Source organism: Clavelina lepadiformis, chromosome 9, assembly GCF_947623445.1.
Source record: "Clavelina lepadiformis chromosome 9, kaClaLepa1.1, whole genome shotgun sequence".
NCBI classification, from domain to species: Eukaryota; Metazoa; Chordata; class Ascidiacea; order Aplousobranchia; family Clavelinidae; genus Clavelina; species Clavelina lepadiformis.
The window spans coordinates 4968854-5026154 of NC_135248.1; the positions used below are offsets into that span (position 1 = coordinate 4968854).

The 57301-nt window shown below is 36.1% G+C and overlaps 8 protein-coding genes, 1 long non-coding RNA gene and 1 pseudogene across 11 annotated transcripts; 5 read left to right on the forward strand and 5 right to left on the reverse strand.

Annotated features, from left to right (window-relative positions):
- Positions 1–288: 288 nt before the first annotated feature.
- On the reverse strand, positions 289–4967 carry LOC143470758 (multicopper oxidase mco-like). The gene is made up of 13 exons (XM_076969031.1): positions 4840–4967; positions 4497–4681; positions 4199–4300; positions 3888–4019; positions 2626–2831; positions 2390–2533; positions 2049–2256; positions 1567–1740; positions 1356–1435; positions 1135–1231; positions 878–998; positions 498–646; positions 289–408 (listed from the first exon to the last, which is right to left on the reverse strand). Exons 1-13 carry the CDS (start codon positions 4928–4930, stop codon positions 289–291), a joined length of 1809 nt encoding a protein of 602 aa, XP_076825146.1. The 5' UTR covers positions 4931–4967.
- A 2533-nt stretch (positions 4968–7500) lies between these two features.
- Positions 7501–12157, forward strand: LOC143470473 (copper resistance protein A-like). The gene is given in 9 exon segments (XM_076968633.1): positions 7501–7873; positions 9653–9789; positions 9954–10153; positions 10255–10356; positions 10435–10566; positions 10690–10895; positions 11064–11177; positions 11434–11580; positions 12007–12157. Coding segments are annotated over 8 exon segments (1092 nt in total). The 5' UTR covers positions 7501–7873; positions 9653–9686; the 3' UTR covers positions 12095–12157.
- Positions 12158–14135: 1978 nt separating this feature from the next.
- On the forward strand, positions 14136–17781 carry LOC143470471 (baculoviral IAP repeat-containing protein 7-like). Its single transcript, XM_076968631.1, has 8 exons — positions 14136–14337; positions 14420–14552; positions 14698–14810; positions 15108–15527; positions 15635–15734; positions 15826–15960; positions 16035–16199; positions 16282–17781. The coding sequence occupies exons 1-8, from the start codon at positions 14229–14231 to the stop codon at positions 16607–16609; spliced, it is 1503 nt and encodes a 500-aa protein (XP_076824746.1). The 5' UTR covers positions 14136–14228; the 3' UTR covers positions 16610–17781.
- A 411-nt stretch (positions 17782–18192) lies between these two features.
- LOC143470474 (uncharacterized) lies at positions 18193–22007 on the forward strand. Of its 2 annotated transcripts, none has more exons than XM_076968635.1 (6): positions 18193–19648; positions 19793–19919; positions 20362–20451; positions 21053–21181; positions 21359–21460; positions 21541–22007. In XM_076968635.1, exons 4-6 carry the CDS (start codon positions 21119–21121, stop codon positions 21952–21954), a joined length of 579 nt encoding a protein of 192 aa, XP_076824750.1. In that variant the 5' UTR covers positions 18193–19648; positions 19793–19919; positions 20362–20451; positions 21053–21118; the 3' UTR covers positions 21955–22007. The 2 variants fall into 2 exon arrangements, with proteins under 2 accessions (XP_076824750.1, XP_076824751.1); XM_076968636.1 differs by having other exon boundaries at positions 21541–22000.
- Positions 22008–22319: 312 nt separating this feature from the next.
- LOC143470472 (baculoviral IAP repeat-containing protein 7-like) lies at positions 22320–25876 on the reverse strand. Its single transcript, XM_076968632.1, has 8 exons — positions 25675–25876; positions 25460–25592; positions 25202–25314; positions 24485–24904; positions 24278–24377; positions 24052–24186; positions 23813–23977; positions 22320–23730 (listed from the first exon to the last, which is right to left on the reverse strand). The coding sequence occupies exons 1-8, from the start codon at positions 25781–25783 to the stop codon at positions 23403–23405; spliced, it is 1503 nt and encodes a 500-aa protein (XP_076824747.1). The 5' UTR covers positions 25784–25876; the 3' UTR covers positions 22320–23402.
- Positions 25877–26942: 1066 nt separating this feature from the next.
- On the reverse strand, positions 26943–28534 carry LOC143470475 (uncharacterized). The gene is made up of 5 exons (XR_013119370.1): positions 28432–28534; positions 27788–28005; positions 27496–27577; positions 27305–27436; positions 26943–27239 (listed from the first exon to the last, which is right to left on the reverse strand). It is a non-coding gene; the product is annotated as an uncharacterized LOC143470475 (long non-coding RNA).
- A 1243-nt stretch (positions 28535–29777) lies between these two features.
- On the forward strand, positions 29778–34009 carry LOC143470759 (uncharacterized). Its single transcript, XM_076969032.1, has 7 exons — positions 29778–29800; positions 29850–29943; positions 30251–30365; positions 30518–30684; positions 30829–30934; positions 31288–31427; positions 33821–34009. Exons 1-7 carry the CDS (start codon positions 29778–29780, stop codon positions 34007–34009), a joined length of 834 nt encoding a protein of 277 aa, XP_076825147.1.
- Positions 34010–36816: 2807 nt separating this feature from the next.
- LOC143470760 (uncharacterized) lies at positions 36817–38224 on the reverse strand. The gene is made up of 5 exons (XM_076969033.1): positions 38173–38224; positions 37789–37995; positions 37438–37622; positions 37138–37239; positions 36817–36957 (listed from the first exon to the last, which is right to left on the reverse strand). Exons 1-5 carry the CDS (start codon positions 38222–38224, stop codon positions 36817–36819), a joined length of 687 nt encoding a protein of 228 aa, XP_076825148.1.
- A 2788-nt stretch (positions 38225–41012) lies between these two features.
- Positions 41013–46495, reverse strand: LOC143470764 (multicopper oxidase mco-like; annotated as a pseudogene). The gene is made up of 15 exons (XR_013119399.1): positions 46460–46495; positions 46120–46327; positions 45813–45914; positions 45493–45624; positions 44244–44449; positions 44008–44151; positions 43679–43886; positions 43198–43370; positions 42987–43066; positions 42771–42867; positions 42482–42602; positions 42104–42252; positions 41908–42013; positions 41394–41476; positions 41013–41259 (listed from the first exon to the last, which is right to left on the reverse strand). The product of XR_013119399.1 is annotated as a multicopper oxidase mco-like (transcript).
- Positions 46496–48487: 1992 nt separating this feature from the next.
- LOC143471201 (uncharacterized) lies at positions 48488–52751 on the forward strand. The gene has a single exon (XM_076969595.1). The coding sequence runs from the start codon at positions 48750–48752 to the stop codon at positions 52347–52349; it is 3600 nt and encodes a 1199-aa protein (XP_076825710.1). The 5' UTR covers positions 48488–48749; the 3' UTR covers positions 52350–52751.
- Positions 52752–57301: the final 4550 nt, after the last annotated feature.

The following is a 57301-nucleotide window of genomic DNA, read 5'->3' on the forward strand; positions in this document are numbered from 1 at the left end:
CTTTAAAGTCAATAATCGAATGGATTTATTTCAACTTAACTCGTTTATTTATAGGCCTGTACCTTGAGAAAACATTATAACCAATAAACTTAAGTAAACTAGCTCTAAGTGAAAGTGACATATATTTCCATAATTGCATAATCTCAGAAATTCGTTCATAAGATTTGGTGTGTGAGGGTTGACCGAGAAAGCGTTGTTAAAGCCGATGATTATTCCACTATGGTTAAGCACTAGTTGGTTATTGATCAACAACTAAGTTTACAAATAAACTGATCATTTATAAAACTTTTACTGTACAATACCTTCCGGCACTATCTGTGCCACCATCATCATGCCTTCATCCTCGTGATTGAGAAGATGACAGTGAATGACAACAACGCCGACGTACTTGTGCGCCATAAAACGAATCTAATTAAAAAAAGAAACGATTAGATACAGAAATTACACAAAATTAGACAAAAATAAATTCTTTTGTTGACCTATTACGGAAAACTCACCGTAATATTACTCATGGGTGGGATAAGCAAAACATCATGAAAAGTACCCGCGTCGCTGTAACCTAATGTACCTTTTCCTCCAGCTTTCCAGCGTTGATCATGCCCGAGGTATTTCAAGGGATCATCTGACCTTTTAATTCCGTCTGTGCCTATAGAATACAAAATGCATTACAAAACATGTAAAATCTTTAAATATGATCATAAACTATACAGAAAGCTTCATTAAAGTTTCGAATCGACAGTAATGAGAAAGGTTAAGCATTTTGGCTCTATTTAACATAAAGATTAAGAAAAAAGTTTATTTCTAAAATTTCGAATTTGATCTCATTGATACTGTCTGCGTCTCAATTCCAAAGCTACGCCATTTAGCATTAAATTACCTGTATACAATTCGTGTTGATGGAAGCACACTGAACCATCTTGGGCGTAAAGCGCCATTGGATTCGGGCTGCTTGCTGATGTTTCTGTATATGGACCCGTATAAGGATTGTAGCTTATCACCTATTGTAGATGAAAATAAAGCTAGTTACCTTCACTGTGTATTGCCGTATAGACGTTCATTGTTTTACTAGTTTTGTTAAAACTGCATAACGCAAGCCGTTTCCGGATTGATTAAAACAATGCGTTACAAAATTACCTGGAAATGATTGACGTGAATATGAATTGGGTGACTTGTCACATGATCGGTATTGACAATATACCATTCCTGTACAGTGCCAAGATGAGCTTTAAATCTAGTTCAAAAATCCAAAGTACTGCTTAAAGTTTTTTACAGACAAAACGCATTAAGTCTTTCAAATACACAAAATGTGATGTTTTCATTACTTTTCAAATGTGCAGAATTGTACAGTAGCCTACCTATAGTAAGTCGGAGATTTGAAGATTTCTCTGTTCAGTCTCGTCCATGGATTGAGTTCAATCACAAATCTTCCCGTGACCTGTATAAATACTAAGATCTATAAAATCATAAAAATACAAAAAAACAGTAACAAAGCATATGCCTAAGTTTTAAATCTAATTTCTTCTCAGAAATACCTTTGAAAAGTTAAAGCAAACAAAGTTCTTTTACCTCTTCTTGGGATAGTTGTCGAAAGTCGCCAATAAAATGCTGCCTTTCTGGTAACTTTGTGCGTATAAAAGTCTTCTTTGCAGTTCCTGTAACGACAAGTTTCAAAAGCGTTCCGTTCCAACGTTGAACAGGTCCCATAGACATGTTGTCTTCGGACAATGCAACAGATTGTAGCTGTAACAATTGTTAGTGTTATCATGTTGTCATTAATTTTGTCTAGGCTAACCAGCTAACTTGTAAAAAAGTCCTATAAAAGTGATTAGTAACTGGATTACTATAAGCTTGCATCTAAAATCAACAGGCTCACTCCTTCAGTTTAAAAATAATTTGCAAAGCTTATGTGGCACGGACAAACCTGATGAAATGGTCAGTTTATTGCCAAAGCTGTCAAAGGGCTCGATACAAACGGTCCAAGCCAACTTAGGATCTTTAGCGATCTAAGTAAACCAGTACAATGCACATGAAGGATGCAATCCAAATACCTTGTATGTTCCAGGAGTGTTGCACACGACCAGCCAATCAGCACGAGCAGATGGAACGAGCAGTGTTCTTTTGTGTTTCTGAAACCTTGCTTTGTCAAGGTATACGCCGTCTTGAGCAATTTCCCTGACTTGGCATCCTTTTGCTTTAGCACCGGAAGTGTCCGTAATTGTTAGCTCGAGTGACGCACTTCCGCCGGCATTGACCAGCCTTGAAGAAAGTAATAAATATTTTGGGTCCGTTTATTGAGATATTGTTTTGATTATCTGGGTAAAATGTCACGGTAAAATGTCTAAGTAGTATATTCATTATGCTGGACAATATAAGACGAAACATGCAGTACCTGAATCGTTTTATTTGACCACTCTCAAGAGTGTAAGTAGGCCACAGTTTTCCATTGGTCGTAAAGTATTCGATGCCGGCGTTTTTGTCAGATAGCCAGTCCTCTAATGTTCTGCTTTCGCCAAATAAACGAAATTGTCGATGCCTGCACAAGTAATTTCAGTATAACTAAACGAAATGCAGTATTTCGAACTTAAAGGGTTGTATGGTGACAGAAAAGAAGTTGAGTCAAGGTACCTGAATCCATCGTAGTCTTCCATCTCTTCTTGTTGATGTACAAAACCGCGGAAACCGTTGTTTACGAACATCATTGTTGGTTGAAACACAAGTCTTACTTCGTGATGACAATTGTTTGGGCACGAGACATCCAGGAGATGCTGAGGAGTTATGGAGGGGTCAGGATCATCTTCCACGATGATCATGCCCGCCATCCCGCTATGTACCTATTACAAAAAATTATTCCCGAAATTTAGTTGGTTATATCATGTTCAGTGTTATAGTTTCCTAATCATTTCCGCCAAAGAAAATTATAACTTTTTGTTTGTTTGTCTGTTAACAACATCGCTCGAGTATGTTGTTATAGGTGTAGTCGCCGTGCTAGTTGTTACCAGCGATTATTACGCTGATTATGTTTGAGCATGTTTTAAGCCCACACACCTTGTACTGTTCATTGGCGCGTGCTAGTAGCAACTGGCTTTGAATTTTCGTCCCCACCGTACTTTTAACGAAAAATAAAATGATTGAATGATTTAGTATCGCTTTTACCTGCTATCGTATTTTAATCAAGTTTTCAAGGTGTATTGTCTATTCTATATGATGCAAGTAAAAAATGATTAAATTTTGGGAAATAAGCCTAAATTAAAAAAACCGCTACTGGAACTAATCTCAGGTCATGCTTACCCTTGCTGTGAGAGAAAAAACATACGTGTCGCGTGTATAGTAGATTGTTGTGCAACATGTGATTAGTAAACTCAATACAAATTTGGTCGGCTACAAATATTAAAAGTTTTTAAGATATATAAAAACGTCAACTTTCTACCTGTCCATCATTCGGTTTTGTTGGTGTTAGCGTAACATACCGCATTGCTGCGATTATGAACCAGCACGCTTCTTAATAGGTCATACGAAAGAGTCATCTCAAACGATCCTAGGCCGCTTTTGAATGCAAATTGCAGCAGCCAGCAAGTAACTATTGAACGTTAATATTTAAAAGCGACTCTATCTTTATATCATCAAATTTACTCTAAATACCTCATCATGAGAGAATGGGAGGTATGTTTGCAAAACACTGTGGTTAATTTACATTCGAAACTTTATTCCAATTACCTGTTAAACGTTGACATAATGAAGGAAAGTATAAACGAATTGCCGTGAAAAACATGCTGTATTATGACAAATACAACATAAAAGCATTTTATTTCTTTGGCGGAGGCACACACTTTCTGAGTGCTTTTCAAATTATGTTTTACATTTTAGCGATAATAACAAATTAAAAGAACCTGAAACAAAGTGCTGCCGTGTAGGTGAGGATGATACCAGTAGGTCCCGGCCGGGTGATCCTCGTCTATTTGGTAGTAGTAGTTGTAGCTCTTTCCAGGTCCCACATGAACGAAGACATTATCTTGAGGTTCCTGTGGCAAGCATCAAATGCATTACAACGTATACTCCTGTATGTACAACTTAATATACGTTTCAAATAACGTACCCAAAGTATGCGAGCCTAAAAATAAATTATATACACACAAACTGTATTCATAGGTTTGTTTAAGTTGTGATAATGTCACCCCATCAGGGCATCCCTCAAATTTACCTCTCCGCTGATGTGAAGACCGTGGGTGTGAAGGTTAGTGCTGTTAGGAAACCTAAACCCGTTAAAGGGAAGCACTTTCTGTGTGAGTTCCAAGTTATTAACCTACAAATGATAGAGAATAAAAGTTTTCTTAAACAAGCACAAGCAACAAAATATAGGCTACGTTAAACAGTAAAACTTTTACCGTTAGAAATTTGGGTCCTTTTTATGTCACTAGCCTGTGGTTTACTGCATGTTTGCATTCAGCTGCCAGGTGATGCTATAAGAAGTCAAGACTTACATATCACCATTGACTCACCAATTTTAAATTTACGCGGTCACCTTTCCTTATTTTCCAAGTGGGTGCCGGTATTTCTCCATTATACGTTCTTCGTACCATTGTTAGCCATTCCACTTTAAAGTCTTTCATTTGTACTTGCAATTCCAGATTCAGAGCTCCATTGACGGCGTCATATTCTCTTGGTTCCGAAAAGACTTCTCCGCCTGAGAAATTATTCACGTCAAAGTTATTACAAATTAACAAGCGTGAAATTGAAGATATTGTTATCCGAGCTAAATTGGTTTTAATGAGGTTCCGTTTTCAAACTAAAACTTCCCAGAATGAATTAGAGCAAAATATTGCAAAAAAATCTACCACTCACCAATAAACTTGCACGGTTTATTATGTGAACACTCATTTGAGGACACACATGCAACGACAAAACAAATACTTGCAATAGCAATGATTTTCATCACTGTTTTGTAATAACCGTTCTATACTACTTTGAACTAAAATTGCAAAAGCAAGTAATGCCTTAAAGGAAGATGGGCAAAAGTACGCAACATTTTTAACTTTTTTCAACGCTCAGCTGTTTCAAATTTTGCTCACACCAGCATCAGCTCACTATTTAAATGTAAGCGTTTAACCAGTTTATGAAAGAAATTTGCCTAAAATCGTGTTTTCCATCAGTGCGCGAGAAGGACGCATCTCCACTATCCTGGCAAGCAGTAATATAGCAGTACAGCAGTAGTAATATTAGTAGTAGTAGTAGTAGTAGTATAACCTTTATACTTCAAAGTACAAACGATGCGTAAGACCACGGCGCTTATAGGTCTACAGATTTTAAAGCAGTTTGAAATCACTTACAGATAAAAAAAAAGTGATAAAAATATAATTGTGTGTTAAATTTTGGCGGGAATTTTATCTTGGCCCAATATTGGATTGGTTGGGCGGGTCTTGAAATACGTTCGAGATTTATCGCAGAATAAACACCAGCCCTAGAGAAAGTTTGGAAAGATCAGCAAGATATAAGAGGCAGAATTTTCATTCGAAGTTTATTTTTTCTTAAATACTTATGGTCATAAGTATTCAGCTTTGGAATGCGTGGGAAAGTTTTCTGAAGCCTTCGTTTGTATGCACAACGCAGTAAACCTATATTCATGTTGACATTAACGTTTAAAATTAATGTTGACATTAAAGACATTGACATTTACGTGATATTCACGTCAATCATTTCCAGGTAATTTTGTAACAGATTGTTTTAACCGATCAGAAAACGGCTTGGGTTATGCAGTTTTAACAAAACTAGTAAAACAATGAACGTCTATACGGCAATACACAGTGAAGGTAACTAGCTTTATTTTCATCTACGATAGGTGATAAGCTACAATCCTTATACGGGTCCATATACACAAACATCAGCTAGCAGCCCGAATCCAATGGCGCTTTACGCCCAAGATGGTTCAGTGTGCTTCCATCAACACGAATTGTATACAGGTAATTTAATGCTAAATGGCGTAGCTTTGGAACTGAGACGCAGACAGTATCAATGAGATCAGATTCGAACTTTTACAAATAAACTTTTTTATTAATCTTTATGTTTAACAGGACCAAAATGTTTAAAGCCTTTCTCATTACTGTCGATTTGAAGCCTTAATAAAGCTTTCTGTATAGTTTATGAGCATATTTAAAGATTTTACATGTTTTGTAATGCATTTTGTATACCATAGGCACTGACGGAATTAAGAGATCAGATGACCCCTTGAAATACCTCGGGCATGATCAACGCTGGAAAGCTGGAGGAAAAGGTACATTAGGTTACAGCGACGCGGGCACTTTTCATGATGTTTGAACCATGGTCGACTTAAAAGTTATAATTTTAGATGAAGATACCGAAGCCGAGACCGCATCTGGAACTGCATATCCCGGCCAATGTAAAAAGAACGATCCTTATCGTTTTAATAAGGTAAACCATTACAAGATACTTACATACCAATAACAAAGTATTTAAAGTGTTATAATTTGCATGGCTTTCATGTTAAAGGTTAAATGCGTTCCCTTATTAAAGTAAATACAACTACACAAAAGCATGTTTTTCAGGTGACTAGTGGCGATGAAGATTTTGGTTACCTTATCCAAAAAACTGAAGACGGGAGAAAGTCCGGATGAAACTTGGCAAGGTCAAAGGCAACGCTGGATGACGTAAAGTGCAAAACCCGAAGAAAAAGCCTAAAAATAACTTTGAAATGCTTAACTATAGAAAAAGTTTATACCGATAGCTAATCTGTTAATTTTGTTTTGACCGCTTATTTGCAATTTCCAATGTTTTAATTCCGATTTAAAATTCGAGGCTTATTTTGATTTTGCCAAACTGTTCACTTATTACAAAGTAAAATACCTTTGATCAACCAATTAATAAGTAAGGTGGTGTTGTCAGAAGAATTGTCAACGACATGAAATGAAGAAGCAGAGCAACAAAAAAGATAGATATTTTGCAAAGTTTCTTTCTGAAAGACTTGTGTAAGTAAAAGAAAAGAAGAAAACAAGTAGAAACAAAGCTAATCATTTCCAATCTTCTTCTAACAAAAACTTAACGCAATGGTTTTTTGATCAGTGCAGTCCATGAACGCGAATGAAGAAGAAGAAAGCCATATTCAAAATAGGCTGCACCACAGTATGCGAAAAATAAATTGCTTCGCTTCTTATCATGTGCTCATACACTTCGGCCGGGTTTTGCACTTTCTTGGTTAAATTGTGTATATGTATTGTGTAATTGCTATAACGGTTGGGCGGTGAGGTGTGAAGCATACTTGCTTGGGCTCAGTTATAGGCCAGACATCATGTGATGTTGTCCGGAATGTTATGTGAGAGTTTCACAACCAGTTCGTCTCTTTTGTTTTATCCTTTTCGAAGCTATCCGTTTTCAATTCTTTTGAATTTTGGTCATTTATCTTAACATTCCAAACAACATCACAACATCAGCTTCAGTTGTTGTCTATGCCCCCTTCGGCGGTTGCTTTTCGACAATCTTGATTAGCATTGTTAGTTGCGTAAACAGCTCTTTTCTTGTAAAACATTATACGGTCAGTTCTTAACACTAACAACTGCTGCATGCAGACTTTTAACAGTTAGTCTTAAGTGAAAGACAATTAGTAATTTTTAAGAATTTTTTATTGATTTTATGCTGCCAAGCAATGTACAGTGTTTGTAGAATATAATATAAATAGACTTATTTATTAGACTTACTTATTTATACCTTTCATACATTAATTTTGCCTTATTTTTAGTTGTACTTGTGTACATACTGCATGGGGGTCGTCAGGTCATCTTGAGTTGCTAAGAGTGACGCCGTACGAAAAAGGTTGAAAACCACGGTATTAAAGCCACCATACCTGAAAGAATTAATTAAAATTTTTGTAAGTTACATTTGTGTATAGAATTTCATGATGTGTTTAATCCTGAGTCAACGCCACATATAAACGATCAGATTTTGAGTTCAAATATAATATAGGACAAACTATAATAGTGCTTTAAAGGCAGCATTTGTACTTTCAATGTGGAAAAGTTTGTTGGAATTTAAACATTGAAGCTACTGCATCAATATAGGCTATCGACGTATTCACTTAACGAGGTAAAAGTATATGCACAAGTGTCGCATCTTTTTTTATTTGTCGTCACAGTTTGTTATGTATATATAGGAAATAATTAAAATCTTTCATGCAAATAAAGAAATAAATCTGGAAGTAGAAACAACTCGTTTCGTAAATTTGCTTATAAGACTTTGCCGGAAATCATCTTCAATCATCTTATCTCAAAGTACGCGGTGTTTCATTTCGTTATGGGATACTGTCTTATACAACTATGTACAATATACACTCGGTCATAATTATACAACGTCGTACAGCAAGGCTATGATACTCGTTGTAAATCCAAGTATCAGTTTTTTCCGAGAGCTTGGTCAACACAAAAATTATTTGCAAGCTTAACGTTTGCAAATAATTCTAGTTTGTTCGATTGAGGTTAAATAAAAGCAAAACCTTCTTGCGAAAATGTCTGTTTGAACACAACTATTAAGAGATCCTAAAAGTAAACACAATGTTATGTATCTTGCAACCATAAAGTGAAAAATAAAATGCAAATCAAAGTACCAAGTATAAGCAAAACATTATCTGCACAACCATTATCAATAATGTTTATTAAATCATCTTGTTTTAAACAAACTGTACCAGATCAGACTAAGTAAGAAATCAATAAAGTTCAAGAAAAATACACTACATGTAACTGTATATAGTATTCTCAAACCCACACAATTGCAAATAATGGCATTGGACACAATGTTTATACACACTGTCTTAATGCGACTGACTCCAGCAGAACTCCCCAGTTGCAAATCCCACTGGTTTCCGTCATTTACTGTCATTTACTGCGATATATTTTATTGTTCATGTGTTCGTGCTCGGTTTCGGGCTCGTACAAGCTTTAAATTCGAAAGCTCGGGTTCGCACGAGCACAAGCTTTTTACCTTTTTTTACATTTTTCTACAACTCCAGTATCGGTTCATTTAAGTTATCATAAATAACAAAAGAGCGTTATTTTTCTGCATTGGCCGTTAAGATATTGTTTTAGTTTTAATAAACTTAATTTACTACAATTCGAAAACAATTCTTTCGTGTTGTTAGTTTAAACCGGTTCCTACCGCACAGCACATCATTATAGCAATTGATTGCATAGCTAGTCCACAAATAGGTAACTATTTTTAATCTTTTTGCATATTGTGAGCGTGTTTGAGGCAGCATAATAAAATAACCCTTGTAAATTGAATAATATTAAAGAAAATCTTGTAAAGAGACAAATAAGCCCGGAGAGAATTGCATTTATGCTCTTTTACAAAACGCATCGCAGCGAACGAAACGAACGTGCAGCATTTCCCGAAACATATTTTCCGAAACAAAATAGAAGCACTTTGTTCTTTACGTTCAAAATTGATGTCATTATAGTGCTTTTAATGTTATTTTTCTTACTAAAATCGCATCGTTATGACGAGTCTGTTATATTGTTATAATGTTGTATTCACAACAATACAAAGCACCTTCATGTAAGGTTCAAGTTGTATTTTACCAGTTTTGCTCCACTGGCATCGTTTGTAGATGTTTGATATAGCAGCGACATTATCAAATTTTTGTGCACTTGTTAAGGAGGACATACCTTCATTTTCTAATTTGAACGATTATGAGGGGCGTTGTCGTCATTTTCCTACTTTCAGCAATATGTCAGTGCAATGTTGGAGTCACATCGGAAGAGTGTTCTGAGAGCGAACCTTGCTCATTTGTGGGTAAGTATTATAAACATATAAAATAGAACATGAATCTTCTCACAGTACAGTACACACTTGTTAAAGTATTGTTGCGTTATTTAATGCTATTTAAGTTTTGCAGACCAAATATTATCTTTTTGATATATTTTGTAATTGAAAAATTTCTTTCATGAACCACATAGGGGAAAATTTCTTCAACTTTTCTCTTTCGGGACCAATGTCGGATCTTGTGTCGTCTGATGGGTTTTTGGAAGTGGACTTGACTGTAGCAGTAAACCCGGTAGTTGTAGAGTGGTTGACTTTATTCAGAAGAACATAAAATGGAGGTTTCCCAGGTCCAATATGGCGTTTTAAACCTGGTGACACAGTGATGGTAAATTTGGTAAGTGAGATATACGCAATCCCTATTGAGCAAAATTTTAATGCAAATATATTTTCAACTTTTGTCTTTAAAAATAAAATCCAAAAATTATCTTTTTTAAGATAAATACATTGGAATATCCTGACACCAATAACAGTTTTAATAAGCTAAGGTTGGCCAACACCACAAACTTGCATACGCATGGACTGCATATCAGTAGCGAGGTATGTGGTTGAGAGCTCGTTTTTTTTTCTGTTACGTTATTGATATTGTTTGACTTCTTTTATATTTACTACATGTAGCAACCTCAGGATGACGTTTTCGTCCATGTAAATCCAGGAGATGCTTTCACTTATCAATACGAAATATATTCACAACAACCAGCTGGTACCTATTGGTACCATCCTCATGTTCACGGAAGCACCTTGTTTCACGTAAATATCCCAACAAAGCAGCAGGAAAATCAAAATATCAGATTTTAGAAATATTTTTTTTACTTGTCATGCTTACGTTGCATCGGTGTATGATAAACAGCACATGTATATAAACTGTATTAGGTACACAGCGGGATGGCGGGCATGATCATCGTGGAAGATGATCCTGATCCCTCCATAACTCCTCAGCATCTCCTGGATGTCTCGTGCCCAGACAATTGTCATCATGAAGTGAGACTCCTGTTCCAACCGACTTTACTCTACGCCGATAATTACTTCCCAAGCTTTCCGTTTATCCAAGAGGATATTCACGACAACGTTTTATTTCAGTAAATTTTTAGCTTTTTAAACTTGTATCGAATTGAACTTGATTGTATTAGTTATCAGCAACTGAAAAAAAGGATTGTTGTAATCTTTTCGTTTTAATTATCAATAGAGTGTTCAACAAAGTTTACACATAGGCCTACAAGGTTTTAAGTAAAATATGATCTGTATAGGATGAGCGACACATTAAAAGACTGGCTAAAAAACAATGGGGTTGATTATTTTACCACCAACGGACAACTTTGGCCCGAAATAACTTTTCAAGCTGGTCAAGTGAAAAGATTCAGGTAGAAAACGTATGAGTAACAGGTGTGCAGTAAATAAAATGATTAAGATTAATTAAACTAATATTAAAAAAAGATTAAACAAGAGTTGAAAATGTTAAATGTTACTTATTCTTTTCTAGTTTTCTGTATCTTTACCGAATAAAAAATAAAAATAAATAGCTTTACCGATTAAGAAATAAAAATGAAACCGATTGTTGAAGTTCCAATATACATTAATGTGACTTATGGTCAAAAAGTCAAGTTTCTTTTTGTATAGGATGGTTAACGCCGGTGGCAATGCTGTGAGTAGTATAGTGGTGCCACCTCAGGAGTCTTACCGCCACCGCCACCGCCAATCCGTCAACCGCCAATCCGCCAATCCGTCAACCGCCAATCCGTCAACCGCCATGCCAGCAACTGTGAAGTAGGTCACTCCAAGATTAAGTCATTCAAGTAATTAGGTCATATGTAAAAAAGAGAAAAGTGACGTCATAGTTTTCGTTAGCGCCACCACACGTAAAGAAAAAAGATGTTAGAAAAAGTACAAGTGTAAAAGTGACGTCATAGTTTTCGTTAGCGCCAACGTGCGGTGTTCTAGATTTCTAGAGGAAAAAACATCTTGGGTTTGTGGATATTCGATATCAGTTACATCATAGTTTCAGTGTAAAGTATACAGAACGATGAACCGTATGCATTGCCACCTGGAATCATATGGAGAAAAGCCTAGAGTAAGAATGCGTTAATTGACACACTAACATGACCTGGTTATGAAATCCAGCTTGGGTTGAAATAAGCCAGACTTTAGAAACAAAGCATTGGAAGGTATTACAACCAATCCATTCGATTCCAGGTGTAAGAGAAGAATAAATAATAGCTGGCATCCAGATGTGATTTGTCTTGACCCGATTATAAAGGCAAGTCCAAACCTGTCTGATTGAAACAAGTGTGTTGGACAGGTCGAAAGGGTGGTATATTGCGCAATCCAACCAATCCACTCACAGCCAGTTGTGGGAAAGAATAACGGAAAGCTGGCATCCAGATGTGATTTGTCTTGACCCGATTATAAAGGTAAGTCCAAACCTATCTGGTTGAAACAAGTGTGTTGGACATTACTATTCAGCTAGAGCAGTCATCTTTGTTAAAAAACTGTACTTGCTAGCATTAGATATAATCGTTTAGAGGAGGTAAACTTGTTTCGCATTGATAATTAATGAATAATATTGGATATTACTATTCAACAAAGCTTACGGTTTTAGTAATAAATTAGTATTTTTACAGTACCAAGAAGATTAAACTTCAACAAAAAACACATCAGAAGGAATAGGAAACGCTGTAAATTTTGTGTGCGGACATTTACAAAGTGAGTACACAATAAACTTTATGGATGAAATATCATTTTCAATCTATACTGTATATTAGTTTAAGAGATTTGAAAAAACATATGAGACGCTCACACCAACCGCGTGTAGTACCAAGACCCCAGATTCCTCGCCCTAGAACGATTGTGGTGGATGGCGATACAATCCCAGAAGATATTCCTGAAGATTACAGGTAAAAATAAAACATGATTGATATCAAATAACAATTCATGAAAGGAGTTTATTTTATTTTTGAAGGGGTATCTATCAAAGCAATTGGTGAGCAATACGAACTCATTTTCATATCGGTAATACGGTTCAAGAGCGTTACACGTTTCGTATCCCTGACCAAAGCATGATCGATCAAGGTCTCGAATCATTATGGCCATACTTTCGTGAAAATATTTTCCAGAGACAACGACAACCGTTCAAAATCCGTGTCGCATTTGGATTTATTTTACGACATGAAGGAAATGAAGAAGACTTACCAGTAGTATATCGTTACTTTCATCCGGACAACCACTCCGATTATTTGTATTTAGGCCCTGAAACCATCCGCGATCGAACCGAATTCGATCAATTCCTTATCGATATTCAACGGAAGAATATCAGACAATGGTCGGATAGATTAAAATCCGAAAGCGCTTGGGTCGTGGAATCTATCTGTAATGTTGAATTTTACATCAATCCACTTCGGTATATACCGATTGGTATACCAGAAGCATTACCTGAATTTATTATTTCAAATAAAAGATCGATTTGTATGAGGCGACAATGAATAAAATACGTGTGATTTCGAATCTCCCCATCCAGATACATATGATGAAATATAGCCTACAGTAACGCCTACACAAAACAATTTATAGTGATCAACCACTTCATACAGGAAAAAAAAAATTTTAAAACAACTTTAAGTTGTCAACGTTTTATTCCATTATCCAACTTTTAACCTAAGAATAGAGTTTGAGATATAAATTTATACTGAACTATAGCTCGTGTAATTGGGTAATGTGAAGAAGTCTTAAGTACATAACCCCGAAAAACATAGCTTTAGGCTATTCGCTTTTCAAAGGAATACGATCATCACTAAAAATGCATCGATCGACGGGTGAAATAAAACTAAGACCGCGTTTCGTTAGGTATAGAAAAACTATAAAATTTTCTTGCTTTGGTTGAATTATTCAAACCATTTAAACTTATTCCGCTGATCATATTAATACATACTCAACTTTCTTTAGAAAAGAACGCGTTCAAACCGAAAGAAATGATTCCAACACCACAAAATTGGAAAATAAATATGCGGTTAAAAGCAAGTGTAAACTGTTTTTGATTGATTCTTCCTAAGCCAACTTAACTTATAAGTTATGATTTAACAAAATGCATTAAAATAAGCATATTTTTTCCTAAACACTGTTTGGTTTGATACACTTTAGTTTGGTAAAAGCATGACGAAACAGTATGTAAACAATGTATGGTTTAATTAACCTGGTTATTTATTTTTTTTTTTTTTATTTTATTTTTTATTTTTTTCATATGCAAGTACTTTTTGCACGTAAAACAGAAGTTCTTAAACTTTTTCATCTTACTTATTCCCACAAAATAAATGTAAATGTGAGAAGAATCAAGGAGCAACGAACTGCTTGTATACCATTGCGATTAAGTTTCATTGTTTATCGAGGTAGTAGTGATTTAAGTTATCTCTTTACAGAATGAAATGCAAACGGATCACCTTACCGCGGATTTCCCGGATCTAGAAAGTGACGGGAGGTTGTTGAGACAAGTTACAGATCCACCAGGACAACAAAGTCGTTACATTCCACCCGGTAGGTTGGAAAATCATGTTTGAGAATCACGTTCCAGAGAAACGTAGGTTTTTACGTCACGATCCTATTTCTGTTAGTACAGGTGATCCAGCGCGCGAGACCTATCGTCTTTCAACTTTCAAACTATTTCCCAGAGAAGTACAGGTCGATGTTCGTAAGTTGGTTTCTGCTGGTTTTTATTTCACTGGTTTTAAAGACAGGACCAAGTGCTTCAGGTAACGTCTTGTTCATTAAAATAGAGACTTGGATACATAAAATACGGGACTTAATTTCTAATCAAACAAATACGTTTAAACAAGTTGTGCGAATAGTTTTACGTTCAAAAACACTATCATAAAACAAATCTCAACTTCATTCCAGTTGTGGTCAATCTGTCCAAGAATGGGAAGTCGAAGATGACCCGAAGCTACTCCGATGGCATAGATCCAATTGTGATATCATTAACGGAAAGGATACAAGAAACATACCAATCGGTTAGTTAAGACAAAGATTTCAATTAATTTGTAAGAAAAAAAGAGAAGCATCGAATCAATCTGATCTGTAATACCAACAAAGTGTAAAGATGGATCGATGTTTAAAACGTCTCAAAAGCGTAAATGAACCGAACCAAATCTTGATTCTTTTTTGTAGTTTCATGAAACTACACCTGAAATTGCCTTATTATACTACCGTTTACGCTGTCATAATAGAACGAGTTACGTGAGTGAGTAGTGAATTCTCCGTTCATATGACGTTACTTCCACTACCTTGTAAATATTGATTAAATCTAGATTCCATTCTTCGTCAATTCGAACTTATTCCACCCCATGGCCATGGAAACGCTACAAGTTCAGCCACACGACCACCAACATCTGGGAATCCGCAGGCTTCAGCAGATCAAAGAAAAGTCATTACAAATGGCATTGGTATCACATCAAATTCACCAATGTTTCAAACAGCTACATTTAGAAATTCTTCGTGCTCCACCCCTCCACCTAGTGTGGTTGCGTCCACCATCGCGAATTCACATAGAAATCTTGCAATTAATTTGGAGAACATGAACTTGTTTCCATGTTTGAATCCGGTAAATCCTCACATGAAGAGCGAGAAATCTTGTCTCCAAACTTTCCTTGATCACTCGTCATCGTGGCCTACTCATAGGATTCGCACAACTCCCAGACAAATTGCAAACGCAGGAATGTATTACTTGGGTGAGGCTCATACTTTCAAGCTTAGGTCTCATACCATAAAAAAATTAAAAAAAAAATAAAAATAAAATTTGGTAAGTTGTACAATTACAAAGTGAAATATTCTCCAGGTGTAAGAGATCGTGTAAAATGTTGGTATTGCAATGGAGGATTACAAAATTGGGAGAGAGATGACGATCCATGGCAAGAGCACGCCAAGTGGTTTCCATTGTAAGTTGAATTTTCTGTCTCCATGAAAGAATTTACCAGATTTGGCTTTTTTATGATTTCTATGTTTAACAAACTTGGATCTCCTGCCCAGGTGCGAGTTTGTTCTTCAACAAAAAGGTCCAGATTATGTTCATGGGATCGCCTTTCGATTCCCCAATCTAAGAAGACCGACAATTCGGAATCCAGCAAATCCAAATCAACTCAGGAATATTCAATCAGGACAAATGTAAACCTCCTAAAGTCATGTTCTTGATCATCATCTTGGTTTTGTTCTTTGTAGTTATCTATTTCTTTGTTTAGTTTACGAAACGAACATCGAAATGGTGGCCCTGAAATCATCGATCCCAGGGAAGAGATAAGATCTCTAGAGAGGAAAGTTGACGGAGAGATGTCTTCGTCTGAACTGGTGGAGCAAGCAAAACTAATGGGATTCGACGAAAGAACGATAAAAACTGCTTTGAAAAGGTGAAATTTTGTCAAGAAAGCTATTTTTTAATTTTTATTGCATTACAATTATGAATAGCATTGAAAACCGATCTTTCTACAGGAAATATGAAACCACTGGTTATGGATTTTCTAGGCTTGAAAATCTCGTTGAGTCTATTCTTGCGATGGAGGAAGAATCTGCTTCCAATAGATCTGAAGAAGAAGGATTGGCAACAAAGAAAGCAACTCCTTCAATAGCATCTGGACTTCAAGAGATTCGTCGTTTACAGGAGGAAAGAACGTGTAAAGTTTGTGGCAACGAACAAGCGAGTGCTGTTCTTATTCCATGCGGACATATTGCTTGTTGTATTGGTTGCGCTGAAAACGCATCGACTTGTCCCATTTGTCGTTTGCGAGTTCGAGAAAAAGTCCGATCTTTTATTGTTTAAAGCAAAAGTTTGGATTCTTTTGAAATGTAAGTCAACGCCGCGCTATGGTGATTTGATATGAAGTGTGAACCGTATTTAGAGCGCTACCTTGCGTTATCCTCACAATCGATTCAGTTACAAACATCATCGCTGGCTGGCAGTACGATAACATCCAAAACTTTTCAATTTAAATTGTTATTCAAAAAACTTGCCTTGTATAGTATTTTCTGGAATTTCCCAAAGGTTCTTTTCAAGTTTTGAACATGTATTCACGTTGCTATCATATTATAATTCGTTACATAGCCATTTATTTCATCACCGTTGCGCAATATGCGTTTCGCGATCGTCATACCTTGAAATCATTTGCCTCTGGCTACTCTCCAAGCTTTCAAGGAAAAGTATGAAAAAGCAAACTTATATTCACGATCGATCAGCATGATGATAGTCTTAAAATAGATATTCGTTTTTATTGGAATCATACTCACAAATATATCAAATTGAAACGTTTAAGAGGTCTGTAAACGCACACATCCAGTATGCTTGTGCTTTTTTAATAGGTTCAGTGATAATTAATACAACACACTCAAGGATTAAAATAACGCAGTAATTCATGAAAGCGGGTTACAAGATTCTTCGATCAGCAAAACAAAAATTCCAACGCTTAAACGACATGCTTTAAAATACAGCTTCTTGAAGGAATTTCGTAAAATCACGCTGTAACAGTGTGCAGAAGTTTCGCAAGACAACGACTTAGTTTTCGGCTCACTTGACTGATCATTGTCTGTCACAGGATCACTTTCCTGGTTTCGGCGCAAGAAACATTGTTAAAAATCAACACACGATTGGAGGAATCGAATCGCTGAAATGTTACAAAAGGTATTTTTCATCAGGGCAATCGTGAAACGTCCGGCGCCAAACATTCTATTTGGAGTTTCAAACTAATAAATAGCAAAACCGAATGTTGAAACGAAGGTTTTTTTGACAGGTTATATGCACTCCTGGTTGTTTGCGGTATTTTTGAACGTATTTGGCACGAATGTATTTATCTGTTTAGCGTTTGCACCATGTTTTTTCAACAAAACCGAAAAATATTTGTTAAAATAAAACAAACAATTAATTGCACCACGTTTCAGACTTATAATTACAATTTTCCACAACTTAATGTCATCGACCACAGAAAAAGTGGCAAAATCCAAGCGCTTACATCACGCAAGTTGGAATAATAGAATTTTGTGCTACACGATGTTAGAGATTAGAATAGCTACGTTGATGTGTCACGGGATTATTTTTACGCACCTGTTTCAGAACCAACACATTTTAATATTGCGATATCACATTTGTAAGACACTTGTTTACGGTGTGAGATGTTACCTGTTTTAGATAGACTGTATTTTAGTCACCCAATTAATTGTTCACATTGTACACGATTTGTTCGAACCACTCTTGTAGGTTAATTTAGTCCAATGTATTGGTCAACTTCTGTTTTTATTCGCATTGTGCATTATTTTATTCCTATGCATGCTCGTCAGGTTTTCTTACGTTTGCTCACGTACTGACGTATTTTACCTATTCATATGTACACATGTTTTTAGTCTGTGACGTCTACACTGTCATTCATGTGTTTAAAATTTAAACACAATTTTACTTCTTTAAACATGTTAAAGTGTTTAATTATGTGTTTAAGTGTATAAATTTTGTTAATTTGACAAAATTTAAACACTTTATGGGTTAAACACCACAATCCATGACACGTTTAATAATGATTTATGCCTATTCTACACTTTTTCCACGCTTTAGGCGTTTAAATGTTAAACACATAACACAAAGATTACAAAATGTGTCAAACAAAAAGGTGTTTAGGAGGAATGTGTTTATTTTGATGAGTTTTATTGAATTATATCTTATACTTTAAGTTGCTTTAGAAAGAATCTATCAAAAACAGTTTGGTACTATATGCTTTAGACTTGTTCGCATTACCCAATTACACGAGCTATTGTTCAGTATAAATTTGTATCTCGGACTCAATTCTTAGGTTTAAAGTTGGCAACTTGAAGTCGTTTTAAAAATTTTCCTGTATGGAGTGGCTGAACACTAAATTGTATTGTTCAGGCCTTACTGTAGGCTATATTTCAAAGGGGTGAAAGGGGCCTTGGCCACCCCGACCCCATATTTTGTGTCTATATAGGTTTCTACATCGGGTGGCGGTGTCTTAAAACCAACAATTCGTATAGTTCTCTTTGTAATCTCATGAAATATTTGATCCCCCCCCCCAATTTTTTTCCGGCTACGCCACTGGCTGTGATTGGTTTTCAAGTAAAGCCATTCACCCAGGAATGGAGGGTGAAAAACCAATTACCATACTTTGCCCATCAAAGTTTGAAATTACTCGGGCATGGCCTAACGTGGGCGTTCTTTTCTCGTCGTTTGATTGAAAGGTAAATGACAAGCGTTCACCATCAGTTAGTGGAACGTCTGAATAACGTTTGTTCATATAATGTAGATTGTGTATCTGAAAATAGTAAGTTATAACTATTTATTCCATGTTTAAATAACTCAAAGCCCAAAATATTAAAATAAAAAAACTTTCATAACATTACATTAAACTTATTGTTTTACATTAGAACAAGTAATTGTTGTTTTTATTTACTTTTTATCCAGCAAGTTTGCTATTTAAAAATTATTTTAAGTTCTATGAAATATCTTGTTAAATTCTACCATGGTCAAAAATGTGGGCGCGCATTTACCTCCTTCAGGCAGCTAGGCTAAAAGCTATCTCTAAAATCTGAACCCTCTTTTCAGCTTACATATAGACAGCGAATTGTTTTATGACGTTTCGTAGGGCTGTAGCTTATTGCCACAGTTTGTTTTCGGTAGCCTATATAGGTAGCCTGGTGTAGCGTATTTCGCTGTATGGATCAGGTTTGTTACTACAAGGCCTAGGCTATATTCCAGGCATAAAGGTTTACAGAGTTACAGACAATAACAAATATTTATAGCATGTTTTCGATACCCGGTGGTGCCATACCGTTGTAATGCTCTTGGGAAAGGCAATGGCCTTCGGTAAGCATTTGATTTTGATAATTTAGTACTGTAGAAAGAAAATTGTTGTAATAACTGTATAATGATAAATTTCCTAGCCTACAATATAAAATATTTTTGTACTCAGTAGTCTATAACAGTTTATACTAAGCTGTTTCTTTACAGGCGTTTTCTGTAGAAAGTTATTGGAAAAACTTAGAAACTTATGTCGGAAGAGAAGCCATCCACCTGTGCCATCACATATGGTAGTAAACAACCCTCATCATTAGGTTTCCTCCAACTACACTGGCAGGTGATGCAGAATTATATATTTTTGATCCACATGAAATTTTTATTATTAACAATATTAAGTTAATTTTAAAATATACTGTGCATGCCAAAAAGTGTTGCTTCAGTGGTGGATTGGCTTAGCACCAGGTTCAAACAATGCGAACTTATTGCAAATGTCCAGTGTTACTACTTTTGTAATGTTCTTGGGTAAGCCATTATTAATCTTTACTCTTCTGGTCCTGGTGAGCAGAGCCAGGGTTGGTCAATATGTTATAAAATTCAATAAACAAATGAAAATTGAGTTTTTGTGGAAAACTGCAGAGAGTGGAGGAATCATTGCCGAGTCCGAGTCTTCCAAAGACATTCGAGAAGAAAGATTCTGACACCTTATCAAAAAGCTTGATTACATCTCACTACTGTTTTAAAAGCTATATTGTTTAGTTTTATATTTTTAATCACTGTAGATTCAGAATGGACAAAAAAGGGCTACTGAAGTTATTAGACAACATTTAGAAAAGGAAGAATCAGGATGGGAATACGGTCTACTAAAACAGGTATTTAAGACCAATGTCTGTCTTTCACCAAGAAGCAATTAGTTTAATGTAAAGATGGATGCATTAGTGCAGAGGTTGGGAACCTATGGCTCGCGAGCCAGATATGGCTCTTTTGATGATGGCATCTGGCTCGCAAATAAATCTAAGCTGGCATTTCTTAGCTCAATTGTTACGAATAAAACTTTTCAGTTATTTGTAATTTTGTAATTTCTGTATCATGCAGCACCAGAAATCGCATTAACAGTAATTAGCATGTTATTAAAGAGTAAATTCAGACATTTACCGTTGTCTAAAATAGTTGGTTTTGCTTAAAAATGCACACGTTAGTTGCATTAAGTGTTGAAAAATATTATATGGCTCTAACGGAAATAAAAATTAACAATATGTGGATTTCATGGCTCCTTCGCCAAAAAGGTTCCCGACCCCTGCATTAGTGGAATCATTGAAAAGTTTTCATTATTAGGACAAATGCCTTTTGTTAGTGTTTGAAAGAAACTTATTATAAGGTGTTTTAGATTTTCATACTTTTGTAAGAGAATACAGTTGTAGATCATGTTTAGAGGCTGCAACATGGTTATTGATATAGTGATAAATTTTGCAGATTGAGGAAAAATTCAGAAATGTTTATCAATTTGATTACAATACGATATAAGACGCTTGCGTAAGCATGCTAACCACGCTAGACAACAAATGTAACAGCAATGTTGAGCGGCAATGCCATGAGACTGAGGTGAGCAATCTGAGCATTCATCCAGCAATTAACAAAAATCAAATTTGGTTGTTTGTGTATTAGCTTATTGCTTTGTTGAAGAATAATGTGTTCAGATCTTGAGACATTTTATATATATTGAGGTGAAAATAGATTCATTATTAATAGTGTAAAAACCTAACAAAACTTTTGACATAGGATCCATCACCAGAGAAAGAACTTAATCTCTTTTTGAGGTCACAAAAACAACTTTGGCCGACCCGCAAAACAATTCTTTTTGATGCAATGCAGACTGTTAATGTGAGTTGTAGTTGCTTTATTTAACTGGTGGCTTTACAGAACAATTTGTATACATTGACATTTTTGTTTTAATTTTTTAGGCATTTCGGATTAGTTTAAACTCCAGAAAGAAAACACTGCCAAGTTTGCTTGTTTCTTATAACGAAGCCGGAACCATGAAAACATTCATTGTTGCTGATTCAATCCACTTCAGATGTAACAACGATTCGAGGGGGGTGTTAGGCTATTTAATGCAACTTATCGGTTGTTATTATTATTATTATTGTATATTATTATTACTCACGGGTGCCGGAAGAGGAAGGGCAGAGAGGCCATCGCCCCCTTTTCTTTCTTTATTTTCCAAAATGACATTCAAAAAGTGTCCTATTTTCGAATTTTGCCCCCTGCCAAAAATAATTCCGGCGCCCGTGATTGTACCTGCCTTGCTGTTGCGCTACTGTAATAAACGCTATTTTGGAAATTTTGACTGCCAAGTGACAATACGCATAAAATAGTAAACACCTAGTTAGTAAACACGTACAACATTTAAACATAAACACCAAAGATAATAAACACCTAGTTAGTAAACACCTACAACATTTAAACACAAAACAGAATAAACATGTGCGATTTAAACATGTAACCATTTTAGGCGTTTCTTTTTGGCCTCACTTTTCGTGTTTAATTAAAGTGTTTAACAAAATAACAGTGTAACTTCGCTACCCCTCGGGCCTAAATGGTATTTGCGTTTGCACCAATGTTCATTCAAAACCGAAAAACATTTCATTTTAGACTTATAATTACAATTTTCCACGACTTAATGTAGCAACAACTATGTGTTCAAAGGTCATTTGTATCAGATCTTATATTTTCCGCCATGAACTGTGCGAAGCGAAAATTACGATGCTAACCGCTATAGCATAATAAATATAACATAAATAAACAATTAAGGATCACAGAAATAGGGCTAAAACACAAACGCTTACATCATGCAATTTGGAATAATATAATATAGAATAGCTATGTTGAAGTGTCAAATTTATTAGTTTGAAACTCCAAATAGAATGTTTGGCGCCGGACGTTTCACGATTGCCCTGATGAAAAATACCTTTTGTAACATTTCAGCGATTCGATTCCTCCAATCGTGTGTTGATTTTTAACAATGTTTCTTGCGCCGAAACCAGGAAAGTGATCCTGTGACAGACAATGATCAGTCAAGTGAGCCGAAAACTAAGTCGTTGTCTTGCGAAACTTCTGCACACTGTTACAGCGTGATTTTACGAAATTCCTTCAAGAAGCTGTATTTTAAAGCATGTCGTTTAAGCGTTGGAATTTTTGTTTTGCTGATCGAAGAATCTTGTAACCCGCTTTCATGAATTACTGCGTTATTTTAATCCTTGAGTGTGTTGTATTAATTATCACTGAACCTATTAAAAAAGCACAAGCATACTGGATGTGTGCGTTTACAGACCTCTTAAACGTTTCAATTTGATATATTTGTGAGTATGATTCCAATAAAAACGAATATCTATTTTAAGACTATCATCATGCTGATCGATCGTGAATATAAGTTTGCTTTTTCATACTTTTCCTTGAAAGCTTGGAGAGTAGCCAGAGGCAAATGATTTCAAGGTATGACGATCGCGAAACGCATATTGCGCAACGGTGATGAAATAAATGGCTATGTAACGAATTATAATATGATAGCAACGTGAATACATGTTCAAAACTTGAAAAGAACCTTTGGGAAATTCCAGAAAATACTATACAAGGCAAGTTTTTTGAATAACAATTTAAATTGAAAAGTTTTGGATGTTATCGTACTGCCAGCCAGCGATGATGTTTGTAACTGAATCGATTGTGAGGATAACGCAAGGTAGCGCTCTAAATACGGTTCACACTTCATATCAAATCACCATAGCGCGGCGTTGACTTACATTTCAAAAGAATCCAAACTTTTGCTTTAAACAATAAAAGATCGGACTTTTTCTCGAACTCGCAAACGACAAATGGGACAAGTCGATGCGTTTTCAGCGCAACCAATACAACAAGCAATATGTCCGCATGGAATAAGAACAGCACTCGCTTGTTCGTTGCCACAAACTTTACACGTTCTTTCCTCCTGTAAACGACGAATCTCTTGAAGTCCAGATGCTATTGAAGGAGTTGCTTTCTTTGTTGCCAATCCTTCTTCTTCAGATCTATTGGAAGCAGATTCTTCCTCCATCGCAAGAATAGACTCAACGAGATTTTCAAGCCTAGAAAATCCATAACCAGTGGTTTCATATTTCCTGTAGAAAGATCGGTTTTCAATGCTATTCATAATTGTAATGCAATAAAAATTAAAAAATAGCTTTCTTGACAAAATTTCACCTTTTCAAAGCAGTTTTTATCGTTCTTTCGTCGAATCCCATTAGTTTTGCTTGCTCCACCAGTTCAGACGAAGACATCTCTCCGTCAACTTTCCTCTCTAGAGATCTTATCTCTTCCCTGGGATCGATGATTTCAGGGCCACCATTTCGATGTTCGTTTCGTAAACTAAACAAAGAAATAGATAACTACAAAGAACAAAACCAAGATGATGATCAAGAACATGACTTTAGGAGGTTTACATTTGTCCTGATTGAATATTCCTGAGTTGATTTGGATTTGCTGGATTCCGAATTGTCGGTCTTCTTAGATTGGGGAATCGAAAGGCGATCCCATGAACATAATCTGGACCTTTTTGTTGAAGAACAAACTCGCACCTGGGCAGGAGATCCAAGTTTGTTAAACATAGAAATCATAAAAAAGCCAAATCTGGTAAATTCTTTCATGGAGACAGAAAATTCAACTTACAATGGAAACCACTTGGCGTGCTCTTGCCATGGATCGTCATCTCTCTCCCAATTTTGTAATCCTCCATTGCAATACCAACATTTTACACGATCTCTTACACCTGGAGAATATTTCACTTTGTAATTGTACAACTTACCAAATTTTATTTTTATTTTTTTTTTAATTTTTTTATGGTATGAGACCTAAGCTTGAAAGTATGAGCCTCACCCAAGTAATACATTCCTGCGTTTGCAATTTGTCTGGGAGTTGTGCGAATCCTATGAGTAGGCCACGATGACGAGTGATCAAGGAAAGTTTGGAGACAAGATTTCTCGCTCTTCATGTGAGGATTTACCGGATTCAAACATGGAAACAAGTTCATGTTCTCCAAATTAATTGCAAGATTTCTATGTGAATTCGCGATGGTGGACGCAACCACACTAGGTGGAGGGGTGGAGCACGAAGAATTTCTAAATGTAGCTGTTTGAAACATTGGTGAATTTGATGTGATACCAATGCCATTTGTAATGACTTTTCTTTGATCTGCTGAAGCCTGTGGATTCCCAGATGTTGGTGGTCGTGTGGCTGAACTTGTAGCGTTTCCATGGCCATGGGGTGGAATAAGTTCGAATTGACGAAGAATGAAATCTAGATTTAATCAATATTTACAAGGTAGTGGAAGTAACGTCATATGAACGGAGAATTCACTACTCACTCACGTAACTCGTTCTATTATGACAGCGTAAACGGTAGTATAATAAGGCAATTTCAGGTGTAGTTTCATGAAACTACAAAAAAGAATCAAGATTTGGTTCGGTTCATTTACGCTTTTGAGACGTTTTAAACATCGATCCATCTTTACACTTTGTTGGTATTACAGATCAGATTGATTCGATGCTTCTCTTTTTTTCTTACAAATTAATTGAAATCTTTGTCTTAACTAACCGATTGGTATGTTTCTTGTATCCTTTCCGTTAATGATATCACAATTGGATCTATGCCATCGGAGTAGCTTCGGGTCATCTTCGACTTCCCATTCTTGGACAGATTGACCACAACTGGAATGAAGTTGAGATTTGTTTTATGATAGTGTTTTTGAACGTAAAACTATTCGCACAACTTGTTTAAACGTATTTGTTTGATTAGAAATTAAGTCCCGTATTTTATGTATCCAAGTCTCTATTTTAATGAACAAGACGTTACCTGAAGCACTTGGTCCTGTCTTTAAAACCAGTGAAATAAAAACCAGCAGAAACCAACTTACGAACATCGACCTGTACTTCTCTGGGAAATAGTTTGAAAGTTGAAAGACGATAGGTCTCGCGCGCTGGATCACCTGTACTAACAGAAATAGGATCGTGACGTAAAAACCTACGTTTCTCTGGAACGTGATTCTCAAACATGATTTTCCAACCTACCGGGTGGAATGTAACGACTTTGTTGTCCTGGTGGATCTGTAACTTGTCTCAACAACCTCCCGTCACTTTCTAGATCCGGGAAATCCGCGGTAAGGTGATCCGTTTGCATTTCATTCTGTAAAGAGATAACTTAAATCACTACTACCTCGATAAACAATGAAACTTAATCGCAATGGTATACAAGCAGTTCGTTGCTCCTTGATTCTTCTCACATTTACATTTATTTTGTGGGAATAAGTAAGATGAAAAAGTTTAAGAACTTCTGTTTTACGTGCAAAAAGTACTTGCATATGAAAAAAAAAAAAAATAAAATAAAAAAAAAAAAAATAAATAACCAGGTTAATTAAACCATACATTGTTTACATACTGTTTCGTCATGCTTTTACCAAACTAAAGTGTATCAAACCAAACAGTGTTTAGGAAAAAATATGCTTATTTTAATGCATTTTGTTAAATCATAACTTATAAGTTAAGTTGGCTTAGGAAGAATCAATCAAAAACAGTTTACACTTGCTTTTAACCGCATATTTATTTTCCAATTTTGTGGTGTTGGAATCATTTCTTTCGGTTTGAACGCGTTCTTTTCTAAAGAAAGTTGAGTATGTATTAATATGATCAGCGGAATAAGTTTAAATGGTTTGAATAATTCAACCAAAGCAAGAAAATTTTATAGTTTTTCTATACCTAACGAAACGCGGTCTTAGTTTTATTTCACCCGTCGATCGATGCATTTTTAGTGATGATCGTATTCCTTTGAAAAGCGAATAGCCTAAAGCTATGTTTTTCGGGGTTATGTACTTAAGACTTCTTCACATTACCCAATTACACGAGCTATAGTTCAGTATAAATTTATATCTCAAACTCTATTCTTAGGTTAAAAGTTGGATAATGGAATAAAACGTTGACAACTTAAAGTTGTTTTAAAATTTTTTTTTTCCTGTATGAAGTGGTTGATCACTATAAATTGTTTTGTGTAGGCGTTACTGTAGGCTATATTTCATCATATGTATCTGGATGGGGAGATTCGAAATCACACGTATTTTATTCATTGTCGCCTCATACAAATCGATCTTTTATTTGAAATAATAAATTCAGGTAATGCTTCTGGTATACCAATCGGTATATACCGAAGTGGATTGATGTAAAATTCAACATTACAGATAGATTCCACGACCCAAGCGCTTTCGGATTTTAATCTATCCGACCATTGTCTGATATTCTTCCGTTGAATATCGATAAGGAATTGATCGAATTCGGTTCGATCGCGGATGGTTTCAGGGCCTAAATACAAATAATCGGAGTGGTTGTCCGGATGAAAGTAACGATATACTACTGGTAAGTCTTCTTCATTTCCTTCATGTCGTAAAATAAATCCAAATGCGACACGGATTTTGAACGGTTGTCGTTGTCTCTGGAAAATATTTTCACGAAAGTATGGCCATAATGATTCGAGACCTTGATCGATCATGCTTTGGTCAGGGATACGAAACGTGTAACGCTCTTGAACCGTATTACCGATATGAAAATGAGTTCGTATTGCTCACCAATTGCTTTGATAGATACCCCTTCAAAAATAAAATAAACTCCTTTCATGAATTGTTATTTGATATCAATCATGTTTTATTTTTACCTGTAATCTTCAGGAATATCTTCTGGGATTGTATCGCCATCCACCACAATCGTTCTAGGGCGAGGAATCTGGGGTCTTGGTACTACACGCGGTTGGTGTGAGCGTCTCATATGTTTTTTCAAATCTCTTAAACTAATATACAGTATAGATTGAAAATGATATTTCATCCATAAAGTTTATTGTGTACTCACTTTGTAAATGTCCGCACACAAAATTTACAGCGTTTCCTATTCCTTCTGATGTGTTTTTTGTTGAAGTTTAATCTTCTTGGTACTGTAAAAATACTAATTTATTACTAAAACCGTAAGCTTTGTTGAATAGTAATATCCAATATTATTCATTAATTATCAATGCGAAACAAGTTTACCTCCTCTAAACGATTATATCTAATGCTAGCAAGTACAGTTTTTTAACAAAGATGACTGCTCTAGCTGAATAGTAATGTCCAACACACTTGTTTCAACCAGATAGGTTTGGACTTACCTTTATAATCGGGTCAAGACAAATCACATCTGGATGCCAGCTTTCCGTTATTCTTTCCCACAACTGGCTGTGAGTGGATTGGTTGGATTGCGCAATATACCACCCTTTCGACCTGTCCAACACACTTGTTTCAATCAGACAGGTTTGGACTTGCCTTTATAATCGGGTCAAGACAAATCACATCTGGATGCCAGCTATTATTTATTCTTCTCTTACACCTGGAATCGAATGGATTGGTTGTAATACCTTCCAATGCTTTGTTTCTAAAGTCTGGCTTATTTCAACCCAAGCTGGATTTCATAACCAGGTCATGTTAGTGTGTCAATTAACGCATTCTTACTCTAGGCTTTTCTCCATATGATTCCAGGTGGCAATGCATACGGTTCATCGTTCTGTATACTTTACACTGAAACTATGATGTAACTGATATCGAATATCCACAAACCCAAGATGTTTTTTCCTCTAGAAATCTAGAACACCGCACGTTGGCGCTAACGAAAACTATGACGTCACTTTTACACTTGTACTTTTTCTAACATCTTTTTTCTTTACGTGTGGTGGCGCTAACGAAAACTATGACGTCACTTTTCTCTTTTTTACATATGACCTAATTACTTGAATGACCTAATCTTGGAGTGACCTACTTCACAGTTGCTGGCATGGCGGTTGACGGATTGGCGGTTGACGGATTGGCGGTTGACGGATTGGCGGATTGGCGGTTGACGGATTGGCGGTGGCGGTGGCGGTAAGACTCCTGAGGTGGCACCACTATACTACTGCTGTGCTTATTCTTCAAATTACGGACACTAACGGCACTATTGCTGAAGGGTGTACTGTTTACCAAATTGCATTGGATGGAATTTATTTTGATTCGGCAACACCTCCACGACTTGGTAAAACAATGCTTGTTCCATCGGCAAAAAGTGACTGGCTGGTAGTCTGCAACATCCCTGGAACCTACGAAGTTCGTAAATTAGAAAGTTGTTGATTATAATGTTGTCCTACCTGACACAAGTGTAGGACGAGTACAGTGAAAAATTTCAAAATTTTTTTGGTAAAGTTAGGGATGTTATTTTAGTTATGTTAGTAGAAAAGGGGAAGTCACCCATGATGAGCCTAAAAAGAGACAACGGAATGAATTTTTTAAATCACAAAGTTAACTTTTGTTTTTAGTCACTTATTACCAGTATAAATAAGAGAACTTTTGTGTTTTCTGAACGAAGTATTGGGTCCAATTTTTTCATTCTACGGTGCATTTATTCATTATCATAATACACGATGAGTTATGAAATAACTTTAAAATTATCATTTGAAATCATTAGCTGAGATCAGTAAAATCACCTGATGACGATGTATCAATGGGAGGTATGTCGCAATACCAAGGCAAGCTCCTGACTATAAAAATCAATGGAACACAAACCTCAACTGTCATACCGACATCGCTTCCCGCAAAACAATTTTTTGTGTCTGATTTTCGAAACCTGACGGAAGACGAAGTGAGACTATAGCGAATATTTCTTTATAAGATGTGCTTTTATTCAAGCATTTTTGAAAAATCATTCATCAAATTTAAAAAAAACAACAAAGTTAAAAATCACCTCTAAAAAATCATTTCAAAAAAGTTGTTCTTCTTTAGGTAACTGGACGATTTGTTATCGAAGTTGGACCAGATTTGACGTTGAACAGGGAAAGATTTCAGTCGAAAACAAACTTTACTTTATAATAGTCTATGTTATTTGTTTATATCCTAAACGTTTTTCTTTGCAATAACTTCTGAAATAAGCTTTTAAATGTAGTTTAGTATTTAATTTTCACCTCTTTATATGAACATTTGCTCTTACCAAAAAGAAGGTATGTGGCCGAAACCAGTCAGCTTTAAAAAAGGTTATGTGTTTATATACATGCAGTTGTGTTGCTTTTAGTAAACTCTTGGTACTCGAAAACCATTTGAACATCACCCTATACTCTATAAAATCACACAAATGCATAAATGCATAAATCACCGGGAGCAGAGTGACCTATGCCAATTGTCAAACTTTTTTTGATTTTTTAATCGTTATAGATTTGTGGCGAGCTTAAACACTGTTCAGGAATGGTACATCATCAATACTGCTTCGTTTCCCCATCCAATTCATATTCACGTGAATAATTTTCAGGTAGTCTATAAAGATTTTTTATAGTATAATGTTTTTTTTAATTGTAATTTTGCTTTATAGTCAAATTCAAAAAGTTGCAATTATGTCTTACATGATTTCGTGATCGTTCAATTAACGATCTAGACAACTAATATAGACATATGTGCACATGTATACACATATGCAGAAAAATAACAATGTTGTGTAAATAAAGCAAGTTTCACTTAAGGCTCAGGACAATTTACCAGATGTTTCCTTGCTTCTTTAATGACATCTCGGGCTTTTTTGTGGGTTTTCAAAAAATTTCTTGTAATAAAAAACATTTCAGGTCATCAGTTACAATAACTACACTGGACCAATTGGAGCCACCGTGATGGGCAACAAAGTATTTTTTAATCAGAATAAACAACAATGTGATCGCCAGTACGAAAACTTCCCCAAAAGTGAGCTCATGGAAGGACGTTTTTATATGCTTTATATCAAAGTGGTATTTTCAGAAGTCGGTCAAGAAAAATCAAACGATTTTGCAAAATATCTGTCCATTCCTCAATCTACATTGTAGCTCATAAATATAATTGCGTGTAATTTTTTTTAGGCATACAGGCTATGTTACCTGATTATGATTATAACCAATGGTTGAAGTATCGAGGCCATGCTCAGCGCTGGAGAGATATGGAAAGTCATCCTAATGGAACTTTGGGCTATTCACCAAGTGGAATTTTCCATGACGTAATTCTTGTCCCACCGTTTAGTAATATTACGGTAAGAATATTTCGCATATTATTTGCCGTTTGCTTCCATTTATAAGATTCTGTATTTTCATGTTGTTATAATCAAGTTTTGTAAAATTATCCTCCTAATCACTTATTTTGATACTATTAACATTTTGCATATTTCGCAATGAAGATTCGATTCCAAACGGATCGTTTTATTGGTACCGTGGTCATTCACTGTCATATTCTATATCACGAAGATCACGGTATGATGATGGTTACAAAGATCGTACCAGACGGTAAGATATTTTATTGAAAAAATTATCATAGCAGATCAGACGTAATTAACAGAAGTTGTTTTGGGTGTTGTTGCTTCTAATTTTCGAAATCAAATTTAGAATTATATAATCACCAAATTATATTCAAAATACCTGCATGGCTTGAATAATTCTATCGAAACAATAAGGTATCAAAACTATGTTGTAAACATATAGCAAAATACGATATTGATTTCATTCCATCCCTTGATTTTCGTGTTGCAATAGTTGTAGTTTTGTTTTTATGTTTATTTCATTCGTTTGATCGACTTAATATGGGTTTCTACCACGTTCCTTTCTACCGCATTTGTAACGAATTGATTAAAATTTTCAAGGAGCCAATACTACTGGCGCACACATTAAGTCCGGCGATGCTTATCCAGGGCAGTGCAGCAAATGCGACCCGTTTCCATTCAACGAAGTTGTTGGAGAATGTTCAGGATCAAGGAGGAAACATTTCAACATCATCATCTTGGTGACAGTTGTCCTGGCTACCTTTATTCTTTTCATTGTCACTGAATAACATTAAATGTGTACAGTGATGTGCATTCTTGTGCTTATGTACATTTGTTAGTGAGCGCTCTGAATTGTTCGATTAAAAATCGCTCGTAAGCACTTTATAGTTGTTACCTTTTTCTGCTGTTTTCTTATATCCTTGGAAACATTATTGTAAATAACCAAAAATATTACTTCTTTGTAGTCGTTATATTTACGTTAATTAATAATGCTGGTATATAGCCTACATGCCCTACAGCGATGTATATAGCTAAATTTATGTTTGTTGCAAGGACAGAAAGCTGTCTGCATGATATTCTGGAGAGGAATAGTTTTAAATAGAATTTATTGATATTCACTATAGCTGTATTTATTAAGTCTTCCATAAGTATTTACGGCCGAGAATGGTAGGTTTAAATTTTGTTTCGGATATCTTTATAAATTATTGGCAGATTATTATCGAAAAAGTATGTTGGGGGAAAATTTTCTAAATGCATTTCTACCGAAAATAAAATTCTTTGCCCGCCACCCTTATTAGTATATAGGATATTGTAAAACAAGAGATATATAAACATAATTACTTGAAACAATTAATTTACTAAGCAGTTTTTACCAAAAGTGACACATTTTGACACAGTGACACACACATTCCACCAAGTTCGGCAATCATTGAGATCTAAAGAAACGCGGGCAAAAAATTTTAACAAGATTTTGTCCCAGAAAAAACATAAGAAACCTCACTAATATTATTTTCCAAAGGCTTATAAGCTTTCCGCGATTTTTTCGTTTTTGCTATAAACTTGCTTGCGTGTATGCATGGTTATTATTTTTACTGACTTTTGATGAAACCTGGGTTGCCAATTGCTATGATGTAGCCAATGGATTGACAACAGAAAGCACAATTCATCTTGTAACCGTGCTTAAGCGTGAACAATGAAAAGAGTTTGGAAAAAACTTGGAAAAAAGGAAAGTTGGTTGGGATCTTTAGGCGAACCGGGAAATTAAGTTAGAAAGATGAAACTGCCTTTTTATCAAAATATGTTGAATAAATTTTTGCAGCCCAACAAATCAATGCATTCCTAATATAATTTGTTGAGAGCTGTAATTCTTGTAATGCAGTCACCAGTCCACCGCGGTTTCAAATGCAAGCGAAACGTTGAGCTTGAGTCTTCATTATACGCTAAACATCTGACATATTATGGCCAGTACACGCAGGCCTGAGTGCACGAACCGTAATTCTACTCCAATTGCTTTTCACAGGCTTCCGAAAACTTCCTTAAAAGACGCTGTTTAAGGTTCTTTGTTTTATTTGGATAATATTCTTAATTACTGCAGCCAACCAGTGATTTTATTTTTGAGGAAAGGATAATCCCAGAATTTGCCAGAAAGAACAAAGACAGTTATTAGGCAATTAGAAATTTTTCGTTACCACCACTGGAAAGACTAAACTAATTGCTAAACAGTTGGTAAAAAAATTAAGATTAGATATGCTGTAACTTTCTAGAATAACAGATCAAAGTATAAGCTTATAGTATGATGACTAAGGAAAAGGTTTTGTTTTTTGCAACATTTTTCAGCGGCTTTTTGTGTTTGCTTTATCCCTTTTTCTTTAGTGCTCTTACAAAAACAAAAAATCATCATACCATCCCAACATGTGCATGAAGAAACGAAAGGAATGGAGCCCATAACATCTTGCTTGGTTCGGAAACTATGCCGGATGAAAATAAAGACTGTTTGCGAGAGCATACGGAGTGACTAAAACATTTTAACGAACCGTGAACCCGCAAACCCAGCAAACATGTACGTTATTAGAAACATATAAGATATAAAAATTTATACTGCATACGTTATCCCGTGAGTTGAATGCAAAATATAAACACTTACGTCATAATGTTGAAGATCGGAACAAAACTGATGAGGGTACGACATGTTTTGTTTTGTCAACTATCTGGTAGTTACAAATGGAACCAATCGTCCACACTTGTTTTTCTACCACGTTTGAGCTGCAGCGTTTTTTCGGTCTACTGTGATTACACCATTAAATGTGTAACAATGCCAGAGGATATCGAATATTTACAAAACTACCTTAATAATTCACAGCAACATAGAAGAGTATTATTGCAGTGCCTTGTCCTGACAACCCTTTGATGGACGTGGCGGTGGAGGCGATGAAACTTCGAAACAAGGGTGTCCTGGTAAAGTTCTAAATAAGTATGCAAACAACGACCTGAATTTATTGTGCACTTAAGCCGCAACGCGTAGTGTTGCGTCATAGGCTTCCGTATTATACAGGCTGAGTTTTGTAACCTATAAACATTTTTACCAGTAAATTTCTCACGTGGTAACAGAACTCTCTATTTATACAATTTTCAGATATTTGCGCTTGGAGTTCAGTCCTTGCGTGGTAAACTTGACGTCGACCAGGTTGAAAGCATAGTCGGAGTGAAGAATCATCTCTTTGTATTCCGCGAATGTTTTGCCAGTTTGACCGAGGTCTTTGCAATGGAACTTTCTGATGCTGTTTGTCATGACCCCTTCTATGATGAACCCGAGCACCGATAGTGGAGAAATTTTGAGCACATTGGTCTTATCGACGGTTTTCCAAATGTCAATTTCTTGTTTTTCTGTCTGGCTCGCATAATCAGTAACTTGAATGTAAATTAACTGCAAATTCGTCAACACGCTCCTTTCGTTAATATTTAACAAGCAGTAACATTTCGCGATGGTAGCATTTAAAATCTTTCCAATAATTGAAAATGTACAACTTTCGAGTTCCGCGTAAAAACTCCTTTGCAGTGGTAAGTCGCGAACTTTCTTGATGTGTCGTCACTTTTCCCATGAGCGCGTTGCAATATTTTTCACATATTACGGCGAAGCAATCATGATTTTCACGCTGGCGTGTAGTTGCTTGCGACAAGTGCATGAAGAAAAAATAGACGAGTGGTTGCAAATAGTAGCGGAGCCGGAGTTTTCGTTCAAATACATAAATGTTTGCTTTTATCCGTATGCTCTGCTCGCCGCTAGAGTAAGTAAGACGTCACGACGAAGAATGACGATGAAAATGACCTCACTACAAGCACAATAGAAAAAATGTAATGAAAAGAACAAACAAAGAACATTTTAATGGATTTAATTTAATTTCTTAACTGAATGTGCCTTTAACTCGAATCCTCAACAAACGATGTAGGCTGTAATAAGTATAAACAGTCGGGCAAGCAGAAAAAATTCGACTTGCGCAGCACAAGGTCAGCACGCTTGCAAACTAACAAATTTGCTCTTATCTCGGATATTTTGAATAGGTTTGTAAACAATAGTATCAGTTTTTACAAACCTGCAGAAAATATCAGGATTGAACTCTTTAGAAACTTTATCAGAAACAACTAAAGCTCGTTGTAGATTCACCAGACAGAGACAAACCAGACAAGTTTGGCATAAAATGCTGGCTGGCGGTTGATATGGAATTGAAGTACTGTACATCCTAAATGCATATCCATATCTGGGCAAAGATGAATCACGCCCACCCACCCAAAGGCTTAGTGATAACGTTGTCATGAATCTCATGCAACCATTTATGGGAAAAGGCAGAAATGTTACAACCGACAACTTTTTCACGTCGTTTTTACTTGCCAAAGAGCTGAAAAAGAAGGAAACCAGTCTTGTTGGAACTATGAACAAGGTTAGATGTGAACTGTCTGCATCTGCAAAATGCTTGCGGCAACGCTATTCTAATAAGCTCATGAAGGCAGGCGATGTGGCAACTCAAACTGTGTATCAGTGTAAGCCCAAGAAAAGCGTTTGTATTCTTAGCTCTCTGCATCAGTCTGTTGAACTTGGCACAGTGACAAAAAGAAAACGGAGACAGTTGAATTTTATAACAAGACCAAATGTGGTGTTGACGTGGCTGATCAAATGGCCAGGCAGTATTCAGTCAAAGCAGGTACACATCGTTGGCCCGCTGCAGTTTTCTAAAATATGTTGGATTTAGCAGGCATCAATGCTTATGTGCTGTATAAAAAACGAACAGCTGACAAGGTTTCAAGAAGAGATTTCATTTTTAAGCTTGGAACAGAACTACCTGAAGACTACATCGTTGAAAGCTCCAGCAGCAACGATACGATTGCAAGACCTCAAACACTGCTGAATGCTCGTGAAAAAAGAATTGCCAAGAAGAGTAAACAGTGTGAAATAGCGGCAAACTGCACACAAAACAAAACCAAGAAGCGTTGTTTGAAATGTAACAAAACCGTATGTGGTAGGTGTACCACTATGGAGCTTTTTGAATGTATTAGGATGTGCGACAACGCAAATTTGAAACATTTTCCAATTTTGTGACCAGATTTTTGCCCATTTCTTAAAATAAAAATCTTTTTGGTGGATAGATTTATGGAGTTTTGTGACTTAAATATTAATTCAATAATTAGGCTGCAAAAAAGCAAAGAAATTCTTAGAAAAAATGAATTTTCGGAAAAGCGGTCAAAATGACCGCTAGCGGCCGTCGACGGCTTATCGCAACTCTGGCCGTTCTAGTGTTAAACCCGTTAGGCTTTGCCACCTTGTACTGTTCATTGGCGCGTGCTAGTAGCAAATGGCTTTGATTTGTCGTCCCCACCGCGCATTTAACGAAAAATAAAATGATTGAATGATTTAGTATCGGTTTTACCTGCTATCGTATTTTAATCAAGTTTTCAAGGTGTCTTGTCTATTCAATATGACACAAGTAAAAAATGACTAAACTTTGGGAAATAAGCCTAAATTAAAAAACCCGCGACTGGAACTAATCTCAGGTCATGCATACTTACCCTTGCTGTAAGAGAAAAAAACATACGTGTCGCGTGTATAGTATATTGTTGTGCAACCTGTGATTAGTAAAGTCAAGACAACTGTCGTCGGCCAGAAATGTCAAAAGTTTTTAAGGTGTTGAAAAACGTCAACTTTCGGTTTGTTGGTGTTAGCCTATTGCTGCGATTAGGAACCAGCACGCTTCATAATAGGCCGTACGAAACAGTCATTACAAACGGTCCTGGGCCGCTTTTGAATGCAAATTGCAGCAGCCATGCAGAGATTAACTCTTGAACGTTAATATTTAAAAGCGACTTTATCTGTATATCATCAAAACTACTCTAAATACCTCATCATGAGAGAATGGCAAGTATGTTTGCAAAAATCTGTGGTTAATTTACATTCGAAACTTGATTCACATTACCTGTTAAACGTTGACATAATGAAGGAACGTTTTAATGAATTGCGGTGAAAAAAATGCTGTGTTATGACAAATACAATATAAAAGCATTCTATTACCTTGACGGAGGCACACACTTTCTGAGTGCTTTTCAAATTATGTTTGACATTTTACCGATAATAATAACAAATTAAAGAACCTGAAACAAAGTGTTGCCGTGAAGGTGAGGATGATACCAAAAGGTCCCGGCCGGTTGATCCTCGTTTATTTGGTAGTAGTAGTTGTAGCTCTGTCCAGGTCCCACATCAACGAAGACATTATCTTGAGGCTCCTGTGGCAATGATCAAATGCATTGCAACATATACGCCTGTATGTACTACTTAATATATGTTTCAAATAACTTACCCAACGCATATGCGAGCCCAAAAGTAAATTATAAACACACAAACTATATTCATAGGTTTGTTTAAGTTGTGATAATGCCACCCCATCAGGCCAACCTCAGGTTTACCTCTCCGCTGATGTGAAGACCGTGGGTATGGATGTTAGTGGTGTTAGGAAGCCTAAACTTGTTTAAGGGAAGCACTTTCTGTGGGAGTTCCAAATTATTAACCTACAAATGATATAGAATAAAACTTTTCTTAAACAAGCACAAGCAACGAAATATATAGACTACGTTATACCGTACAACTTTTATCGTCAGAAGTTTAGGTCCTTTTTATTTCATTAGCCTGTGGTTTACTGCATGTTTGCATTCAGCTGCCAGGTGATGCTATAAGAAGTCAAGACTTACATATCATCATTGACTCACCAATTTTAAATTTACGCGGTCACCTTTCCTTATTTTCCAAGTGGGTGCCGGTATTTCTCCATTATACGTTCTTCGTACCATTGTTAGCCATTCCACTTTAAAGTCTTTCATTTGTACTGGCAATTTCAAATTCAGAGCTCCATTGACGGCGTCATATTCTGCTGGTTCCGAAAAGACTTCTCCACCTGGGAAATTATTCAAGTCAAAGTGATTACAAACAAATGTGAAATTGAAGATATTGTTATCCGACGTGACCAAACGTGTTGTAATTGGACCAGTTATCGGCAACAACTTTTGCGTTTTTTTCATTTCCAATTTCGCTGGACCATCGGTTTCCTGTTTGGCATCTACCGGTGTTCCGGATTTTGTTTTCGTGGATGGAAGCCACCAAAGTCCAGCCTCCGCTGCCTAGAGTCATGTCGCAATAAACGGGGTAAGAAATCATGTTGGAGTCTCGGATGTAGTAAATCACGTTTCCGTGACTACGTCCTGCAAGCTTGATTTGTTTGCAGCTTGCAGGCAGGTCAGCAGCAGAACCCGATTGATTGAGATATTCCACTGAAACAGTTGAAATATTTTTAAACGTTTTGATTTCAAATTCTATTTAAATACTCCATTCATATTTTTTTGAAATTGTACGAAAAGGTGTACTAAAACTTAATTTTTAGAAATTGCACAGGAAAAACCTTCGTGATGACGTAATTAACCTCATATAAAATTTCTATTTTAACTTACCACTTGCCAAAGCAATGGAGAAAAGGAATAAATGTATCACGAGATTGATCATCTTGGTCGAAGAATATCAACTTTCCGATGCAGATCTGGTTTCTTCGATCGATTTGTAGACAATGGTTTTCCAGCCGAACGTTTTGACGTTTATATAAACTCGTTACATGAGAAGCAAATATCGTAGAAGATTTATCTTGGAGCGGTCTAAATGAAATGTGGAGTTGTACGTCATAATCAAATTTGATTTATTGAAGTTTGACGTGCTATGTTTGCTGAAAAGTATCGCTCGCTAAACTTCATAACGTGTAGAAGCAGGAAAGCAAACATGGATACTCATATAACGTCGAGATGTGTGATTTCAAATCAGTCACTGCTCCATGGAGCTGTATAGGAATCACGTGCCAATTAGATTAGAGTTAGATTAGAACAAAAATTAGATTTGTTTCTAATTCCAGATTTATTTCTTCATTTGCATGAAAGATTTTAATCATTTCCTATACAAAGTACCTGTACCAATTAAACCCCACCTAACAGTTTTTTGAAAATAACTCAAGAATCATAAATGAATACTGTAAACTGATACTGTGAAACTCACCATTGCATAAGTAACTAGTCAGACAGTAAACGCAAATTGAAATAAGAAAAATATATCGTTTAAAGTGGTCATGAAAAGTAAAAGGTTTTTAAAATTACTGAAAGTACTGTAAACAAAATTAACCACAGCCATTATTACACTTTGCGAACAAGTTTGCATCGTCGATGCTCATATCATTATGTAACAGCATATACGCCTTGTTAACAACAGTGAGAAATTAATACCGTTACAACAACAATAACGCATTAGATCGGTCAATTTCAAGACTTGCAGCAATACGAAACAAATGCAAAAGACATAGCAGAAAGGTGAATATTATTGCCAAATCGTTGCGAGTTTGCGCTTAAATGGATGCGGTTGGTTGCATTGGCTTTTGAACTTCCCGCGCAGACAGTTAAAATGTTTGCTCGTCCGATTACGACGATTTTGTAACGGTTAAGTGCTGTAGAATAATGTTAAAGTAAATATAGATTTACTGCTTCGTGCATACAAACGAAGGCTTCGGAAAAAATTTTTCCAAGCATTCCAAAGCTCTACTTATCGTAATAAGCATTTAAGAAAAAATAAACTTGCAATGAAGATTCTATCTCTTATATCTTGCTGATCTTACCAAACTTTCCTTAGGACAGGTGTGTTTATTCTGCAATAAATCTTGAACGTTTTACAAGACCCGCCCAACCAATTCAATATTGGGCCAAGTAAAATTTCCCGCCAAAATTTTATCCACAATTCTGTTTTTATCACTTTTTTTTTATCTGTAAGTGATTTCAAACTGCTATAAAATCTGTAGACCTATAAGCGTCGTGGTCTTATGCATCGTTTGTACTTTGAAGTATAAAGGTTCTACTTCTACTACTACTACTACTACTACTACTATACTTGAGTCTTTGCAGAAAATTCTAATAATCGTAGTTGTACAAAGGTTTAATCCAAAAATTTTTCAATGAACCAAACACACAGAAGTAAAAATTTCAAATCAGTCACTGCTCCATAGAGCTGTATAGGAATCACGTGCCAATTAACTGACAAAGGCAACCGAGTGGGTGAAAAACATTAAAACACAAACTAATCAAACCCGTCGTAAAGAATATAGGCCTAAAGTCTAAAGAGGCCGAACAATGCGAGGTTCTATAAAGCAAAATAGACTACTACATAATTAGATAATTAGGTTTCATAAGCGGGATTGGTTGGAATACGGCTAATATTCTATACCTTCCACCGCCAAATTAACAAAACAAAATCATTTCGTATAAGCAATAGCCAACAAAATTATAATTCATATTGCAGAACTTTATGGATTTTTTGACTAACCAAAAGTACCGTACACCACAAACACAAAACACATCGTCTGCAACACTGAAACATACTGTATATATAGACTACAGCATATTTATACGTATATATTCAGGAACATGCTTATAATGTCGTATTGGTTTTGGAGTTGACTTTCAGCTTTTCTTGAAATTTGTGTCGTTACACATCAACGTTTCTTTACTTTGGTGTGGCGTAAAATCATATAATATTTTGACGGCCAACAGGATCAATATTTGTATGTTGACGGCGGCTGCTTTAGCGAAATCTTAGGATTTTACTGTTAATATTTGCACTTTAACTATACATGCGACGATGACTTCATATGTGCTTTAAATTGTAAATCTAATTCCACTTACAAATGATTTGAAATAAAATAAACTTTTATTTGGAATTAGCAAGTCGATCGGCGTTCCATATTAAACACACAGAGGAATTATTCAAACTACAGTTTAAAAAAGATATATTGTAGTATTGCGATTGGACGTATAGAAACGGGTTATGTAGTTTCCTGAGTTAATTATTATATGCATCTCGAGATAATAAATCGGATTCTAAATATTGTTAATGTGGTTTGGTAAATATTTTATTTTTAAAGATTTTCACAATTAAACAACTCTTGTAAAGTTGTGTTGTACATTTCCATGCAGTTCTTCGATGTTGGGTGGATAAACAAAAGAAAGTTTTCCACCAACACAGACAAGACAGTGATCAGTGAAAGTGCACAAAATCAATCATATTGCTTTTCTTCTGTTCTATTACTTACACGGGTCTTTAATAAAGAAACTTTGCAAAATATCTATCTTTTTTGTTGCTCTGCTTCTTCATTACATGTCGTTGACAATTCCTCTGACAACACCACCTTACTTTTTAATTGGTTGATCAAACGTATTTTACTTTCAAATAAGTGAACAGTTTGGCAAAACCAAAAAAAGCATTGAATTTTTAATCGCAATTAAAACATTTGAAATTGCAAGAAAGCGGCCGAAGCAAAATTAAAAGATTAGCTATATCAGTATAAACTTTTTCCATAGTTTAGTATTTCAAAATTATTTTTAGGCTTTTTCTTCGGGTTTTGCACTTTACGTCATCCAGCGTTGCCTTTGACCTTGCCAAGTTTCATCCGGACTTTTCAACGTCTTCAGTTTTTGGATAAGGTGACCAAAATCTTCATCGTCATTAGTCTCCTGAAAAACATGCTTTTGTGTAGTTGTTTTTACTTTAATAAGGGAACGCATTTAACCTTTAACATCAACACCATGCAAATTATAACACTTTAAATACTTTGTTAGTGGTATATAAGTATCTTGTAATGGTTTACCTTATTAAAAGGATAAGGATCGTTCTTTTTACATTGGCCGGGATATGCATTTCCAGATTTGATCGCGGCTTCGGTACCTTCACCTAAAATGATAACTTTTAAGTCGACCATGGTTCACAATTTTCCGGTAAATGTTATTTCTGTATATATCGGATCAATATTACAACAAAAATTTTGTTATTTTATTGTTAGACTAGGTCCTGTTCACTTCAAAATCAATAATCCAACGGATTTATTCCAACTTAACTCGTTTATTTATAAGCCGGTACCTTGAAAAAACATTATAACCAATAAACTTAAGTAAACTAGCTCTAAGTGAAAGTGACCTATATTTGAATAATTGCATAATATCAGAAATTCGGCCATAAGCTTTGTTGTGTGAGGGTTGACCGAGAAAGCGTTGTTAAAGCCGATGATTAAATTATTCAACTATGGTTAAGCACTAGTTGGTTATTCCTCAACAACTAAGTCTACAAATAAACCGATGATTTATAAAACTTTCACTGTACAATACCTTCTTGCACTATCTGTGCCACCATCATCATGCCTTCATCCTCGTGATTGAGGAGATGACAGTGAATGACAGCAACGCCGACGTACTTGTGCGCCATAAAACGAATCTAATTAAAAAAAGAAGCGATTAGACTTAGAAATGCACAAAATTAGACAAAAAATTAATTTCTTTTGTTGACCAATTACGGAAAACTCACCGTGATGTTACTCATGGGTGGGATAAGCAGAACATCGTGAAAAGTACCGGCGTCGCTGTAACCTAATATACCTTTTCCTCCAGCTTTCCAGCGTTGATCATGCCCGAGGTATTTCAATGGGTGATCTGATTTCTTAATTTCATCTGTGCCTATAGCATACAAAATGCGTTACAAACCACGTAAAATCTTTAAATGTGATCATAAACTACACAGAAAGCTTTATTAAGGTTTCAAATCGACAGTAATGAGAAAGGTTAAGCATTTAGGCCCTGTCAAAAATAACGATTAATAAAAAAGTTTATTTCTATAAGTTCGAACTGGATGTCATTGATACTGTCTGTCTTAATTCCAAAGCTACGCCGCTTAGCAGTCAATTACCTGCATACATTTCGTGTTGATGGAAGCACTCTGAACCATCTTGGGCGTAAAGCGCCATTGGATTCGGGCCGTTTGCTGATGTTTGTGCATATGGACCCGTATAAGGGTTGTAGCTTATCACCTATCGTAGATGAAAATAAAGATAGCATCTTTCACTGTGTATATTGCCGTATAGACGTTAATTGTTTTACTAGCTGTATTAAAACAGCATAACCCAAGCCGTTTCCTGATCGATTAAATTTTAAGAACGCATTGTTTTAATCATTAAAACAATGCGTTGCAAAATTACCTGGAAATGATTGACGTGAATATGAATTGGGTGACTGGTCGCAGGATCGGTATTGACAAAATACCATTCCTGTACAGTGCCAAGATGAGCTTTAAATCTAGTTGAAAAAACCAAAATACTGCTTAAAGATTTTTTACAGATAAAACGCATTAATTCTTTTAAATACACAAAATGTGATGTTTTCATTAAAATGTGCTGAATTGTACAGCAGCCTACCTATAGTAAGTCGGGAATTTGAAGACTTCTCTGTTCAGTCTCGTCCATGGATTGAGTTCAATCACAAATCTTCCCGTAACCTGTATAAATACTAAGGTCTTTAAAATCATAAAACTACAAGAAAACAGTTACAAAGCATATGACTGAGTTTTAAATCTAATTTCTTTTCAGAAACACCTTTAAAAACTTAAAGCAAACAAAATTCTTTTACCTCTTCTTGGGATAGTTGTCGAAAGTCGCCAATAAAATGTTGTCTAGCTGGTAACTTGTGCGTATAAAAGTCTTCTTTGCAGTTCCTTTAACGACAAGTTTCAAAAGCGTTCCGTTCCAACGTTGAACAGTTCCCAAAGACATGTTGTCTTCGTACAACGCAACAGATTGTAGCTGTAACAATTGTTACTGTTATCATGTTGTCATTAATTTTGTCTAGGCTAACCAGCTAACCTGTAAAAAAGTCCCATAAAAGTGATTAGTGACTGGATTACTATAAGCGTGCATTTAAAACCAACAGGCTCACTCCTTTAGTTTAAAAATAATTTGCAAAGCTTATGTGGCACGGACAAACCTGATAAAATGGTCATTTTTTTGCCAAAATTGTCAAACGGTTCGATACAAACGGTCCAAGCCAACTTAGGATCTTTTGCGATCTAAGTCAACCAGTACAATGTTCATGAAGGATGCAATCCAAATACCTTGTACGTTCCAGGAGTGTTGCACACGACCAGCCAATCAGCACGAGCAGATGGAACGAGCAGTGTTCTTTTGTGTTTCTGAAACCTTGCTTTGTCAAGGTATATACCGTCTATAGCAATTTCCCTGACTTGGCATCCTTTTGCTTTAGCACCGGAATTGTCCGTAATTGTTAGCTCGAGTGACGCACTTCCGCCAGCATTGACCAGCCTTGAAAAAAGTAATAATTATTTTGGGTCTGTTTATTGAGATATTGTTTTGATTATCTGGGTAAAATATCACGGTAAAATGCCAAAGTAGTATATTCATTATGTTGGACAATATGTAATACCTGAATCGTTTTATTTGACCACTCTTAAGAGTGTAAGTAGGCCACAGTTTTCCATTGGTCGTAAAGTATTCGATGCCGGCGTTTTCGTCCGATAGCCAATCCTCTAATGTTCTTTTTTCGCCAATTAAAGGATATTTTCGATGCCTGCACAAGTAATTTCAGTAAAAATCACCGAAATGCAGTATTTCGAACTTAAAGTATTTTATGGTGACAGAAAAGAAGCTGAGTCAAGGTACCTGAATGCTTCGTATACTTCCATCTCATCTTGTTGATGTACAAAACCGCGGAAAGCGTTGTTTACGAACATCATTGTGGGTTGAAACACAAGTCTCACTTCGTGATGACAATTGTCTGGGCACGAGACATCCAGGAGATGCTGAGGAGTTATGGAGGGATCAGGTGCATCTTCCACGATGATCATGCCCGCCATCCCGCTATTTACCTATAACAAAAATTATTTCCGAAATTTAGTTGGTCATCATGTTCAGTGTTATAGTTTCCTTATCATTTCCGCCAAAGAAAAATTATCTTTTGTCTGTTTGTCTGTTAACAACATCGTTCGATCGAGTATGTTTTTATAGGTTTAGTGGCCGTGCTAGTTGTTACCAGCAATTATTACGCTGATTATGTTTGAGCATGTTTTAAACCCGTTAGGCTTTGATACCTTGTACTGTTCATTGGCGCGTGCTAGTAGCAACTGGCTTTGATTTGTCGTCCCCACCGCGCATTTAACGAAAAATAAAATGATTGAATGATTTAGTATCGGTTTTACCTGCTATCGTATTTTAATCAAGTTTTCAAGGTGTCTTGTCTATTCAATAGGATACAAGTAAAAAATGACTAAACTTTGGGAAATAAGCCTAAATTAAAAAACCCGCCACTGGAACTAATCTCAGGTCATGCTTACCCTTGCTGTGAGAGAAAAAACATACGTGTCGCGTGTATAGTATATTGTTGTGCAACCTGTGATTAGTAAAGTCAAGACAACTTTCGTCGGCTAGAAATGTCAAAAGTTTTTAAGGTGTTGAAAAACGTCAACTTTCGGTTTGTTGGTGTTAGCCTATTGCTGCGATTAGGAACCAGCACGCTTCTTAATAGGCCGTACGAAACAGTCATTACAAACGATCCTGGGCCGCTTTTGAATGCAAATTGCAGCAGCCATGCAGAAATTAACTCTTGAAAGTTAATATTTAAAAGCGACTTTATCTGTATATCATCAAAATTACTCTAAATACCTCATCATGAGAGAATGGCAAGTATGTTTGCAAAAAACTGTGGTTAATTTACATTCGAAACTTGATTCATATTACCTGTTAAACGTTGACATAATGAAGGAACGTATTAATGAATTGCGGTGAAAAAAATGCTGTGTTATGACAAATACAATATAAAAGCATTCTATTACCTTGACGGAGGCACACACTTTCTGAGTGCTTTTCAAATTATGTTTGACATTTTACCGATAATAATAACAAATTAAAGAACCTGAAACAAAGTGCTGCCGTGTAGGTGAGGATGATACCAAAAGGTACCGGCCGGTTGATCCTCGTTTATTTGGTAGTAGTAGTTGTAGCTCTTTCCAGGTCCCACATCAACGAAGACATTATCTTGAGGCTCCTGTGGCAATCATCAAATATTGAAATGCATTACAACATATACGCCTGTATGTACTACTTAATATATGTTTCAAATAACTTACCCAACGTATATGCGAGCCCAAAAGTAAATTATAAACACACAAACTATATTCATAGGTTTGTTTAAGTTGTGATAATGCCACCCCATCAGGCCACCCTCAGGTTTACCTCTCCGCTGATGTGAAGACCGTGGGTATGGATGTTAGTGGTGTTAGGAAGCCTAAACTTGTTTAAGGGAAGCACTTTCTCTGGGAGCTCCAATTTATTAACCTACAAATGATATATTGATATACCAATGATATTTCTTTAACAAGCACAAGCAAAGAAATATATAGACTACGTTATACCGTACAACTTTTATCGTCAGAAGTTTAGGTCCTTTTTATTTCATTAGCCTGTGGTTTACTGCATGTTTGCATTCAGCTGCCAGGTGATGCTATAAGAAGTCAAGACTTACATATCATCATTGACTCACCAATTTTAAATTTACGCGGTCACCTTTCCTTATTTTCCAAGTGGGTGCCGGTATTTCTCCATTATACGTTCTTCGTACCATTGTTAGCCATTCCACTTTAAAGTCTTTCATTTGTACTGGGCAATTCCAAATTCAGAGCTCCATTGACGGCGTCATATTCTGCTGGTTCCGAAAAGACTTCTCCACCTGGGAACTTATTCAAGTCAAACTGATTACAAACAAATGTGAAATTGAAGATATTGTTATCCGAGCTAAAATGGTTTTAATGTGGTCCCGTTTTCAAACTAGAACTTCCGAGAATGAATTAGAGCAAAATATTGCAACAAAATCTTCCACTCACCAATAAAATTGCACGGTTTATTATGTGAACACTCATTTGAGAACGCAGATGCAACGACAAAACAAATACTAGCAATAGCAATGATTTTCATCACTGTTTTGCAATAACCGTTCTTAACTACTTTGAACTAAAACTGCACAAGCAAACAATGCCGTAAATGAAGATGGGCAAAATTACGCAACATTTTTAACTTTTTTCAAAACTCAGCTGTTTCAAATTTTTACGCACACCAGCATCAGCTCACTATTCAAATGTAAGCGTTTAACCAATTTATCAAAGAAATTTGCCTAAGATCGTGTTTTCCATCAGTGCGTGAGAAAGACGCATCTCCACTATCTTGGCAAGCAGTAATATAGCAGTACATGCAGCAATAGTAATATTAGCAGGAGTAGTAGTAGTAGTAGTAGTGGTAGTAGTACTAGTATAACCTTTATACTTAAAACTACAAACGATGCGTAAGACCACGACGCTTATAAACCTACAGATTTTACAGCAGTTTGAAATCACTTGCAGATAAAAAAAAGTGATAAAAATAGAATTGTGGATAAAATTTTGGCGGGAAATTTTACTTGGCCTAATATTGAATTGGTTGGGCGGGTCTTGTAAAACGTTCGTGATTAATTGCAGAATAAACACACCTGTCCTAAGGAAAGTTTGGAAAGATCAGCAAGATATATAAGAAGCAAAATCTTCATTCCAAGTTTATTTTTTCTTAAATGTTTATGAGTATGATGATAAGTATTCAGCTTTGGAATTCGTGGAAAAGTTTTCCGAAGCCTTCGTTTTTATGCACAAAGCGGTAAATCTATATTTACATTGACATTAACGTTTAAAATTAATGTTTGCATTAAAGACATTGAACATTAAGTGATATTCCCATCAATCATTTCCAGGTTATTTTGTAACAGATTGTTTTAATCGATCCGGAAAGGGCTTGGGTTATGCTGTTTTAGCAAAAGTAGTAAAACAATGAACGTCTACACGGCAATATACAGTGAAAGTTTCTAGCTTTATTTTCATCTACGATAGGTGATAAGCTACAATCCATATACGGGCTCATATACAGAAACATCAGCAAGCAGCCCGAATCCATTGGCGTTTTTCGCCCAAGATGGTTCAGTGTGCTTCCATGAACACGAATTGTATGCAGGTAATTTACTGTTAAATGGCGTAGCTTTCGAATTGAAACAGACAGTATCAATGAAATCCATTTCAAACTTTTAGAAATAAACTTTTTTATTAATCGTTATTTTTGACAGGGCCTAAATGCTTAACCTTTCTCATTACTGTCGATTTGAAACCTTAATAAAGCTTTCTGTATAGTTTATGATCACATTTAAAGATTTTATATGGTTTGTAACGCATTTTGTATGCTATTGTATTGCTATTGCTATTGACCGATTGTATATTGTACATGGTTGTATAAGACAATATCCCATAACGAAATGAAACCCCGCATACTTTGAAAAGAGATGATTGAAGATGATTTCAGGCAAAGTCTTATAAGCAAATTTACAAAACGAGTTGTTTCTAATTCCAGATTTATTTCTTCATTTGCATGAAACATTTTAATTATTTCCTATACAAGGAACCTGTACCAATTAAGCCCCACCTAACAGTTTTTTGAAAATAACTCAAGAATCATAAATGAAAATAGACTGAAAAATCGTATCATATTGTATCGTACCACAGCCGTGAGGGTATATGACAGGGGTGGGCAAACTATTTGAACCCGAGAGCCGCTTTGGTTGTTAAATTTTTACTGACGAGCCAAGTCATAAGAACGTATGACGTCATAAATAATTGATGTCGTTTAATTGTTCCATATCTGCATTCCTCAATCGAAAAATATCATTAAATTTGGATAAATAATAACTTGTCATCAATGCTGGCCTAAATAAAGAAAAGAAAAAGAGAGAAACGTTCATAAACAGTACTCTTGGTAGTCTTTGCAATTTTATTGAAATTTTACGATTCGACTAGAAGAGCCACAAAAAACATGCCGAAGAGCCGCATGTAATGAAATTCCTTTGTTAAACTCGCCTCGTTTTATCTTGATTACTTGTGTTTGTCTGCTTTGCGCATTCCTTAGTTGTAGACTAAGATTACTCCACAGTTCGTATTGTCACAAACGAACACCCTTTCAGCTGTGAGGTTGTGTTGCTTTTATACTATTATTGTTTTACTATTATTCTATTATTTCAGGTGATTGATTTACGTTAAATAAAGCTAAGAATAACGGCATCATTTAGTACAATTTATTTAACGTAATTTGTAGGCTGACAATAACATGTCTAAAACAAGTGCGCTGAAACCTGCCAAACTAGAAGTTGACATCAACTGCGAAACCGCCAGCAAATCATGGAAACATTGGAAAAGAACGTTTGATAACTTCCTAGCTGAACTTGCGCGAGAACAAACTTCTACAGCTCCTCCCATCAACAAACTTCAACTATTGACGAATTTCGTGTCGGCGGAGATATTTGAATTCATAGAAGATTGCAATACGTACGACTCTGCTGTTGAAATCCTACAAAATTTACTCGTCAAGAAACCGAACGAAATCTTTGCTCGCCACTTATTGGCAACGAGAAAGCAGCAACCAAGCGAGTCCCCAACGCAGTTTATGCAAACGTTGCAAATACTCAGCAAAAACTGCCAGTGCAAAGATGTGACTGCGGAACAATATCGCAAAGAACTCTGTAGAGATGCATTTATTAACGGTCTCGCATCTCCCTCGATCCGTCAAAGACTTCTAGAGAATACAACCCTTTCTCTCGAATCAGCAGTAGACCAAGCAAATGCGTTAGACATGGCAAGCAAGAATGCCTCCGCATACAACATGCACAGCACAACATGCTCATCGGCCTCCACAAGCCCGCAAAGTCTTCATAGTAAAAATGAAATAGAGAATCGAGGAGAGCTCGAGACAACGACGTACATCGCAGCTTCTTTCAAGAAGAAAAAGTGCTATTTTTGCGGTTATGACTTTCATGACAGGAGATCTTGTCCAGCGCGAAATCTCACGTGCAACAAATGTGGGAAAATTGGACATTTCCTGAAGGTATGTAAAAGTAAATACCCTTCGAAAACCGTCGCTACAGTAGCGAAAGCTACACCGACCTTGTGCGCAATTTATCCGCACAACCTACTTGAAGCGGCGCTAATGATATCAATACGTGATCAAAACCTATGCGCTCTGGTTGACTCTGGAAGTTCCGATAACTACATCAATGCCGTCACCGCAAAATCACTGAATCTTCCAATAACCCCAACACGCCAAGAAGTATCTATGGCACAAAGCAACTTAAGATGTGCAATGTTAGGTTCCTGCACAACCAACATCGTCGTTAACAACCGCAAATACGAAAACGTTCAATTCGGAGTCATGGACAACTTATGCAGCGACGTGATCTTAGGTCAAGCATTCCAGAAACGGCATAATCGGCTTATAATCAAATATGGTGGTATTGAGGAAGACTTTACCTTATCCAAATCCATAGTCTGTGCTTTACCAGCGGCCACTATTGCAATGGAAACCTTATTTCCACAGTTACCAAAATCTTGCAAACCTATTGCAGTCAAATCACGGCGGTATAGCAAACCCGACGAACAATTTATTCGAGAAGAAATCAACAAAATGCAAGATGATGATGTAATTGAACTCAGTCGGTCTCCGTGGCGAGCACAGATAGTAGTTGTTCGCACTGAAGGAAAAACCCGAATGTGTGTCGACTACTCGCAAACGATTAACCTCTACACTCACGTAGACGCATATCCATTTCCAAGAATAGATGACCTGATAAATAAACTTGCAAAGTATTCCGTCTTCTCAAAATTCGACTTGAAATCTGCATATCATCAGATTCCGATATTGGAAACCGACCGTGTCTACACAGCGTTTGAAGCCAATGGCAAGTTATGGCAATACAAAAGAATTCCATATGGTGTCACAAACGGAGGGATCAACTTCCAGAGAGCAATTGACCGCATCATTGATGAAGAAAATCTGAACGACGCTTTCGCATACCAAGATGACGTCACGGTCTGTGGCAGGACACAACAAGAACACGACGACAATGTCCAAAAACTGCTTACCGTATTCAAACGCCGAAACTTAACATTCAATGAAAGCAAGACTGTCAAATCGGTTTCGCAAATCAACGTTCTTGGTTACCAAGTCCAACACAAAACAATCAAACCAGATCCTGACCGACTACAGCCGCTTCAAGAATATCCTCTCCCACAGAACAAAAAGGCTCTACAACGCCTTCTTGGCTTCTTGTCTTACTATTCGAAGTGGATTCCACGGTTTTCCGACAAAGTGAAACCACTAACGACAGTCCAGTCCTTTCCCCTCAGTGAAGAGGCGGAGCAAGCGTTTCACCAGCTCCTAACGGAACTGGCCACCACCTCATTACAATCCATTGATGAGACTACGCCATTTGTTGTTGAGTGCGACGCTTCAGATGTTGCTGTATCAGCATCTCTAAATCAAGGTGGACGACCGGTCGCTTTCATGTCACGTATGTTGCACGGAAGTGAATTGAAGTATCCAGCTATAGAAAAAGAAGCGACGGCAATCATCGAAGCTACTCGGAAGTGGAAAGATCTTTTACAACGCCAAAGCTTCGAACTAGTAACTGACCAGCGATCAGTAGCTTACATGCTTGACAATCGTCGTCGCACGAAAATCAAAAACAATAAAATCCAAACTTGGCGCTTGGAACTTGCCTCTCTTAATTACTCAATTCGCTACCGTCCTGGCAAAATGAATCCGGTCGCAGACTGTCTCTCAAGATCAACCAGCGCCTCTATCTATCAACCAAGTCAACTAGAAGACATCCATAATAACCTGGGCCATCCTGGAGTCACCAGAATGTTGCACTTTATTCGCATGAAGAATTTACCCTTTTCAACCGACGAAATACGGAAAGTATGTTCGAACTGTAAGATATGCGCTGAAAATAAACCACGATTTTACAGACCTCCCCAGATGGCGTTAATAAAAGCTACAAAGCCAATGGAACGAATTAGCATCGACTTCAAAGGACCGATACCTTCATCATCTAAGAACAAGTATATCTTAACCATAATCGACGAGTACTCACGATTTCCATTCGCTGTGCCGTGTCCAAACATGAACTCGACAACAGTGATTCAGGGACTGAATCAACTGTTTACCCTCACTGGATTACCCAGTTATATTCACTCTGACCGTGGACCCTCTCTTATATCACACGAACTTCGCACTCACCTTCGAAACTTGGGAATTGCAACAAGTTCATCAACCCCATATCACCCCACTGGAAATTCCCAAGTGGAGAGATACAACGGTATCATCTGGAAAACACTTACGCTAATACTCAAGTCAAGGAAACTCCCATTACCCCAGTGGGAACTAGTGTTACCTGAAGCCTTGCATTCTATAAGGTCGCTGCTCTGCACGGCATCAAACGTGACACCTCACCAAAGATTTTTCTCCTTTGACCGACGCTCTACCTCGGGACCTTCAATACCATCGTGGCTGATCGCTCCCAATAAAGTGTACCTCCGACGTTTTGTACGCAACAGCAAATACGATCCCTTGGTAGACGAAGTTGAATTGATAGATACAAATCCAACGTATGCACGCGTCCGACGGCCAGACGGACAGGAATCTACAGTGTCTTTGAACGATCTCTCACCATGCCCTCAAGAAGCGCCAAACAGGAACGAAATACCCGTCACAGAAAATTTTATAAGCAGCCCTTCACCAAACATTGAAGTTCAAAACGATGCTCCTGTCACGGACGAACCAGAAATAGAGAACATGCCGACAGAAAGAAATCTTCGCCGATCAAGCCGAACCAACAAAGGGGTACCTCCACCCCGTTATGGCGAACAGTGAAATATTTCGTATGTAGACTAACTTGTGTTACCTATCAGTACGTATACGATACGTGCTCAGTATATGTTATTTTGTGTACGTGCTTATTGCAAGCCCAAGCCAATGTATAATACCATGTCCATTATACAATCACAGTATTAGACCAAAATTATTATAGGCCAGGTGAATGTAATGAAATTCCTTTGTTAAACTCGCCTCGTTTTATCTTGATTACTTGTGTTTGTCTGCTTTGCGCATTCCTTAGTTGTAGACTAAGATTACTCCACAGTTCGTATTGTCACAAACGAACACCCTTTCAGCTGTGAGGTTGTGTTGCTTTTATACTATTATTGTTTTACTATTATTCTATTATTTCAGGTGATTGATTTACGTTAAATAAAGCTAAGAATAACGGCATCATTTAGTACACCGCATGTGGCTCGCGAGCCGCAGTTTGCCCACGTCTGGTAAATGACTACGACATATTAAAACCACAATACCTGACAACCCCCCAAAAAAAATTTATATAGAATTTAAAAATTTTTGAAAAAAATTGTGCGTTATCCTTTTCCTACTAAGTTGGTTGTTACATGAATATTTCATTAGGCTGACAACAGTTCATTTAACCGGCCAAATTCTCAGTTATTTTTTTCTCAATTAACAAAACCAGCTTAACTGCAAATATCAAGTTTTTGTTGTGCTCTAGCGAATAGTTGGATCACGTGACATGGATGAAATCTGGTAAACCATCATGAATTTATATTAGTTTTTATATAGGGATAAAAATTTTCTTTCATTTGCACGGGTTTGCGAAATATGAGCAATGGGCCTTATTAGGGGTAAAACGGTATAGGGTCTAAACTTATTTTCAAAACAAAGAAAAGCACAGTAAATTGATACTGTGAAACTCACCATTGCATAAGTAACTAGTCAGACAGTAAACGCAAATTGAAATAAGAAAAATATATCGTTTAAAGTGGTCATGAAAAGTAAAAGGTTTTTAAAATTACTGAAAGTACTGTAAATAAAATTAACCACAGCCATTATTACACTTTGCGAACAAGTTTGCATCGTCGATGCTCATATCATTACGTAACAGCATATACGCCTTGTTGACAACAGTGATAAATTAATACCGTTACAACAACAATAACGCATTAGATCGGTCAATTTCAAGACTTGCAGCAATACGAAACAAATGCAAAAGACATAGCAGAGAGGTGAATATTATTGCCAAATCGTTGCGAGTTTGCGCTTCAATGGATGCGGTTGGTTGCATTGGCTTTTGAACTTCCCGCGCAGTCAGTTAAAATGTTTGCTCCTCCGATTACGACGATTTTGTAACGGTTAAGTGCTGTAGAATAATGTTAACGTAAATATAGATTTACTGCTTCGTGCATACAAACGAAGGCTTCGGAAAAAACTTTTCCAAGCATTCCAAAGCTCTACTTATCGTAATAAGCATTTAAGAAAAAATAAACTTGCAATGAAGATTCTATCTCTTATATCTTACTGATCTTTCCAAACTTTCTTTAGGACAGGTGTGTTTATTCTGCAATAAATCACGAACGTTTTACAAGACCCGCCCAACTAATTCAATATTGGGCGAAGTAAAATTTTCCGCCAAACTTTGACCGACAATTCTATTTTTATTACTTTTTTATCTGTAAGTGATTTCAAACTACTTTAAAATCTGTGAACCTATAAGCGTCGTGGTCTTATGCATCGTTTGTACTTTGAAGTATAAAGGTTATACTATACTACTTCTTCTACTATTTCTACTACTACTACTACTACTACTACTATACTTGAGTCTTTGCAGAAAATTCTAATAATCCTAGTTGTTGAAACGTTTAATCCAAAAATGTTTCAATAAACCAAACACACAGAAGTAAAGATTTCAAATCAGTCGCTGCTCCATAGAGCTGTATAGGAATCACGTGCCAATTAGATTAGAGTTAGATTAGAAAAACAATTAGAGTTGTTTCTAATTCCAGATTTATTTCTTCATTTGCATGAAAGATTTTAATTATTTCCTATACAAGGTACCTGTACCAATTAAACCCCACCTAACAGTTTTTTGAAAATAACTCAAGAATCATAAATGAAAATAGACTGAAAAATCGTATTGATTTAGTGAGGGTATATGACTACAACATATTAAAACCACAATACCTGACAACCCTCTAGAAAAATTTATATAGAATTTAAAAATTTTTGCAAAAAAAAGTGTATTATCCTTTTCATAACAAGTTGGTTGTTACATGAAAATTTCATCCGGCTGACAACAGTTCATTCAACCGGCCAAATTCTCAGTTATTTTTTTCTCAATTAACAAAACCAGCTTAACTGCAAATATCAAGTTTTTGTTGTGCTCTAGCGAATAGTTGGATCACGTGACATGGATGAAATCTGGTAAACCATCATGAATTTATATTAGTTTTTATATAGGGATAAACATTTTCTTTCATTTGCACGGGTTTGCGAAATATGAGCAATGGGCCTTATTAAGGGTAAACGGTATAGGGTCTAACCTTATTTTAAAAACAAAGAAAAGCGCAGTAAACTGATACCGTGAAAGTCACCATTGCATAAGTAACTAGTCAGACAGTAAACGCAAATTGAAATAAGAAAACTATATCGTTTAAAGTGGTCATAAAAAGTAAAACGTTTTTAACATTACTGAAAGTACTGTAAACAAAATTAACCACAGCCATTATTACACTTTGCAGTAGTAGTAGTAGTCCAGGGATGTCCAACCTTTTATTATAGTGGGCCGCATTGTCACTTGAAATAATTCATTGGGCCGCCGAACCTGTTAAATTTCAAGAAAAATGGGTACATAAAGAGCTGAGTGTTACAATTTAATTAGGATAAGATTCAAAGGTTAAAATACTACTTGGAGTGAAAATGACTAGCGCGGCGCACAAAAATCTCAGGCGGGCCGCACTGTGGCCCGCGAGCCGAAGGTTGGACATTCATGTAGTAGTCTATCTTCCTTTATAGAACCTCGCATTGTTTGGCTTTTTTAGACTTTAGGCCTATTATCTTTACGACGGGTTTGATTAGTTCGTATTTTACAATTTTCACCCACTCGGTTTCCTTTGTCAGTTAATTGGCACGTGATTCCTATACAGCTCTATGGAGCAGTGACTGATTTGAAATCTTTACTTCTGTGTGTTTGGTTAATTGAAACATTTTTGGATTAAACGTTTCAACAACTAGGATTATTAGAATTTTCTGCAAAGACTCAAGTATAGTAGTAGTAGTAGTAGTAGTAGTAGAAATAGTAGAAGAAGTAGTATAGTATAACCTTTATACTTCAAAGTACAAACGATGCATAAGACCACGACGCTTATAGGTTCACAGATTTTAAAGTAGTTTGAAATCACTTACAGATAAAAAAGTAATAAAAATAGAATTGTCGGTCAAAGTTTGGCGGAAAATTTTACTTCGCCCAATATTGAATTAGTTGGGCGGGTCTTGTAAAACGTTCGTGATTTATTGCAGAATAAACACACCTGTCCTAAAGAAAGTTTGGAAAGATCAGTAAGATATAAGAGATAGAATCTTCATTGCAAGTTTATTTTTTCTTAAATGCTTATTACGATAAGTAGAGCTTTGGAATGCTTGGAAAAGTTTTTTCCGAAGCCTTCGTTTGTATGCACGAAGCAGTAAATCTATATTTACGTTAACATTATTCTACAGCACTTAACCGTTACAAAATCGTCGTAATCGGAGGAGCAAACATTTTAACTGACTGCGCGGGAAGTTCAAAAGCCAATGCAACCAACCGCATCCATTGAAGCGCAAACTCGCAACGATTTGGCAATAATATTCACCTTTCTGCTATGTCTTTTGCATTTGTTTCGTATTGCTGCAAGTCTTGAAATTGACCGATCTAATGCGTTATTGTTGTTGTAACGGTATTAATTTATCACTGTTGTCAACAAGGCGTATATGCTGTTACATAATGATATGAGCATCGACGATGCAAACTTGTTCGCAAAGTGTAATAATGGCTGTGGTTAATTTTGTTTACATTACTTTCAGTAATTTTAAAAACCTTTTACTTTTCATGACCACTTTAAACGATATATTTTTCTTATTTCAATTTGCGTTTACTGTCTGACTAGTTACTTATGCAATGGTGAGTTTCACAGTATCAATTTACTGTGCTTTTCTTTGTTTCGAAAATAAGTTTAGACCCTACACCGTTTTACCCCTAATAAGGCCCATTCCTCATATTTCGCAAACCCGTGCAAATGAAAAAAAATTTTTATCCCTATATAAAAACTAATATAAATTCATGATGGTTTACCAGATTTCATCCATGTCACGTGATCCACCGATTCGTTAGAGCACAACAAAAACTTGATATCTGCAGTTAAGCTGGTTTTGTTAATTGAGAAAAAAATAACTGAGAATTTGGCCGGTTAAATGAACTGTTGTCAGCCGGGTGAAATTTTCATGTAACAACCAACTTAGTATGAAAAGAATAACGCACAATTTTTTGCAAAAATTTTTAATTTCTATATAATTTTTTTTGGGGGGTTGTCAGGTATTGTGGTTTTAATATGTTGTAGTCCTATACCCTCACTAATACAATACGATTTTTCAGTCTATTTTCATTTATGATTCTTGAGTTATTTTCAAAAAACTGTTAGGTGGGGTTTAATTGGTACAGGTACCTTGTATAGGAAATAATTAAAATCTTTCATGCAAATGAAGAAATAAATCTGGAATTAGAAACAACTCTAATTGTTGTTCTAATCTAACTCTAATCTAATTGGCACGTGATTTCTATACAGCTCTATGGAGCAGTGACTGATTTGAAATCTTTACTTCTGTGTGTTTGGTTTATTGAAACATTTTTGGATTAAACGTTTCAACAACTAGCATTATTAGAATTTTCTGCAAAGACTCAAGTATAGTAGTAGTAGTAGTAGTAGTAGTAGAAATAGTAGAAGAAG

What these genes read in the sequence shown, in the direction of transcription:
- LOC143470758 (XM_076969031.1), bottom strand. Translation starts at nt 4,930, where the DNA reads ATGAAAATCATTGCTATTGCAAGTATTTGTTTTGTCGTTGCATGTGTG. An exon ending in TAAACCGTGCAAGTTTATTG is followed by an intron (nt 4,682 to 4,839) that starts GTGAGTGGTAGA and finishes ATAATTTCTCAG; the next exon opens with GCGGAGAAGTCTTTTCGGAA. An exon ending in ACACTCCTGGAACATACAAG is followed by an intron (nt 1,741 to 2,048) that starts GTATTTGGATTG and finishes CAATTGTTACAG; the next exon opens with CTACAATCTGTTGCATTGTC.
- LOC143470471 (XM_076968631.1), top strand. Translation starts at nt 14,229, where the DNA reads ATGCAAACGGATCACCTTACCGCGGATTTCCCGGATCTAGAAAGTGAC. An exon ending in AAGTCGTTACATTCCACCCG is followed by an intron (nt 14,338 to 14,419) that starts GTAGGTTGGAAA and finishes CTGTTAGTACAG; the next exon opens with GTGATCCAGCGCGCGAGACC. An exon ending in AATATTCAATCAGGACAAAT is followed by an intron (nt 15,961 to 16,034) that starts GTAAACCTCCTA and finishes TTCTTTGTTTAG; the next exon opens with TTTACGAAACGAACATCGAA.
- LOC143470474 (XM_076968635.1), top strand. Translation starts at nt 21,119, where the DNA reads ATGCTAACCACGCTAGACAACAAATGTAACAGCAATGTTGAGCGGCAA. An exon ending in GGCAATGCCATGAGACTGAG is followed by an intron (nt 21,182 to 21,358) that starts GTGAGCAATCTG and finishes CTTTTGACATAG; the next exon opens with GATCCATCACCAGAGAAAGA. An exon ending in ATGCAATGCAGACTGTTAAT is followed by an intron (nt 21,461 to 21,540) that starts GTGAGTTGTAGT and finishes TTAATTTTTTAG; the next exon opens with GCATTTCGGATTAGTTTAAA.
- LOC143470472 (XM_076968632.1), bottom strand. Translation starts at nt 25,783, where the DNA reads ATGCAAACGGATCACCTTACCGCGGATTTCCCGGATCTAGAAAGTGAC. An exon ending in CACGCCAAGTGGTTTCCATT is followed by an intron (nt 24,187 to 24,277) that starts GTAAGTTGAATT and finishes TCTCCTGCCCAG; the next exon opens with GTGCGAGTTTGTTCTTCAAC. An exon ending in ATAAAAACTGCTTTGAAAAG is followed by an intron (nt 23,731 to 23,812) that starts GTGAAATTTTGT and finishes ATCTTTCTACAG; the next exon opens with GAAATATGAAACCACTGGTT.
- LOC143470759 (XM_076969032.1), top strand. Translation starts at nt 29,778, where the DNA reads ATGCATAAATCACCGGGAGCAGA. An exon ending in CATAAATCACCGGGAGCAGA is followed by an intron (nt 29,801 to 29,849) that starts GTGACCTATGCC and finishes TAATCGTTATAG; the next exon opens with ATTTGTGGCGAGCTTAAACA. An exon ending in ATTTCAACATCATCATCTTG is followed by an intron (nt 31,428 to 33,820) that starts GTGACAGTTGTC and finishes TACAATTTTCAG; the next exon opens with ATATTTGCGCTTGGAGTTCA.
- LOC143470760 (XM_076969033.1), bottom strand. Translation starts at nt 38,224, where the DNA reads ATGATCAATCTCGTGATACATTTATTCCTTTTCTCCATTGCTTTGGCA. An exon ending in CTCCATTGCTTTGGCAAGTG is followed by an intron (nt 37,996 to 38,172) that starts GTAAGTTAAAAT and finishes CAACTGTTTCAG; the next exon opens with TGGAATATCTCAATCAATCG. An exon ending in AAACAAAATCCGGAACACCG is followed by an intron (nt 37,623 to 37,788) that starts GTAGATGCCAAA and finishes ATAATTTCCCAG; the next exon opens with GTGGAGAAGTCTTTTCGGAA.
- LOC143471201 (XM_076969595.1), top strand. Translation starts at nt 48,750, where the DNA reads ATGTCTAAAACAAGTGCGCTGAAACCTGCCAAACTAGAAGTTGACATC.